This window comes from Panthera leo, chromosome E2 (assembly GCF_018350215.1).
Source record: "Panthera leo isolate Ple1 chromosome E2, P.leo_Ple1_pat1.1, whole genome shotgun sequence".
In the NCBI taxonomy this organism is placed as follows: domain Eukaryota; kingdom Metazoa; phylum Chordata; class Mammalia; order Carnivora; family Felidae; genus Panthera; species Panthera leo.
Genome location: NC_056693.1, coordinates 22,800,742 through 22,871,624, shown reverse-complemented (window position 1 = coordinate 22,871,624; position 70,883 = coordinate 22,800,742). Strand labels below are relative to the sequence as shown.

At 50.4% G+C, this 70,883-nt stretch overlaps 1 protein-coding gene and 1 long non-coding RNA gene across 3 annotated transcripts; one reads left to right on the top strand and one right to left on the bottom strand.

Annotated features, from left to right (window-relative positions):
- Positions 1 to 44,379: 44,379 nt before the first annotated feature.
- LOC122208914 lies at positions 44,380 to 48,588 on the bottom strand. Its single transcript, XR_006197375.1, has 3 exons — positions 48,505 to 48,588; positions 45,491 to 45,650; positions 44,380 to 44,926 (listed from the first exon to the last, which is right to left on the bottom strand). It is a non-coding gene; the product is annotated as an uncharacterized LOC122208914 (long non-coding RNA).
- Positions 48,589 to 52,960: 4,372 nt separating this feature from the next.
- On the top strand, positions 52,961 to 63,669 carry CCNE1 (cyclin E1). Of its 2 annotated transcripts, XM_042919753.1 has the most exons (12): positions 52,961 to 53,192; positions 53,663 to 53,714; positions 53,827 to 53,914; positions 54,142 to 54,210; positions 57,943 to 58,088; positions 58,208 to 58,343; positions 60,851 to 60,997; positions 61,792 to 61,887; positions 62,102 to 62,236; positions 62,344 to 62,455; positions 62,536 to 62,693; positions 62,986 to 63,669. In XM_042919753.1, exons 2-12 carry the CDS (start codon positions 53,692 to 53,694, stop codon positions 63,106 to 63,108), a joined length of 1,233 nt encoding a protein of 410 aa, XP_042775687.1. In that variant the 5' UTR covers positions 52,961 to 53,192; positions 53,663 to 53,691; the 3' UTR covers positions 63,109 to 63,669. The 2 variants fall into 2 exon arrangements, with proteins under 2 accessions (XP_042775687.1, XP_042775688.1); XM_042919754.1 differs by lacking the exon at positions 53,663 to 53,714.
- Positions 63,670 to 70,883: the final 7,214 nt, after the last annotated feature.

The window sequence follows — 70,883 nt, the reverse complement described above, 5'->3', positions numbered from 1 at the left end:
CAGAGCAAATTGACACAGGGAGCTTACAAACCTAATTGTTGGCATCTCTGTCACACTTGCCTCCCCCGGGGCCACTTTGATAACCCGGCTGACAAATGCAGTGGGGTGCAGCAGGGGAAGGCTCCCGGGCCAGAGGGCTCAGTGGGCCCCAACTCCTCCTCACACCGGCCCACACACACCCTTCTGTTGTCATGGGGTCCCTGGACCCTCTTTCCTTGGCTGCCCACATGGTTCTCAGGGACATCGTTACTGCCATGCACACAGTGTGGCGAGGCCCCGAGGGTATGTGATCAAGGCCATCGGCCAAAGTGGGTGACCGAGGCCACCAGAATTCTCGGGCACTGAATGACTCCACACTTCTGTGGAGGAGGGGCTCCTCTTCCCTGAGGAATGGCCAAAGACCACCCGAGCTCTGTGTCCACGGGTAAAGATGTCTGCACAGAACACAGGCTGTGGGGAGGCACGCGTCCGTCAGCGTGGAAGGAAACTTCCCGTCCAGGATAATCGAAAAGCCAGCCCATGGCAGAGGCTTGTTGCAGGACCAGCCCGATCCAGGGCCTCACTTCTGCCCTGAAGCTGTTCTCGTGGTGCCTCAGCTGCGGCTCAAATCATGGGGTCCTCCCCTCTCGTGGATGGGACCCCTGCCCCCTCCAAGCCTCCGCTGTGGCCAGGGGTGGGCTGCACACAAAAGGCAGGGACTGAAAGTGGAGAAAGATAGAAAGGAAAACTGGGGTGCTCGAACGAGCCATGCCGGGCAGGGAACACGCTCCCTTAGGGGAAGGGATAGAGAAGAAAGAAGAGCAGCGGCCGGCCAGGAAAGCAGGGGCTGGCAGCCACCACCAAGACTCGGAGCAGGAGAGAGATCTGCACAGCTCTGGCCTGGCCTCTGAGACCCAGAAAACTGGAGAATGAAGCCAAGCACAGTGAAAACACTAAGTTTTAAAACTCACCCTCCAGCCGACACTTATACCTCAGTGAACTAGATCAGCATCTGCAGGGGTGAGGACACGGTATGGGCAGTCAGCTGCATAACTGTCCAGGGTCCTGCGGCCAGGAGCCCCAGCTCCCTGTCTCAGCCATGTGCCCAGCAAGGCTGATGTCTGCAGCAAGTCTTTCCTTCATTCTTCTTCATTCTGCAGACACCTACCAGGGCTCCTGCTGTGGGCGTCGGGCCCTGCTCTCACCATTGATCTGAGCAGTAGACACAGAGAGATGTCACTGCTGTCACAGAGCCCACGTTCTCATTGACAGAGGTGGATGACAAAGAGGACAATTCAGATAACAGCACAGGCACAGGAAAAATAAAGAAGGTGAGAGGTTGGAAAGCAGGGCACTTTGGAGCAGGCGGTCCAAGACCTCCCTGAAGAGGTGACATCTGTGACAAGGAGACACGCAAGGACTGGGGAAGAGGGCTGGGCAGAGGGAACAGCCAGAGCAGAGGCACAGAGCATGGAGGAGCTTCTGGGGCATTCTGGGGTGGCCTGGGACCTCCATTGGGTCTCTCTTGCAGGGCTCTCTGGTCCTCTGCTGATCCCCTGACGAGGGCTCCTGGAGCAGACAGGGCGCCCAGACCTGTCACCCGTGGGGAACCAGAGGCAGAGGCTGGGCAGGGCGCCTCTGAGACTGTCCAAAGAGCAAATACCACTCATTTTCAACATTGTTGCTCATACAAGAAAGTAGATAATTTAAAGCAAACAAACAATAAACCACTGCAGAGTCATCCAGTTGGTAGTTTGTTACTTCTTACCCAGAACATCCCCTTTAAATCCTCAGCAGGACAGGGCAGGACCCTGGGAATCTCGTTAAGTCTCTGACTTTAGGAAAGAATTTGACCATCCCGGGCTTGCCGGCAGGCTTGAAAGCAGTTTCTGGTCAGGCCCTGGGAAGGAACGGGGACCCTAACAATGTCTCCCTTTTTATTACTGGTAATTGTAACCCATCTGGTGTTTTGATGCACACGTTTATGGAACGTAACTCGCTCAGCAGCAGTGCACACCCAGGGCCCAAACTGCATGGACGAGGGCACCACGTCTCCTCTGGGGCCACCTGGAAGCAACATGGAGCCTGGCCTCACCAGCAGTGGCTGTGGTCCCCGGGGTGAGGCTGGACGGCTGGGCCGAGGCCTCTCTGCAGGAGGACCCACATAGCTCTCAGCATGTCCCTTTTTGCACATCTGTGGGGCAGGGATGACCCTCGGCACCCGGCGCCCTGCCCGCCTCACTGGGTCTGCCTGTCACAAAAACATCTACCATGTGCCCGGCCCCAAGGTCACAGAGAAAAGTTTGGATGAATGTTGCCAAGAAGTGTTCTGGCCTCCCCAGCACTTGACAGAGGCCGGCTTGTGTCACAGACGTTCCCACCTTGCCACCGTCGGGCTGTTCGTCTACCCCAGACATGGAGCCCGCTTTGGGGGCAGGAGCGAAGCATGGTTTAAAAAAGGTGTTGCTGCCAAAGCCAGCACAGGGCCCATCATGTGCTTACATATTGATTTCTCGTATAAAGGATTGTCAGTGTTACCAGATAAAAAGCTGTGAGGACCAGGCCAGCTTGCTTTGCCCAGCGTCTGGCACCGTGCTGTGTTCCTAGGAGGTTCCAGAATAAATGGAGGCTCTGATATGCCTCCCAGTTCTGCGTGAACAGATGGGCTGACTCAATATGTGGGCCCAGCAAATGGGTTACCTCTGATCATCAGCCTCAGGGCCTCTGCTGGGCAGGACCTCAGGACCTCAGATTCTTTTCGGATTCCAAAGATTCTCTGAGACTCGCCCCTCTTCCCTATCCAGAAAGGCTCATTCCTGATGGCCCAGCCTTGTCCGCTCCCTCCCAGGCAAGCTCTAGACCACGGTCACTCATGCAGCTCTCAGCCCCGTCCCCCACGAACCAGGCTCTCAGTTCCTAGAAGGTCCCTGTTCTCTGGCCTTCCGTCCAGTTTCACTGGCCCTTGAGCAAGGACGCAGAAAGAGCAGGTGTTAGAGGACAGCATGCCTAGGGCCCGTGAGCCCCTGCAGCCACCTGCAGGCAAGGTTGGGCAGCCTGGCTAGGGGACAGGAAGCTGGCTGTCCTCATCCCTGCCGGGCCGGAGAGGTCCTGCAGTACACATCGTAGTCAGGGGGCCCTCAGATTTTTGTTCCATACTTTTACATTTTGATTATTTCATATACGGCCTTCTGATGGACTCATTTATTGGGAAGCTAAAGATACTCTTAAATGCCTAAAAATAAACCTGATCTGCTAAAAATTCAGCTTTTCTCTCCCTCGCCTCCACCAGCTGGGCCTGTCTGCTTTCACTCCAACACCATCAGGAGCTACAAACAAGATTTACAAAAGCGAGCAAGTTTACACGGGCCTGATTAGCAGATTCTCTTTTCTCTTCAATTTGCCAAAACATTTTGGGGATGTTATTATTGAGACACTTCTCTTTTCTCTCTCTCTCTCTCTGTTTTTCTCTCTCCTCTTCTTTTCTTCCTTCCTTTTTTTTTTTTTTTTTTAATCATCTCAGGTTTTATGACTTGTGCTCCTTTATTTTAGCATTTAGGAAAACTTTTGTCCGAAAACAGCCTTCCGAAATTCTCTCCCAGTGGTCTGCAGCATCTCCTTCTTCAATTACTTTAAGAGACTCTCCTGATTTCTATGAACACCATGTGGGTTGCCTGAGGGCCAGTTAAGAATAACCCTCCTAAACCAATAAATTACACTCACCCTCATTTCCAGGGGAGCCCTTTTCCATAAATATCTGCCATGGAAATAAATCAGATACATTAATAAGAACTCCCTCCTCCCCCCAAACCAAACAGTGAACAGTAATGGTTATCAGACCAGTTAAAAGAATAAACCCATTAAATAAATAAATTTGCTCTACACCAATTTATGTCACTAGTGTACTTAGGGGAAACCTTTTAAAGGAGTAGATTTACAGTGCACACACACAGATCTCCACTGGGTATGTGTAATCACGCATAAGAAAGGCATTACTTTTAAAGTGGATGAATGGGCGATACTTTTTTGATTTACTGTTAGAAACAGAAAAATGGTAATGGCATGAAATAAGCGTTTGCAAACCCATTTCGGAAGACAGGAAATGCTTGATTTACCTAGGGCACCCATCATGTTCTGTATTTCAGATCGAAGTAGATAAATGGCAAGGCAAATGGATATTTGGGGGGAAATCTATAGCCTTTCTGTCAACTCTGCAAGTTAAATGTTTGGAATAAAAACGCAGAGAGTGTCTATGTGTGAGGAAGAACTCATGATTTATCAGCAATCTAGCAAACGAGAGTGGGCAGTGCTTACCTGGGAAGGTGAGGCTTTCACAGAAATGGGCAGGGCCAGGCTCTTTCGATGGCTCCCGCTGGGCTCCTTATCTATGAAACCTCGTGTCCAAGTAGCCCTGCCCTCTCTCCCCAGGCCACCCAAACGCTGCCCCTAACACCGTTCTTGTTTTGATCTCTTTCTTGCACTTAAAAACTCTGCTGCCTCCCAGAGACGGATGCCCTTATAGGGCATTTTATACGAGGCTGAGAATTGTTTTCACGCAGGCCACGTGGAGCAGTGGGCCTTGGTGTCATTCGCTAATCGATACCATGTACAAGTCTTTATTGAATGCCAACTGTGTACATTCACCTGTGTCAGTTGCTGCTTACAGATGCCTGTAAGATTTCTGCATTTCATACAACGCAGTATTTCCCAAGGCAGAAATCAATATCTAGAAATTGGCCACAATGTCAGGAGCCATGTCTACACTCAAACAGAGGATTGAAGTTAGCAGCCGAACCCCGTTTTCCTGAACAGCAGCCCTCCCTCTCTGAATTACCCGAGTCACTTCGGGAACGATTTCCTCTGTTTTTTCCCTTTGCACACAGCCACAGAGGAAGATACCAGGCTGGACGGGACTGTGGCCCACATTTCAGTCCCAGCTCTGCTAGTCGCTAGCTGGCCACTTAGTCTCTCTGAGCCTCAGTTTCTGCATCTCCAAAATGAGTATAACCACCCCGTAGCCAGCAACAGTTCAATGTGGGGCAGGCAGAAAATAGTGACAATTACTGTCGTGTTGGTTTTCACCATCAGGGACACGCTGACCAGGTGACAGGCTGTGTGCCAGCTCTGTCCTAGGTGCTCAGAGGGCCAAGAGATTTCCAGCCCAGGCTCTGCCTCGGAGGAGACTGTGTTTGTTCTTGTGTACAAGAAAGAAGAAATCGCTGGGTGGTGTCATTATTGCTACAGCAGATCAGAGAGGAGGGCGTGGGTTGAATCCCACCTGTAAATACAGTCAGGATAGAGGGGGGCATTCTAGGCACTGGGCACAGCCTAGGCAAAGGCCTGGAGGGGCACTGTCCATGGAGGCAGCATCTGAGAGACAGAAAGAGTGTCTCTAGAGGTAAAACATGTGGGGGAATGAAAGGCAGTCACGGTCAGAACACTAGGACCTTCCGGGCTGCTTCTCAAAAGGTGCTCCTATAACTGTTCGCATGAGCTCATTCTCAGCCACAATCAGAAGCCTGGCTCCTTCCAGCCGATTCCAGTCCCCCTCAGGCAGTCAGACCCAGCTGGCCTCTCACTGTGGCTCTCCTGGCCCCAGGGACCACTCCATGCAAAGGTCTGCCCTGACCAGGCCATAGCTTGCCCTATTTCTGCCTGCGTGACTCAGCCACCAGGCAAGTTCCCCCCACCCCCCCCCACCCCCGCCCCGCCCGCATTACACAGGGTCCTCAGCCCTGGCTGGGACATCCTGCTCTCTCGTGCCCTGATTGGAGGGCATGCTGAGAGCCATGCAGGAATTCAGGGGCTGGCAGATTTACACAGTCAGATGTGCTAATATCTTTTGACCAGCTTAGGAATAAATATGGCCCAACGAAGTGTCATTTTTATGGGTATTTACAACCAAGACACTTTGTAAACCTAAGAACCAATATTTCCCAGAGGAAATCTGGCTCTCGATTCTTGATAAATTATTGGAAATTTAAACCAGCACTAGTTCAGAGGTTTCTCTATATCATGGTTCCGGAGGTGTGGCCCGCGGCAGACGTCGGCAGACGTAGGCTGTCTGGGGCTGAGTCACAGGCAGCCTGGAGGCACTGAAATGATCATACCAGCAGCAGTAATCACACCCATTTATGCAGCAATTACTATGCCCTGGCACTCTTCCAGACCCTTCCCAAGTATTAACTCATGAAATTACCACAACAACCTTATGGCAGACGCACTGCCGTCATCCCCATTTCGCAGATGGGGAAACTGAGGCAGAAGATTGCAGTAAAACTCAGGAAGGGCATCTGGAAGGTAGAAGGGAATCCAACTCCAGTACATGGGTGGGATTGCTTTCTGTTACAAGTTAGAAAGCCCAAGTGAAACTGACATTAAAGCAATAAAAGAAACATATTAGCTCCTGTTAATAAAAAGTGCAGGGGGAAGTACTGGCTTCAGGCAGGCCTGGGGCAAGAGCTCCACCCTGTCACCATGTTTCCCACATGTCCTGGCTTTCCTCTGTTTGCCTGGCCATCCTCACACCCACTAGCGTAGCTGTCCTGCTGCAGGGACCCGACGTTAAAATCCCCTCCCATTCAAAAGGATCAGGAATGGAAGGCAGAGACCTCATGGACCCCGGGGCTGCCGCACCTCACAGGAGCTGAAGGACCCAGCGTGGAGCCACTATCCCAGAAGGCCTGCCCTCCTCCCAGCAGCTCAGTCCCCTCCAGCATGGGCACAGGGCCTGGGGGCTGTGGCCTCTGCAGGTCTGGCCGTTTCCCCAGTTTGGGACTATCCGTCTGCCTCTCGTTCCCCTCCTGGGCTTCTGGGGGTGGGTGAGGCCACAAGACCCTCGGCAGCCAGTGTGTATTGAGCAAAGAGATGGTTACCAGATTTCTTTCTCCCACCCTCAAACATGCTGGAATCACAGTGCATCTTAGGATCAACGTGCACTTGGTTTTCTTTCTTTTATTCTCTCAAATCTGGTATCGGCAATGGTCTGTTTCACAACCGATGACACAAGGTGTCACTTAAGCCCAGCTGCCACAGAGAGTAGGGGAGTAGGTGCAAGCAGAACAGCCAGAAAGCAAGAGCAGTGGGGAGGCACCACCACCAAGACCCAGCTCTGCCTGCGGGAGGCTCGGTGGGTTTCAGGGGGACACTGCCAGGCTCCACTCTGCCCCCACGCATCACACCCTGGTCGTGAGGCCCAGACAGCAGGGCTGGGGAGCGAGCTTTGGGCTGCCCGGTCCCTCAAGCCCAGGTGCTTGCCTCCAGGAACACAGCCAGGGCAGTCGTCCCTGCCCACCCTCCTGCTTGTGCAGAACAGGCACTTCCACCCCCTTCCATGTTGTTCTAGGGAACAACAATCCAAAACAAACATGCAGACTCGGCAAACATACTTTTTTGACAGCTTGAACACTAAAAAAAAAAAAAAAAAAAAAAAAAATTAAAAAGCCAACAAATGTTGCATCAAAGCAGAGCCCTCCTTCCACAGTGCTCAGTGTGGGGACTCCCTCAGTCACTGGTGGGGACTGTGGGGGCCTTTGTCCTGGGGATCCGATACCCGGCCCTCACCCACCCCAGGTGGACCTGGGGCTGTGGTCCTGACAGGGGGTCCTGGTTCACAGGGGTCCTGGAAGCAGGGCATCCTGGGCTGGCAGGCAGAGGAGGAGACAGTCATGGGAGAAGACAATGCCCGGCACAAGCCCGAGTCCGGGTGCCCAGTGCTGGACTGAACAGCAGAGAGGGCGGGGCTGGCAGTGAGCAGTGCCTGTCAGGGGCCCAGGACAGATCCTGACGGGACAGAGAAGGCATCGTCACAGACACAGAGGCTGACTGGGAGTGGGGAAGAGGGTGGAGTCAAGGATGCTGCCTGGTGCTCTGCGGACAGAAACACGAGCACTGCAGATTCACTAGGAGAGGACCCAGTCCCTCCAACTGACAAGGACACGTTGAGGGAGCAGCTGCATGGGGTAACATGGCTGAGATCGGGCTGAGGTTGTACAAGAACACTAACCGCACAGGCTGGGCGTTCCTGGTGGCAGGGACCACCCTCTCTGGACAAGTCCATACCCTGGACCAGCTTAGGGAGTGCTATGGGCTGAGTTGCACCCTCTCCAAAATTCATGTGCTGGAGTCCTAGCCCCCAGGACCTCAAAACGTGACTGTATTGGGGGATAGAGTCTTGTAAGAGCTAATTACATATAAATGGGGTCATTGCGGGGCCAGAATGCAGTATGACCAGCATCCTTACGAGAAGAGATCAGGACACAGACACAGACAAGGGGATGACTGTATGAAGACACTAGTCATCTCCACGCCAAGGAGAGAGACCTCAGTAGAAACCAAGGCTGCCAACACCCAGTCTTGGACTTTTCTCCTGCCGAAGTGTGAGCAAATAAATTTCTGTTGTGTAAGTCACCCAGCCTGTGGCACTTCATCATGTCAGCCCTAGAAAATGAATTCAGAGAGACTCATATCACCAAGGAGGCCTGGAGGGATGCAGTCCCTCCCCACCCACTTCCCTTCTCTTGCCCACCCCTCCCCCCAGTCCCTGGCAGCAAGGCCAGAGTGCCCCCTATGAGGGGCCCCAGGCTGTTTCAGCTAACAGCAAAGAAACTTCTCATGTCTGACTTACTCTGCTCCCCTCTGGGCAGTGGACAGGGTGGGCTTCTAGCTTCCTCAGTCCTTGTCCCTGAAGTCATTTGAACACTATCAGAACCTTGATACCTTTTGTGCATCCTTCCATAGACAGGGCCAGGAATTCAGCTGTGCTTTGGGGAGCCTAGCAGGAAGAAAGCTTTCACCTCCCTTGTCTCAGACACCGTGCTTCTGTTCATGCAACCAAATTGAGCACTGGCTCTCTTGTCAGTTCTTGTTCTGTAGACCCACATTGGCTGCCTGTGGCTGAATACCCAGCACTCAGTTTTACACATAACTCCTTATTGAGCAAGTTCCCCCTCTGCATCATACACTGGATGGGGCCCAGATGTTGGGCTTTACATCTGTCCTTTTTATGCCTGTTCATGGGATCTTACATTCAAGAGTGAACACAGCTGTAAGCTCCAGCATAGGGTGATGGGTACTAGGAGGCCCTGAGCTCATGTCTCTGACAACATGGTTGGCATCTGCCGTCTCAGCAAGGGTCTCTTGTTCAACCCCAGCAACCCCCATGTGGGGCCAGCCCCCTGATGTGTCCTCACCACTGGGCTCTCTCCTCGTGAGCTTATCTGCTCTGTGAAGCTGGACTTGCTCCTGTTACGTCAAAAATTATTTGGTCCCCCTGAGGTCTAGTTTGGAGAATAAAGGTAGGATAATGCTGCATTCATTTGCTTTATTTACCAGTTTTCAAAATAACAATTTAGTTAGCCTGCATCCTGCAGAGGCACGGGTGAGGATATAATTCATCGTGAACGTATCATGAAAAGTAGGACAGTTCTTTGAGTGAAAGGGCAACAGGCATAAACTAGGACACTCAAGGCAAACCTAATGCACACTCGTCCTCTCCAAAGGGGACCTGTTAAGTTTCCCTTTGTTTTAAGTGTCATTATAAAGTCACAGATTTAAGCATTGTTCATTCATTTCTATCCACTGCAACCATCATTCCTGATACTCAAATTGTGCTATCTTTGGCCAGTAGGAAGGCAATGCTTCTAAGTTCCCATCCTTCCTTTCTTTAAAAAATGTTTATTTATTTATTGGGGGTGGGGGAGAAGCAGAGAGAGAGAGAGAGAGAGAGAATCCCAAGCAGTGCAGAGCCTGATGTGGGGCCCAGTCCCACAATGCTGAGATCATGACCTGAGCCAAAATCAAGAGTTGAATACTTAACTGATTGAGCCACCCAGGGGCCCCTAAACTCCCACCCTTCCTTAAGACACCAGTGACATCCTAGGCCTGATGTGCTATTTTTTCTAAGTACATAATGTAAGGCGCTTGGAACTATTCAAATAAGCATCATTCACCCATGCACTGCCAAGACTTATTCTGGGCACCTGGAGTGGCCACACAACACCCTGGCTGCACACTGAAGGAATCAGGGCCTTCAGTGAGGACAAGGAGCCTACTCGAGGGGTCACCTAGGGGCCACAGAGCCCCAAAGACTACAGGCAGTCAGGGAGGAGAGAGCCACTTATCCTCCAGGATCAGGGCTGGCTGCTGGGGGCTGGGGGAAAGGGGAAGGGTTTCGGCTTTATTTTGAAGGCATGTTGAACCAGTCAGAGCTGGGCACGAGAGAACCAGCTGCCTCCGTGGGCCCCATGTCACTGGGGGTGTGCAAGCAGATGGCACGGCCCTTAGACAGCCTACATCTGGCCAGTCCCTCCACACCAGGTGAGAATTCCACCTGGCCAAGGGAATGCACCCACACCAAGACTGGGCCCCCTTCCTGACCACACTCTGGGTGCCTAGCAACCTGGAATGCCCTGCCCAAACAGCCCTAGGCCTATTTCTGGGGCCTGAGCAGAACTCAGGACTGTGTACCTCTAGGCCAGTAGTTCTTAAGGGGATGCTGGGAGTGACTTTGTTCCCTGGGGGACATTTAGCAATGTCTAGAGACATTTTGGTTTTCAGAACTGGAGGAGGGGTGCTCCTGGCATCTGGTGGGTAAAGGCTGAGGGTGTAGGCTGTTTACATTGTGCAATGCACCGGATGGCCCCACAACAGAGAATTATTGGGCGCAAAGTGTCGATAGTGTCCAGATTGAGAAGGTCTGCCCTAGGCCCCCGGGGGACGGCTGAGGGGCAGTGTTTGTGGGAAAGAGAGTCAGCACTGGGACAGTGCGGGCTGCGGTGTTTCTGTGCATAGTGGGACAAGCACAACACAGAGCACAGGGTAGGAAGAGGAGGAGTGTGGGTGGGAGGTAGGGCCAGAGTGGGTCCCCCAGCTGCCATGATCCAGCACAGAGCTCCAAAGAGTATGAGATTTCAGCAATGGAACCTGGCTTTCCAGGTCTTTATGATGGTATATTCTAAGCTTGGTCTAAACCAAACACTTAGGCACATGGTATGTAACCTCTGCTTGTTCTCTTGCTCCTGGTCAGGCCCAGGAAGTATTTGTTCACAGACTCCTTTTGGTCAGGGACCTGGGGACAAGTGAGGTGTGGACTGCATGGGGGTCCCAGGGATCCTGTGTGCAGGGGCTCAGTTGGCATGACTCTTGAGAGCCATTGCTCATTCAGCAAACACTTATTCAACCCCAGCTGTGTGCAGGAAACCTTCTGGGTGCAGGGGATGATTATAGTCTAGGACAAGAGGCCAGTGTTCATAAAAAACCACCAATGATGTTCATCATGGGGTATGTGAAGGAGATAGTGGGGCACTTGGAGAGCCCAGGCTCTAGGGCAACTGCACAGTGGGCTTCCAGGCTCCTCCTGCTGAGTCCTTACCTCCTATGACCCTCTTGTGTCCATAGCTGGAGTGTCTCCTTTTCAAACCATCCTTGGGCACTTCCAGGACCACTCTAGGGAGAAGTGTTCAGTGGAATCTGAGTCCAGACACACGAAGCAGTAATCTCTGGGATCACCAGTGTGCCCATTAAAGAGATAAAGAAACCAAGGCTGCAGCTTGTACAAGGCCATGCACAGAGGGAGTGGCAAGGGCCTGGCTTAGCCAGATTAGCCAGTTTCCATAGCATTCTTGCTGCCTGTCTTGGGGCCGCCTGCCAGAAATCTTCCCACCCGGGGTTCCCCTGGGGGTTGGGTGGAGAGAGCTTTCACAAATACCAGTGTTCTTGAATCTTTGAGGGCTGATCCTGACTCTGTTTCACTAGACTAAGGAGCAACCATTAGTGTTCCCCCCGTCCTAGCCTGGCCTGTGTGATGAGCCACCACTGTCCCTGTAATGGATGGCCCTAACCCACAGAGATGAGCTTGTCAAGGGCCTTACTCCTCAGTGGCATCCCCAGGGTGATGATGAGTAAGGGGATGTCCCCCACCTCGCCACCCCACCTTCCTCTCCCCACTGGAAGGCACTTCTTTGCCGTTGCAAGCCCCGGATCCCAGTTTTCCTGGACCCTTCTGCCCCAGGGTAAAGTCAGCTGAATTACTACCACTGATCATGGGAAGGTGCCAGGCCCAGAGGCTCCTACGGAGGGCACCTATCAGGAGATGGCTCAGGAACGTCCTTATGCTGGGGAGTCAGCCCAAAGCATCTGTAAGAAGAAAACAACTAGGACTGGACCCCAGGCCTCCAGACAGCCTCCATCCACACGCACACACGCGCACACACACACACACGCACACACACACACTGGCCTGATGGGAGCTGTCAGTTCTGTTTATCAGGCTTTCTACCATTACACCTATTACATGTTAGATCTCCCTGACCAGTTCCCCACCTTGTGTCCCTTGTTGCAAAAGTTAAAATTAAGCCCCACTTCAACCCATGAAGACCCACAGAACCTCTGCTCTGTCCTTAAGGCCAGGCTGGGAATTAAGGAAGAAATAAGAGTTGCACCCTTCTGCCTCTGGGATAAGAATGTGAACTGGGTGTGAAGCCCAGGGAAGAGGGGGTCTGGTTGGCCAGGAGCGAGAGGTAGGAGGGAGCAGCTAACCTTTGCTGCAAGAGTCAGAGACTGACTCTGGACCCCTCTGCCTGGACTCAAACCTCACTTTTCAGCTGTGTGGCCCTAGGCAAGTCACTTAACCTGTCTATGCCTCAATTTCCCCTTGTATAAAATGAGGGCAATTGGAGTGCCTCTCACGAGTATCCCGCAGGACATCATAGGGGAGTGCTGAGCACGGATGTCAAGACCGCAAGAAACTTTAGTTGTCATCATTATACTTGGGTGGTATATCATTATACCACCTCAAACTGGGTTCAACATGCCTTCAAAACTTGAGCCTTAACAAAAGGGAACTGGAATCTGCCAGCCAGAAGGAAGGATGCACAGCCTATATAAGGGGCACGGAGGTGGGCTGAATATCTCTGCACAAAGGGGCAAGGGCGTTCAAGCTGGAGATGGGGGCTGTGTTCGGAACCCTTGGGCTCCCTCGGGCGGAGGGCACCGAAGAAGGCAGGAGGGGCTGCCCCGCACCCCCACCCCAGCACTGGTTCTAAACAGGCTGCTGCTCCTCCTGCTTCTTCTTTTCTTCCTATTTCTTTTTCTTCTCCTTCCTTTTTAAAAAGAAAACTCATCTTGCTATAGCATGCGGCAGCCAGTAAAAACACGTTAATCTTTAACGTGTTAGCGAAACAGCCTCCAATTTGGATACTGGCTCTTCCTCCATCTGTGGCAGTTTGCACAGATTTTTTTTTTAGAGTGGCAGAATGCCTCATCTATGCGCCAGCCGGCTGCAGGCTCCCTCCGCTGCGACAGAGCCTCCCCCCTGGAAGGTGAGGACACCCAGCCCAGCCCAGCCCCAGCCTCAGCCCCATCCACCGCCTCTACGGCGATAGAATCTGGCAGAGGGCTCAGCCCCCACCCAGCTTTGCACAAGTGGGCCCCAGAGCTGTCGACTTGGCAGATCGCTAAAGCTACTCCCCCAAACCAACTAGAGAACTCATGATTTTGCCAAGGAAAGCTATTGGAGAGGGAAAAAAAAAACAATAACAACAACAACAACAACCCAAAAGCTGTCATCCAAAATCTTCTTCAATTCACCTAAGAAAGGACATTTTGACATGAGGAAGGGAAAGAGGACAGAATTAAGGAATAAAAAGTTCTTCAAACTGAGCAAATCCAGCTTTATGAAGACTCCCTCCCCTCACCACCCCCCCTTTGGTGTTTTTGTCTCATTTGGAGTTGAAAATAACCCTGGAGAATCTGCCTAGGGGCGTTTGTGAGCTCAGCACCATAGGAGGGCCCAGCTGGACCCTGAACCTGTGTAGCTGTGGGCTTGCCTGCCCCCAGCCCGCTGCCCCTCCAACACAACCACAGCCGAAAATGTAGTCCTCGGGAAGCGCACGCTGTTCCAGCGCTTGTCAAATGGCAAAGAATCAAGGACGGAATAAATAGCAATATTTTATAAGTTTTAAAATGCTATTTTAACACAAATACCAGAGCAACTATAGCATAAATCAACAGAGACACCCAAAAGTTATGTTTGTACAAGAAATGTAATAAGCTGGTATGAGAAACAGTGTCAACTGGTACAGATGGCAGAAAAAGCCAATATTCAAATGTATGCTGTTTTACTAACACATTAAAGATCAACATTTTGCTACCTGCTGCTCATGATAGCGGGATTAAAAAAAACACACAACACACACATATACTCATGCGTGATATTCCAACCCAGAGAACGAGAGATGCTTCAAGAAATTGTCAAGTACTTTCTATACTTCATCTGGTGGTTTTAAAGCTTCCGTGGTTCAGAGAAAAATTTACATCTGAAAATGCAGCTTTTCGCCTAGCTGCCTGATGTTTGGGAAAATTAGCCAAGGAGGATGAGAAAAGATCAGCGCTGTGGCCCTCAGAGGTCTGGATTAGCAACAGGAGCCTCGGGAACAGAATTACCCTATAGTTAATGGTGCCTCCCTCCCTGTGCACAGCGCTGGTTGTTTCTCAAGGTGCTTTCTCAGGCCCGGTTTCGCCGGGCGCCCCCAAGGAGTCCTATGAGGTAATCAGGGTGGGGACCATTAGCTCCACATGGCAGATGAGAGAACTGAGGTTCAGATACGGTGACCAGACCGCCAAGATCAAAATGCCTCCAGGAAATGGATCAGGGTTGCAGACGGAGCCCATAATCCAGCAAGGAAGTTCTAAGGAATTCTCAACTGCCTTGTGATGTTTGCTCTTAAACCCACCAGCTCAGGAAGCAAGCAGCCAGAGTTCAAATTCCAGCTCCACCCAATCTGACCTTGGACAGGTGACCTCGCCTCTAAGCATTCACTGCTTAGTCTCAGAGGAGAATAAGAACTTCCCACAGGAGTTGAGGTCTAACTGAGATGAGGAGAAAGTTCTCAACGTGGCCTGGTGTGGGGTGAGCCCGACCGGAGTGAGTGGGCAAGGACTGCCGTGTAATGGTCCATCTAGAACAGAGAGGGCAAACTGGCCATGGAGACAGAGCTGGCCCATGATCGTTTATCTGGTGTTTTAAAAAAGTTTTGAGGCCATGTATAAAAACCAGAGTTTTCACTTAAAGATCCAGAGTGTTTGTTGTCTTGATAATCGCATTCAGAAACTCTGGCAACCCGAAGCCAGATTCCAACCTGGAAACAGGCAGTTGAAGCTTCAAGGGAGGTGAAGGCAGACAGGGCAGGGGCTCCCGCCCTGCCTCCCCAGGGGTGGCCGGCCTGGGGTGAGGGAAATGGGGGTAAGGACTAGGCCTGCTGCTTCTCTGTGCTCTCGGCCTCATTCTGCTCTGCTTCAGGCACACAGCAAGGCCAGATGGCCACTGTAGTGGGGTGACTGGTGGGTCCCCAGAAACCTAGGCCATGTCCTGGAAGCTGTAAATGTGACATTGTTTGTTAAAAGGGTCTTGGCAGATATGTTAAGGCTCTCCAGATGAGCTCACCCTGGGTTACCCTGACAGGCCTTAAATCAATGATAAGTGTGCTTACAAGACAAGAGGGAAGACATGGATGGAGACAGACCAGACACGGAGACTGGAGTTATGCGGCCACCAGCTGGGAGCCACCAGGGCCTGGACAAGGCACAGAAGGAGCACAGGCCTGCTGACACCTTGCTTTTGGACTTCTGGTCTCCAGAACTGAGAGAGAATACATTTCTGTTATCTTCAGCCGCTTTGTTAGGGCAGCCTCAGGAAACTCAGATGGGCATGGCCAGCAGCCCAGATGCTAGATTCATGCTCCTCTGGTTCTGTGAGGGCCTGATCCCCTTGGCTCAGACTCTTCAGGGGCTCCCGTGGCCAGGTCCACAGGACCCTGGCTCTGGCCACAAGTGGTCACCCTGCTCAGCTGGTCACAGGCTCCACCGCCCACCAGCCCTGGCCCTCTGCTCCCTCTGCCTGGACACTCTCTCCTCTCTACCCTTGCTGCCTCTGGGCAGCAGGCCCTGACCTTGAGCCTGGCCTCTATGCCCACCTCCTATTGGACAGGAGCTGCTTCTATGTCCCTGACAGCGTGGCCCCAGAACCCAGAAGAGAGCCTGACATACGTGAGGGGCTTAACTAGTGCTGAGTACACAGACAAATGTGCAAATACCGGTGAATGGAAAGGAGGGTGGAGTAAGGGGACACCATGTTTCACCCCCGAAATTGACAAGAAGGTAAAAGTATGGTAACACCAAGTGTTGGAGAGGGTGGTGGGAAATACCCTCATATACCAAGGGTGGGAGTAGAAGTTGGGGCCTCTCTGATGCACTCTGTGGTGTATGTAAACATGGTAAACAAACACGCTCTACGATACAGCAGTCGCATTCTTCCGATCTACTCTGGAGAAATCTTAGAGAATAAAGAATGACACAAAAGCATATTACGGGACTGTATTTTGGTTTGGGTTTTGTTTTAACAAAACCACCCCACAAAGTATTATTACCAACCAGCTGTGCAGTGTTTCTGTGATACTGTGATTTATAATAAGACATATATATTCTGTCTCTGTCTGGGTTTTCCACACAGAGCTCCCAAAACCCTTGGAATTTCCTAAGTGGTGTGAGCTTTAAAGGTGTCTTTTGTTGTGTTAATCGGGTGACCTTGGGAAAGCCCCTTGGTGACCTCTAGAATGGGAGCCAGTTACCAAGGGAGCCAATCTTGTATTTTGAGGGTGGCAACTTTCAGCCCCCCCACCAGCCGAACCTCCAGGGAGGGGAGAGAGACTGGAGGTTGAATCAGTCCCAATGGCCAGTGACTTAATAGGTCAGAGCGATGTAATGAAGCCTCCATAAGAACCCAAAGAACGGGGTTAGGAGAGCCCCTGGAGATTTGGGGGGTGTGGCACATGGGGAGAGACTTGAGAACTCTGAGCCCCTTCCCTGTACCTCTTCCTGTGCGTCTCTTCCATCTGGCTGTTCCTGAATTCTATCGTGTTACAATAAATCAGTGATCTAGTACATAAAATGCTTCTCCAAGTTCTGTGAACCACTCGAGCAAACTGATCAAAGCCAAGGAGGAGGTTGTGGGAACTCCAATGTGTAGCCAGTGGATCAGAAGCACAGGAGACAACTGGGCTTGTGATTGGTGTCTGAAGTGGGGGGACAGGGGCCAGCTTTGTAGGACTGAGCCCGTGATCTGTGACATCGACACTGGCATCCCAGGAGGTACTGTGAGAACTGAGTTGAATGGCAGGGCTCCCGGCTGGTGCTGGAACATCCCTTGCTGGTTGAGGCAGGGCCTCCCCAACACATGCTGGGAATTGGATGCAGAACTGGTGAGGTTCAGAGCGGGAAGTGATATCCACCCCACCCTGACATGTAGCAATGTCTGGAGTATTTTGGGTTGTCACGACCAGCAGGAGGTGGGACTGGCACCCAGCAGGCGGAGGCCAGCTATGAGGCTAAACATCTGACAAAGCTCAGGACAGTTCCCATAACACAGAATCATCCAGCCCCAAATGTGAGCAGTGCCAATGTTGAAAAACCCTGCTCTAAAAGACACAGGTTAAACTGATCACAGAGGTAGCCTCTTGGGAGTTTGGTGCTAGTCAAAAAGAACTTTAACCCTATGGGTTTAAAACTTATGGGTTCTTCACTGTATTTCCTAGGGTACACTTGTATACTATTGCATAAATGAAAGCACAGGGAGAGAAAGAGGGAGGGAGGGTGAGAGTGGACCACAGTGGACCTGGGCCTGGCCTGGCCTTCCATGTGTCCAGGTCAGCAGAGGAACAGGAGGGGCGGGAGGAGTGCCAGAACCTCACTGGATCACAGCTGCTGTCACACTCCAGTCCAAAGGGCCTTGGTGTGGGGTAGGCAGCAGGCACCAGAGGCCCCCTCCCCTGCAGTGACGTGCCCAGGAAATGCCATGACTGCCACGCCAGCAACACATTAGGGTTTCAATTACCCAGAATGAATGTGATTTTTAGCAACTTTGCTAAGTGTTTTTAAAAACAGCCTCATTCACCAAAACACCATTACCAGCAAATTTGTTACAGCTTCTAAACCAACTTCATAAAAGCACCGTCAGCGCATGGCTACAAAGCGCCCCCATCCTCATGGGTCTCTGAAGAATTCTCCTGACAACTGGCGGGGAAGGAGTGACGCTTGTGGTGCCATTTGAATACCACAGAGCATTAGACGTGGCTTTCTCTTCTGATTCCAGCAGGTACCTGGGCTGAGGAGGGCCCAGGATGTTCTCCTATTATTTAAGCACCCCCTTGATGCCTGAATGTGGCTTCCTCATAACAAATGAAAACACTGCAGTAAGACTATGATCCCTTTGACCCCATTGCACCCAGGACCTCTCCACTGTTTCCCAGTTTGGGGAGTCATGACTAGACTTTTATCCTATATGTGTTCACATAGGTATATGCATACATACATACATATGTACATACATAGATATAGATGATTGACCAATAGATACAGGTAGATACATAGGTAGATAGATACGAATGATGCTATACATATAGGTAGATACACATGACAGAGACATAGGTAGAGAGACAGGGAGAGAGAGAGAGAGAGAGAGAGAGAGAGAGAGAGAGAGAGAGAGATGGAAGAGAGAGAGAGATTTTTCTGGGGCTTTTTCCCTATAAATGCACCATACTGTTCCTCAACTTGCCTTTTTCCCCTGCAACAGGTGCCTTGGAGGTCTTCCTGTTGCTGCTGTCCTGAGGCTGGGGGCTGAAATCAGCCTTGCTCTCTGGCCAGATGTGGCTCTGTCAGCCCAGAGGCAGGGGCACCTCTTTGTAACTCACCTGCTCAGAGGAGGCTCCTTTCTGGGGTCCACAGAGGCACCATAGGAGCTGGCCAGCACGTTAGTGCCACCCAGTACCCAACAATAAGTTGGGGGGGGTGTGGTCCCACTTTGAGTAGCTGACCATTTAGGGTATTTCCAATGGTTTGTCATAAATGATTCCACCATGAACAAACTCATTCTTGCCTCCTTGGATACATGTGCCTCTGGGAAGACAGTCTTTGAGCTTGTCAGAGCAGCCGCAAATGGAAGCTTTTTTGAGCCTCCCCTACCCTCTGAGGAAGGTAGCCTGGGGACTGTAACTCCTGGATGATGAAGGAAGTCCTCGAGCCCAGAGGAGCAGAGGCTTTCCTGAAGTCGCCCAGTGAGATAGAAGCAGCACTGGACCAAGCCCCAGGCACCAAATTTGGCTGCCTCCTCTGCCCTAGGGAAGCAACCAGGGCCAGAGCACTACTTCTGAGCAACAGCACCTACTATCCACCACAGGCCCAAGCCTGGGGCCCCTGCACCAGTCTGCCATGGCTGCTATCTCAACATAGCTGACCTCCCCACTGCCCGGGACCAACCCCATCCTTCTCTCCTCCCCTCTCTCTCTCTTTCCATCTGTTCATCCATCCGCATCTATCCATTCAACCATCCATCTATCCGTTCACCATCCATCCCTATCCATCCCTCCATCCATCCCTATCCATCCATCCGTCCCTTTCCATCCCTCCATCCATCACCAATCCATCAATCCACTATACATCATTCACTGAATACATAATTAGTGAGTACTTGCAAGGTACAGGACACTATTCTAGGCACTGGGGACAGAGCAGTGAAACAAATAGTCCAAGACCCCTGAATTCACTGAGCTGATATTCCAGGGGCAGGAAGGTCACAACAAACAAGATACATTTGCAGAGCAGTATGTCCTATGCAGATAACACAACAAGTGATATAACAGGGAAGAGAAGGAGGCAAGGGAAGGATGGTCTGGGGAGTGATGCCTCCACAATGTGAAGAAGGGACCAGTCATGTGACAGTCTGGAGGAAGGGTGGCCTGGCAAGTGCAAGATCTGGGGCTGGGATGTGCTCTGCACAGGCTGGTAAAGGCACAAAAGCTCGGCGGCTGAGGTGTGGTGAGGGAGAGGACACAGCCCAGGGCCCACTGTGCTCAGTGGCAGCCACACCCGGAGCCACGCTGGGATGACAACAACATCAAGCATTGCCTCTTCAGGGCCCTCCTGCCGCCTCTGGGGTACTGAATCCACTGGGCCTGCTCCACCTCCAGCCCCAAGTGGTGCAGCAGATGGGGGAGTGTGATGTGTCCCAGTCCCGGGGTGACCCTATGGGGCCCAGGAAGGGCAGGCTCATCCCACCTCCACCAGCCCTGTCTCCCATCCACCAGGCTATTGCTCTGAAAATACAACAGGGTATCTGCGGTCAGGGCCCCAAAGTGACCCCTGTCCTCACCTTCACACAGCCGCTGCTGGTGAACTGGGTGGCTGGTGGGAGAGTCAGGTGACACGTTCAGTCCCAGCTGTCACCAAGCCCCAGTGTGCTCTCCAGCCAGCCACCTCCCCTCTCCCACCTGAGATCCCTCCTGGGTATAGGAGGGAAGTTCCTTAGAGCGAGGCTGGGGTCTCAGTCCCTTATTCCCTGTGCTCTGCATAACTCCTTTCAGAAGCCAGCTGTGCCCTTCCACCACCAAAAACCCCCTTCAGTGCCCAGGCCTGGTGCTCGAATTCTTCTCCCAGGGGCTCTTCTCCCAGGGGATACATCTGATTAGCACACAAGTTGCCGGTGTTCAAAAATTGGGAGAAATTACATTAAAAATGAGACATTCCCTGCTTCTCTGAGAAAATGAAAGGCTCTGATAGCGTTGGCCCCTGCTGAATCCACACCACCATGGTCGCACTTGGTTGTTGAGGGGCCTCCGCAGAGCTGCCTGTCCAGTGGGCACCAGTCCCCACCACTCCCTGCTTCCCCCACAGCTGCTCATTCCCTGGCCACAGCCCTGTGCACAGCAGTATAGGAGTTCCTGGGTATCCCGGGGCGATGGAGGAGAGAACCAAGAGCAGGGAGGGGATGGTGGATGTTCCTAGGCCTGGCCAAGTTAGAGGGGCTCAGATTCCAGAGCCACTGGCTTCTACCTCAGCACCTATCAGGACCTCATCGAGGAGAGGGTGCAGTTGGGTCTCGGCCTGGAGGCTCTGAGCTCTAAAAACGTCATGCCCAGGGGAGCAGTGGAGACTCCCAAGGCCAGCAGGGGGCATCTTGAGGTAACCAGAGCAACCCCAAGACTGGAGGTACCCCCAAATGTTCATGTAAAGATACTGAGCACTTTGCATGATACTGAAGGATGGAGAGACCCAAAAGGAAGAAAGTCTCTCACAGGCAGGTGGGATGGACACCAGAGTCACATTACACAAAATTTTAAATTTACAGAAAATAATACAATGTATGTCCCAGTTGGGACAAAAGGGTGTTGTCTGCTGATAATCAAAGCACCTGCCCTGATTCTCCAGAGCAGCTCCTGTAACCAGAGGTAGCATGGGGGCGGGGTGGGGGGCAGGAGGGGTAAAGGCCACCCACTGACCACCTCCATGCACACCCACACGCCAACCCCACACACGCACACAACTAGGTGCTATGAGCTGAACTGTGCCCCGCCCCCCCCCCCCCTGCAAAAAAATCATATGTTGAAACCTTACCCCCAGTATCTCAGAATGCGACTGCCTTTGGAGACAGGGCCTTTAATGAAGAGGTAATTAAGTTAAACTGAGGCCATTAGGGGGCCCTAATCCAATCTGACTGGTGTCCTTATAAGATGAGATTAGGTCACATAGAGAGACACCATGGATGTGCGTACCCAGAGAGAACACGTGCCTGATCTCGAGTTTCCAGCCGCCAGAACTGTGAGGAATAAATGTCTGTTGTCTAAGCCACTCAGTCTGTATATTTTGTCATGGTGGCCCGAGCTGAGTGATACAGAGACCACATATACATGCACCAAACCCTAGCAACCACTCCCTTACACACACACTGATACCCCAGATTTCCACTGGCCCTTCCACACATACAAAGGCACACATGCACATGCGCGCGCGCGCACACACACACACACACACACACACACACCCCTTACACACACCCAAGCCCCTCTTCGTTCTAACTGGATGTTGGGACTGGGCCTGTTTCAGGCCATCTCTCGATTCTTATCCGAGGTTGGATCACTTAGCTCACTGCAGCATAATCAGTGTGTGTTTTCATCTGTCAAATAGGAACCTAAAGTCCCTTCAAGTAAACAGTCATGACCTGTAATCCTGGAGTGTTGGTAATACCAGAGCACTGGTCGATGACCACCTTTCTGTACGCGTTTCCCAGAACGAGCGGCAGCTCTGAGCCCCTCACTGCTGCCTTGTTAATACAGCCACTAGGGGTTCTGGATCGCATGACCATTTTCAAAAACAAACCAACCAAGCAGTTATGTAAGTAATAGCATACTGAATGTACATGGAACTTTTTAAATGTCTTGTTGATAATTCAGCAGATGCTCCATGAGCCTGCAGATCCGTGGGGCCACAAGGATGTTTTCACTGTGGTGTGGATATGCAGAAGGGCTGGTTAATTGGGAGTTCTAGTTACACGAGTGTCAGAGGGGCTCCGTTCCCAGTTTTTTATACGACTAGATTAAACTAGACATCAGCCAGGTGAAATCTGAAGACGAGGCATTCTGGATTCAGATATCCATACTCTCTTATCTTCTGTAGCTTGCTAGGAAAAGTGTCAAAGTCCTCAGAACTTTGCGCTGACATGTTTGATAGTCTCCAGATCTTCCCTCGGGATCAGGCTGGGCACTTCCTCAGGGCAGTCGCCCAGAACAGGCCAAGTCCCTTCTAGGCTGGCCATCCCACTCACCATAGAGGACGATTAGAATGTTCCGGAGCAGTGGCCTAGAAGGCTATTTCCAGGCTGTGTGAGCTCAGAAACCAGGAGTGGTAGACCCCCTTTTCCCAAACCAAGCTATAGGTCTTGCACTTTCTGCCCCTGTCAGGGGCTAGAACATGGCTCAGGTGAGGAACATGGCGGCCCAACCTCAAGGGCAGATATGTATATGTGCCATGGCTGGCTGGGCCCTCTTTCCAATCCTTCTCACCACACCCCTCCTCCGTGCATCTGGGGACCAAGACCTGGACCTCAGGGCTATTTCCAGACTCCCAGGGTACAAGGGAGAAAAGAAGGACGTGGCCTGATCTGGAAGTCACCTATGGCTAGTGGAGGTTATGGCTGTTCTTTTAAATTATTTATAAAGATAGTCTCCCGGCAAAACAATAACAATGTCACAGATAAGGCTAAAGGCCCTGCTCTCCCTCCCCATCCTCCTGACATCTTTGGGGATGTCTATCCCAGCCCTATTTCCATGTGCCCACATGCACACGTGTCTAGGCAACAGATTCACACTTACACGGAATCCTGCACCCTGTTCTCCTCCTGCTCTCCAGTCAGGAGGCGTGGGCCTGCTCCTTCTGACCCTGCACTCGGGTGGGTTCGTGCCTCAGTGCCCAACTTTGGCACCTGCTCGCATGCTTGGGAGACGACTCCTCCTCACATGCATCAGAAGGTGCGGATGCTGCCTCACAGGCAGTGCTTCTCCAGTTCTGGGAGATTCTGCTTAACTGTTTCAAGGGCAATAATGGCTCCACTCAGTCAACACTGAGGCTGAGCCCACTTCTCCCCAGATGACTTCTGGATGGGGGATATTGTGGGTTGAATTGTGTTCCCCCCAAAAAAAGATGTGCTGAAGTCCTTACCCCAATATCTGTGCATGCGACCTTATTTGGAAGTAGAGTCTTTGCAGATGTAATGAAGCTAAGCCAAGGTCATGCTGGAGTAGGGTGGGTCCTAAATCCAATGACTGGTGTCCCTAGAAGGAGGGGGAGACGGGAGAGAGACACAGAGACACACGTGGGGAAGAAGGTGGAGGCAGAAATTGAAACAATGCAGCTACAAGCCGAGGAGAGCCAAGGGTTTGGGGGAGCCCACAGAAGCTGGAAGAGGCAAGAAGGATTTCCCCCGAAGAGCCTTCAGAGGGAGTGTGGCCCCACTGACCCCTTGATTTCGGGCTGATAACCTCCACAAGTATGACAGAACAGATCTGTTGTCCTCGGGCACCATGTTTGTGGTAATTGGTTACAGCAGTCCCAGGAAATTCATACCCGGAATGTGTCAGGAAGAGACCATATGTCTCCCTCCACCACCGCGGGAACGGGCTGGAGACTTTCTTGTCTTTTCCCACATGAAATCCCCTTGTTCCCAAAGAGTCTAAGCAGTTCTCAGCCCAAGGACCCCAGCGAGTGGCTAAATGAGATGAGAACCCAGAATCAAGGATGAGAACAACGCGACCCTGGTTCAGTAACGTGCTCACAAGGGTGGCCTCTCTGTTCAGGCTTCCGAAGGGTGCCCCACAGGGATAGCCCTCAGGCCTGCCCCCTCACAGCCTGCACCCTGTGGGCCCTCCTCCTTGGGGCAGCCCAGGCTTGCCCCCTGGTTAGTACAACCTCAGTACTGCCATTCCCTACATCTCCCCCTCCCCATCTCCTTCTCTTACTTTAGGAGAAGTTTAATGCACCTACACATACCTTTCAGCCTTGTTGTTCCCCTGGGCCTCCCAGGCCTGAGTAAGGATGGCCGGGTGGGATTACTTCCCCATTCGATGGACGTGGAAGCCACACCCCAGAGGTGTGTTTGGGGTGGGGTGTGCCTGGTGAAGGTGTGTGCAGTGGGAAGGAGTGCTGTCCCGGCTCTGCCCGGGCCCTGCTCCCAGACCCTCAATGGAGAGCCCAGCCGGCTGGCACCTTTGATTCTGCTGGCTGGATGAGGGGAGGGGACTGAAAGACTACAGGATGGGGTAGAGCCAAAGAGGAAAGGAGGAACCTTTTGGTCGGTGGTCTCAGAGGGTAGTCAGGGCATCTAGAAGAACGCTCAGGGCCACCACAGACTTGGTCCACCCCTTTGAGGGCTGAAGTTTAGAAGAATCTTCACACAGCAGCTATAGACACACAGTAGCCAGCAAGACACAGCTCCCAGACTCTCCCCTCCAAACACATGCACTTTAAACTTCAGGGCCTTTCCAGAGACCAGCTTACAAGGCTCTGCAGAGTCTGGACTCACCGAACCCTCAGCCTTTCCTTATTCTCACCTCCTGTGCTCCACACCCCAGCCATACCCACCTTTAGTTTCTAGAACATGCTCACACTTGCCACAGGGCCTTTGCACACACTGTTCTCACTGTTGTCTGGATTCTCTTCACTCCCTTGCCGCTTCTCCTAGGCAATTCCTACATATCCTTCAGGTATCAGGTCAAAGCTCACCTCCACAGGAAGCCTTCCCTTACATGCCCCCATACCCCTGCACCCAGCCACTCAGATCTCCCCTTAGGGCTGTAATCAAAACTCCACCCTTCTCCAGAGCAACACGTATGACAATGGCAATTACATACTGATAGTGTAATAAAAGCCCTCCTTGGTCTTAGCTTGCATCATATGGCCATTCCAGGGCTGACCTTACATCCAGGGGAAAGGAAATCTCTGACTAGCAAGGACTATCCCACAGGCTCACCTTGCAACTAGGGAGGGCCATGGGAAAAGCCCCACCTGAACCACTTAGACCGAAAGTGGGAAGAGGTTTCTCAAATGGACATTACCCAGGAACAGCAGGGCAGAAACAACTTCCGCCCCTAGTGAAGGCCAAGGTGCCCTACCTTGCATCTGTGTCTCTGCGGGGCTGTGGGTCTCTTTCAGGGTAGAGGAGAGCAGCCTGCAGGGCCAGCTGGTAGTAGGGACAGAGATCGGCTGATCTTAGCAGCTCAGATCAGAGCTGCAAAACAATGTCATGGGCTCTACCAAGAGTCAGCAAGCAGGCGGTACAGGAAAGAATCTGCAGAGGGTACAGGCTGCCCCATCAGAGGTTCGAGAGACATGTCCCCGTCTGAGAGTGGGAGTGGCTGAGGCTTGGTCCCCCTCCACTCAGGGGACAGCTACTGAGCTGTGGGTCTGAGGGCACACTCAGCCCCCCTGCTGTCACAGAGGCCACGTCTGGCTGCAAGGATACAGGTGGCCAACACACAAATAAAGCATGGGACAAAGGTGGAAAAAAGGGAGCTCATGAAAACAAAGCAGGGCAGGCAACAGAGTGACTGCGGTAAGGTCAGGAAGGGCTCTTACAGGGAGAAAGAGACATTCATGCCAATGCCTGGGGGACAAGCTCTCCTGCCAGGAAACAGCAAATGCAAAGGGCCTTTGGTAGAGATTAGGGTGGTAGGTTCTGGAAGGCAAAAGTTTGGAGTGGCTGGAGTATGGGAGTCCAGGGGAGCAGGAGGGAGAGGCAGCCGGAACCCTGGAAAGGAGTTGGATTTTATTCTAAGAGCTGCGAGAATCTGTTGGAGGATGGTCAGCTGGGGGAGAGAGCCCTTTAGGCTCTGAGGTGCCAAGACCCTGCAGTGGGAGAGCGGGTGTCTGCGTGTCTGGTGGGAAGCCCTCTGGTTTGCTGGCTTTTTAAACACATGGGACTCCTCACAGGCTCCGGGTGCCACAGAGCAAAGTTCTGACACTACTTCTGTGGGAGGCAATGCAGACATCTGCTACATTGTAGACACAATTGGACACTTTTCAACATATTGCTCAGCCTATAATTTCCGCAGGCTGCATCTAATTCTGCCTGCACGGGGCGGGGGCGGGGTGTCGCTGGGGGGCTGCCTCCCAGTGCAGAAGCAGGGAGGGCAGATGTCCCCTTGTCCTCCTGTGGCTCCTAGGTGAAGGGCGGGTGCCCAGAGGACTTCCCGTGGGAGGGGCTGTCTGGCCAGTACCTCAGGCTGCCACCTCTCTGGCTCGAGGCATTTTGTTGGGCAAGTGGAGGGTGCACCTGGTCGGGAATGGGCCAAGAGCCGCAAGAACAGCGCCTGCCTCCTGAAGGAGATGACAGCATGCACCAGGGGCTGGCTTTCTCCCACATTAGCTTGCTTTGTCCTGACTGAGCCCAGTTGTCAGAGGGACCCTGAGGCTGCGAGGGGTAAGTGACTTGCACGAGCTCTTAGAGGCGCAAGTGGCAGAACCATCACTTGACCCCGCCTTGGTCCAGTTCTAGCGGTCTGAGCCTCAGCACCTCAGGCTTTTTGGTCATTACCTGGACACCTACGGCATGGACATCGCCAACGTCCACGGGGCCCAGAGCACTGCTCCTGCCACTCCCTCCTGGAAAACAGATCAGAGAACAGAGAGGCTGAGGTCCCACTGACCCCAAGGGGTCCCTTTGTTGGAAGTGTGGGGCACAGAGCCACAACCCCGTGGACAATCCTCACAGGTCCACAGCCCAGAGGCCCTGCCCACATGCGTGCTCCAGCCGGGCCCTTGGATACATGGGTGAGAAGGGCTGCCAACAGCCCTGGGAATTCTCTAGAACATTCCATGCGCTCTTTTCAATGGTGTGTTTTGTCTGTGCCCATCCGAAGGGGAAGGAAGGGGAGCTGGAGCACAGCAGGCTGTCTGGGTGGGAGAGCACGGGCTTTGCTACACCTTCGACGCATGTTCCCAGCACACCCTTCTCAGGATCCTGGGAGGCCCACCATCCTCACATAGGCATGAGTTCCAGGCCTGAGAGGGCAATGCAACCCCTTAGGTGTCCAGTGACAGGCCCTCAGCAGGAAGAGATTTCTGGGCCAGGGCACAGCCTGAGGGACCAGGACTGCCTGTCTTTGCATTTCCTTAATTCTCCAAGGGCAGCCTTCTCCACAAGGGAAGGAAGCAAGGTCCCTGGAGGCTGTTATATCCTTACCACTCACAAAAGGACCAAATCTCTCCTTCCAGCTGCAGGGTTCAGAACAGCCTGGGGAAGAGCTCTGGCTCTGGTCGTGTGCCCACCTGGGGCCAATCAGCTGAGGCAGGGATCAGGTGCAGGCAGGGAAGGTGGTTGTGGCCTCTGCCAGACCCACGGGACTGGAGTGAGGGAGGAGCAGTTCCCTTAAAGAGCAAGTGTGTGAGCAGGGGTGGGGGCAGGGGAGGAGGTACTCTTTCCAGAAGGAGGCAGGGAGCAACAGGAAAACACAACAGAAAAAGCTGGGAGGGAGGTGCTGCTTGTAGGGGCTTCAAAGGGTGGACACTGCTCTGGTGTGCAGAGAGGCAAAGAACACCACAGAAAGGAGTGTGGTGTGTGCCGGGCAGGGGCTATAACGGGGTGTGGCTGCTAGGTGGGGAGTATGGTCAGGGCCAGAAGCGCGTCTCTGATAGCTGGCATGGTGCCCTTTGGGAAAGGTGCCTCCCTGAGTGAGTACAGTCCCAGGGCACATGGCATAGCAAAGGGAGTGCAGTGCGCAACATGGACAACTGTGTGTAATAGCCATGACTAGAAGATCAGGACTACACTGGGCAGACTCCATCAGCTCTCCCGAGATCGCCTCTCTGGAGCTGAACAGTGTGGGGTGTGTGTGTGGGTGTGTGTGTGTGTGTCCGTCCTGCAGCCCTGCCTAGGACCCAGCCTCTTGCAGCAACCAGATGCCAGTGAAAACAAAGATGGAAGCCCCCAACTGAGGGGCAAGAAGGCCAGTGCCAGGCGGGCAGGTCTGGTGAGGCTGCGGACTCACCTGCACGCCCGCCAGAAGTGAGCGCCCCTCCAAGCAGCCTGGGCGCGGGGCGGCCGAAGCAGTTCATCAGCGGCGTGGACCTGCGTGGACTCCCACCCTGCTCGCGGGCCTTATGGCTTCCGCCGCCGTGGACGGGCCCCGGATCCCCCGCAGCCCACCAGGAGGCCAGAGGCAGCGCCACGCGCCAATTACCGGAGCCAATTAATTCACACTTAACGGGGTTATTTTCTTTTGCTGCACAGAACCGAGGGGCATAAAGCCCTGATTCGTCTCCTGCGGCTCCATCCGGCTCTCTGCGCTCGTATCATTTAATAACTCCTGCCGCAGATCGAAGGCCAGGCCTTCGCGGGCGATTCCCCATCAACAATCTGGCGAGGAGGCCACTGACGCCGCGCTGTTTATACTTCCCTCTCCCCTCCACGGCTCCCAGAAGTTTCCATAAAAACAGATGTAGGTAATCAAAGACTTCCCAGCCCCAACAGCTCTGCTCCTCAAGGCTTCCACAGAGCCTGCTCCCTCTGCTGGGGCTTGTGGCTCCAAAAGAATCTTAAACCAGCCCTCAAATCTCTCCCCAGGAAGGAAGACTCCTCCTCGCCCGCAGATCTGCAATCATTTGTCGAGTATTTTATGGTCAATAATAATAGTAATAACACCTTCACTGTCCCTCGTGCCTTTTCCAATTACGTTCCGAGCACATGGCGTGGGCCCCCCACACCATCACGGTGGCCGATGAGCGAGGGGTCTCATTCCCATTATGCGGATGGAAAGAAGGTGGTGTACCAAAGGGTCAGCCTAAGCGCCGTCTCCCCCAGATTCTAAATGTTCCGGGAGAAAGGTGGGTGTTGTTTGCCTTCTGCATGCAGTGTGCCTTCACCAAGTGCCAAGGATGTGCTGCTTAGCCCTGGAGCCTGGAACTCAGCAGAAGGGGACGAGGTGGAGCCAGGACACCGAGTGTGATGCTGATTGAACACCAGGATTTCAGACAATCTCACTGACCCAAAGGCCCAGGCTTCCCCATCCATGCTCTCTGCCAGCAGGAGCTGAGTGGTGGACAACAAAATGACTTTTAAACCAAACAGCCAGACTGCACATGTGTGGGACTGGGTTTCTGGCATCTCCCTTGTGTCTGAAAGCTGCCCCTTTTGGGGAATTTACTCGTGGGTACAGTCTTGGCAAGGAGTCAGTCCCCTTTGCCTGCCTCTTGCTAACCCTTCACACCATGGAGATCAGAGTGGGCTCAAACCTGATTCCACCCGCCTGGTGGTCCCAGACAGCAGGGGCCTGAACGAGGCACAGCTGATCACATGCCTGCTCTCCATGCTGGGAGTCTTTTTTTTTTTTTTTTTTTTTTTTTTTGGAAGAGAGAGGTTTTTTTAAAAAATTTATTTTGAAAGAGAGAGGGGGAGGGGATGATAGAGAGGGGGGAGTGGCAGAGAGTGAGGGAGAAAGAGAATCTCAAGCAGGCTCTGCACCGTCAGTACAGAACCTGACATGGGGCTCGAACTCAAGAACCGGAAGATCATGACCTGAGCTGAGATCAAGAGCCAGACGTCTAATAGACTGAGCCACCCGGGTCCCAGGAGTCTTAACCAAGAGATACAATAAGGAGGGAGGTGTCCCTTCGGGAGGTCAGATGTCTCCAGGGGTGCCTTTTTGTTTGAGTTGTCTGGAATCAGTTTGTATCAGCTGCAACCAAACCTCAGACCAACATGACCCATGATCACGATCGAGGCTAATGTGTATGGAGCACCTGCTATGTGCCAGACGCCTCTGAGTTACTGCAGTTACTCTTCACTGATGAGGATACTGAGGCACAGAAAGGTCAAGGAGTCCATCCAAGGCCACACAGCTACCAACTCAGGCCATCTGTCTCCAGAGCCTGCATTCTTGACGGGTAGACTGGTCTGACGCAAAAGAGCACCGTGGCTTCTTGGCATCTTGAGGGCAGAAGTAGGACAGGGGCTAGGATAGGTGGATAAAGTGAACGGCCCCCTGTTAAACCTCCTCTACCGTAGGAGTATGAGGGCCCTGACAGAATCTTGGTGCCCAATGGGGCAGGAGCATGTCATGTTTCCAGGGCCAGTCCCCCAGTCAGGGCGTATGTGCAATGCCCAGAAGCCACTCTGGCCAGGCCTTCGCTGCAGGGTCATCAGCAGAGAGAGCCAGAGTAGACAGGTGGAGGGCTGGGGGAGGCAGGGAGTGCAGGTGTGGTCTCCAGAGCTCTGTCAGAGGCCACTGCCAAGTCTGAAGGGAAGAGGACAGTGAGCAGAGGGACATCCCCAATTCCAGCCAAAGCACACTCCTCTGGTTTATCTCTGGGACTCCCACAAGGAATCGCATTTGAGCAAAGGCCTTTCCTCAGCTGACAGGAGGTTAAGTCTGAAAGTGCCAATAGCATCTCTGCCACCACTTGGGGACCTTCTGCCTGAGAACGGGCAGAGGAAAGCAGAAAGAAAGCAAGAAAGATTCCTATCAATATGGTTTAAGTTCCTGGATCCAGCTATGCCTGAAGTCCCTGAAGTTTTTGACAGCGAGGGCCAGTAACTGGTTGATGTTATTACAAGTTTCACTTGAGCCTGTTGACTCAGGCTTCTGTCATTTTCATTCGAATGAATCTTGACAAATATGGGTCCACACTAGAATAAGGCCTGGCTTTCCCCTGCCTTGAGGAGTGTCCAGTCATCACACTGGAGCAAGCAGCTTTAACCACCCAGAGGGACTGTCCTACCTTGTGTTCCATCAGGAGAAGAAGTGGCAGCTGGCACGGAGCCACGCACACCGCCCCCCCCCCAAGGGTGCCTTGGGAGCCAAAGTTAAGGCCCAGAGGTCCAGTGAGGGGCCTGTGGTTCTCCCAGCCAGAAGGTCCCTCTCCTACTATGACACCTCTACTGGCAGTTCTCAACCTGGCAGCCTGAGGCGGCTTCTAACAAAAACCAAGCACGTCTCTCCCTCGCTCAAAACTATCCGGTCCCCATGCGCTTACATTGTCCTTAACCCCTGCCCAGCCTCTCCACTCTCCCCTCCTCCCTGGCCTCCAGTCTTGCTGGCCTGTTCTCTCCTCTGGAACAAGCCTGGTTTGCTCTAACTCCAGGCCTCATGCTCACAATGGCTTTCTCCCCACTGGAACAGAACATCTTAGTGATGCTGTGACCACAGGGCATGGAAGAGGGCCCTCTATACTGGGCACTCAGTACACCTTTGTTGAATGAATGAATGAATGAATGAATGGTGAACACAGCCTCCAATGCCTTGCCAACAACCTCCCCTTCTCCTGGTTACCCACACCCTGTCTTCACCGCACGCATCCAGAGCAGCCGGCCCTCATTCTCCACCCTCCTTCCAGAGAAGGCCCAGCGTCCATGAGCAGGGATCTTTCTTCTTTCCCCAAAGCCATTTCAGCAACCCATGGCAGCTCTGATAACCCCAGGAGTGAAATGCCTCCTGCAGTGCCTCTGGCCGCGGCCACTCTGGGAGACAGCTTCAGCCCATCCTGGGGGTCCCCAAGGGAGGTGAGGGCTGCAGCAGACCCTATTCCAAAGAGCAATGGCCCAGGATAGTGGTGGGTTGTTGTTTTTTTTTTTTTTTTTTTCCATATGAGGAAAAAATTAGCTTTCCTTACCAGACAAGAATGACAATTTACAGAAAATTATGCCCTGAATTCATAATCTGGAATGAGCGGAAATGGTATTCTATAGTAATCCATCCCAACTGACTCGCTATTGTATACGCACCTGCTAACATTTTTTAAGCCGGGACTTTATGGAAAGGACATTTTGATCGCTTCTGAAGTTTGCTGAGCAATTCCCCTCGCTCTCAGGCATACGGTCTTTGTGCTGGAAATTTCCCTCGTGGCTTCCCGCGGGCACCAGCAGCCGGGCACGTGGGCTCGCACACGGGCACGCACACACACAGCCGCAGCCCCCTCTTGTTGGCATGACTCTGGTGGGGGGCTTTGCAGGTGCTGAGCTGCGGAAATGGAAGCTGGGAGAGTGAACTAACCGTTGGCACCTGTGCTGAGTTTGCCCGAGGAGCTGCAAACAGTGGTGCCCACCGGAATTAGAGATGCTTTCCAGCGCTGGATGAGAGGAGGGGCAGGGGACAGCGGAGGCGTGAAGGGCCAAGCTGGGCTGCCTCTGGGCCCTGCAGGGGTGAGGTCATGAGAGCTGGCCATCAGGCTGCAGAGATGCTGTGCAGGAGGGGGCCAGGCGGTCATCGACACCCTCATGTCTCTGGTCTCTGTGCTCCTATAGAAGCCACTCATTTCAGCACCCTGTTGGCAGTCATGCCACCAGGTCCTTGCCTCAGGCCTCCAGCCCAGGACTGACACAAACACATGGTGGGCTGAGAGCCCCATGGGGCAGGAATGAGGCCACCAACATGCTCTGTTCCCCGCCCCGGGCACGGTGCATAGTGGGTACTGGGGAAGTACCTCCAGTCTAACTTAAGACCTGGTCATAGGACTCCTCCTCTGGGGAGTGGGCCTTCCCACTGACACTCAGCCCGCATAGCCTCCAGGACCTCTGGTGCCTGTTCTTTCGGGGCCTCGGTGACAGCGAGGCTCAGACAACAGGCAAGTTGTAGGCAGGGAGGGGGCCTTCTTTCCATTGGGATCCTCAGGAAAGTAGTCATGCCAATCTATGACCTGGCAATGACACAGAGACATGAGAGGCTGGATCTAAAAACATTCACTGAAACTCTCTGTGTGGGAACAAATATTTCAGAACATCCTAAACTGACAGCAGAAAGGGAGTAGTTAAATGAGCTGTGGAACCTCTGGCTACAACAACAAGAAAAAAGAATGAGATGTGCTCTTGTATAGAGGAAGCTCCAGGAAATGTTATTCTGGGAAAAGAAAGTAAGTTTAAAATAAAGTAAGATGGGAACAACACGAGCAATGTAATTCTGCTTTTTTTTTAATGTTACAAAACAATGCCATATACTGCGATTGGGCACACCCACAAACACGCACACGTGTGCACATATAAACGCGTGAAATGTGCAGAAAGGGCTGTGGAAGGGAACACTCACACCATCAACCACATCCACCTCTGGGATGAGAGGGCGAGCTGGTGAGCAAGGGAGAGGTTAGCATTATCTGCAATGTTTGTATTACTCATTATGATGAGGATGTATTTATGCATGCTTCTATAATTAAAAGTTAATAATTATTTTAAAAGGAACGAAATGCAAAATAAGCTGATTTCTGCCCTCACTTTCCCGATCATGGTCTGAGCTGGGACAATCCATCCAACCTGGACCACTTTGAAACCCTGCTTATCTATTCCACCCATCCATCCCTCCATCCCTCCATCCATCCATCCATCCATCCATCCATCCATCCATCCAATATGTACCATTCTCCTTTCATTTGTCCGTCCAACAAGTGTTTACTGAGCACCTAGTCTAGGTTCTGGGCTGCAGCAGTGAACAAAAGAGATAAGATCCCTGTCCCAGGAGTTCACATCCATGTGCACACACATGTGCAAGTGTGTGTCTCCTTCATAGTCCCATGGGGCACCTGGAGGGAGGGGAGAGGAACGACAGGCAGTTGCTATCCCTCACCCCTGATTTGAAGGATGGGGGAAGAATAAGGGGACAGTTAACAGGCTGCTCCTGAGCACGTGAAAACCACACATTGGCCAGGAAATGGGATGACAGCAGGCCACTTCCTCTCCTTGCAAGGCCCCTTCCACAATTCCTGGGTTTATGGACTCTACTTAGCCTTCAGGCCAAGTTCAAATGTCCCCTCTTCTTGGAAGCCCTGCTTAGTGTTCTTATGCCTGCCCCCAACCACATGGGATCTCCCCCTCAGCTAACATTCCTGTTAGTAGCTCCAGATCAGATTCATAGACTGGAATCCAGCAGACCATTAGCAGGCAGAGGGGGATATATTTTGTGGTATCAGCCCAGTGGGTTGAGAGGTTCCATACCACTGCATGTACCTGACTGGTGTCTCTTCCTGCCAGCACCTGAGTTTGTAATCCCCACTTTACACTACATCTGTGGGTGCATTTATCTTATACCTCCACCCACCACCTAGCCTGTTGTGTCACACTCATCCAGGGCCAGTCCATGCCTAGTGGATGGATGGATGGATGGATGGATGGATGGATTTATGGATGGATGGATTGGTGGTGGACAGATGGATGAGAAGACAGATGGATGGACATATGGATGGATGGACATATGGATGGATGGACAGATGGACAGATGGATGGACAGATGGATGGATGGATGGATGGATGGACAGATGGATGGATGGATGGATGGATAAATGAATGTGTGGGTAGACAGATGGATAGATGGATGGATGGATGGATCAGTGGATGGATTGATTAATGGATGGATAGATGAACCAAATGAAGTAGAAGGGGCACTTAGACACCTAGGTATCAAGCTACTCTGCATCAGAAATCTTGGGGGCTAGAAGAAAATGATGGGGAAGGGTTTGGGGGTACATATCCTTCTCTTTCCCAATAAAAGGAAAATTTTATAAGTGGAATCAGTCAGCAGAGAGCTTGCTGTGCACGTTTCACATGCCACCTGCTATGCAGTGGATGGGGAAGATGATAGGAGAAAGGGGAGAAGATAAAGAAAGAGAGCAGAGAAGGGAGAGGGGATATAAAAGAGAAGATAAGGCCCCAGTCTGCACAGAGAGGATGGTGAGGTTGGGGTGCCTGTGAACTACCTAGAAGTTCAGCAAAAAGGATGGAAGGGACTGAGAAAGCTCACCCTCCCCATAGCCACCTGCAGATTCTTCTGCTTTGTCATTACTGGTGGTTTTGCTGAGAATTAGGTCTTGAGATGCCCAACCTGGAATGAGTCATTTCTTGTTTCTCTGGAACAGCCTTTTCCACCCAAAGGCTTGGAGTAGACAGGAGTCCTTAGGAAGAGAGGTTCACCAATCATATTGGAACTTCCCCAAGTCTGGTATCAGCCCCTTGAACCTGGGAACTATGGCAATTCTTCCCAAAGGGAGGTCAAATGCTCCACTCAGGGTGACCTAGAGTTCTTTCACTTAATGCATATTTATTGGGCCCCTTTGGTGTGGGGTGCTGTGCCCAGTACTAGGATATGGCCAGTACTGAAATTTGCTCTGGTAGAGCTGACAGGTCATAGGCATGGGGGTTGGGAGACAGATAATAAGTGAACACATAGGAGAATAACAACCAAGCTAAATGCTAGGAAGAAAATAAAAGCAGTACTATGATAAGGTGGCTGGAGGGCAGCACATCAGGAGGCTGGGGGCTGGGAGCATGTGGAGCAGGGGCATATAAGTCCAGGGCTGAACATGCCCAGGAAGGAAGCTTGCAAGTCTGTTTTGCCCAGGCAGGCAGGGCCCACCCAGGTTCCTCACTTCCTTGGGTCCTCAGATGGGTCAACAGTGACTGCCCAGAATGCATCACTGGACCTGGCACCAGACTAGGCACTGGGGAGGTAGATGGGAAGAGGCACCTGTAGGGCAAGCAGGGACCAGGAAGTGTGATCCCCAGACTCAGCCTAGCTCAGAGCGGTGAATACATATGGGCACCAAGAAGAAGGTGCTCTTAACTGTTCAGGGAAGTCCTGGAGGCCTTCCTGCAGAAGGAGATGCCTGAACTGGGTATTGAAAAGGAAGAGTCTGCCAGTCAGACAAGCAGGGAAAAGGCATCCCAGGCAGAAGCATAGGGCAACTTGAGGTGGTTTGAGGAGTCTGGAGCATAAATCCCAGAGGGAAGAAGAAACAGGGAGATAGGGCTGGAGGGCCAGATCACCACGGGCTGGACATGCTTTGCTAAGAAGAATGGACTTCATCCAAGGGGCAATGGGACACCACCAAGGACTTTAGGGCACAATGGAGGCACATTAGGATGTGATGTGCTTATGTTTTAGGAAGACCCCTCTTGGCTGCTGTAGGGAGAATGAACAATGGTGGGCCAGGGGAAGGGGTGGAACAGGGGTCAAGTTCCTGATGAGAACAAGGAACAAGTGTGAGAAATACCCAGAAGGGAGATAAATAAGTCGTACAGAACCCTGAATGGGGCACTGAGCAGGAGGAAGGATCATCTCCAGGGAGTTCCTGCTGTTTTTTTGCCTGCCTAGTGGCAACGATTTCCCTTGGGAAGTACCCCTCCCACAACAACTGGTCTATGACAACACCCCTAATCCTAAGGTGAGAATATAACACAAGCCTGACCAATCACAGCAAGCTTCTTCTTGGGCAACCACTGATGCAGGAGTGAGCACGTGACCTGAGCCAGACCAACGGACCTCAAGTCTGGGGCTTCTGCCAGGATAGCTGAGACTTCTGAGAGCAGGACCAAGAGATGGGCACAGCTGCAACAAATGAGACCCTGGACCCAGCTGTACCTGAAGCCCCCAGACTTTCGGTAACATGCACCCATGGATCCTTTTCCTTAGGCTGGTTTGAGCTAAGATTCTGTTACTGGCACCCAAAATAATTCTGACCAAATCAATAAAGAAGGCAGAGGTGAGCAGGACTCAGGTCCTTCTCTCGAGAAGAACCCTTGGTATCTGTGAGGACCGGAAGTCACAGCCCTGATCACCTAGAACACAGAGCACTAGGTCAGTGTCTAAGGGAGGTGCAAATGTACTGCTACACAGACATTCAGAGGAAGGCAGAGAAAGATGGCTCCCTGGAGGAGGTGGCATTTGACCAGGCCTTGAATCTGATGTTGACAGTTGAAGACAGACAGACATACAGGGCAGGAAAGAAAGCAGCAGGAGAAAAGAAGAAAAGGTTAGAATCCCAGAGGCCCCTGGCCTCCAAGAAACACAGGGTTGGTGCAGGGTGGGCTGGGAGACCTGGGCCTTAGGAGAAGCCATCCCTGCCTGGGTAAACATTTGCCTGCCCTCACCTCACCTGGTCAAGGGGAGCAACCGCCCAAACCCCGCAGCCCAAGAGAAGCAGTCACCCCAGGAAGGCAGCTTAACTCTGCCTGGGGCACTATCAGCAGAAGAGGGGCTGCCTACAGTTTAGACAAGTTAGCAGAGGCTGCCATGCTGGGCCCAACCTCCTCAAATCAGCCTTCCAGGCTGGGGCCGTGGGCTATTGCACCCTGGTGCCACTGCATCAGCACCTCCTTGGTAAACGGCAGTGGGGAACAAAAGCATCCATGGGAGGGGAGTCTAGGATGTAGTTTAGAACGGAAGCTTGCTTCTACGGGTCACTTGCTCCCTGGAAACCCCTCCTTCCTGCCACCTTCCCTAATGCCACACATTACAGCCTGCAGGATGGGAGCCCCTGCACTCAGTGGGCAGGCCCAGGAGCCCTGGCCCAGTGTCCAGCACTGGCTCACATGAGCAACCCTCACATCTCTGTCGCCTGAGTGTCTCCAACTTAACAACTCTGCCCTGGCTGCTTCCCGGGGGATCTTTTTAGGGCCCTGAGTGAAACTGTGGCAGGAAAGTGCAGAATCTGATTACCTACAAAATAAGAAAACAATGCCATCCAATCCTATGTGCTGTTTGCATCCTTCACGATCTGGGTCTGAGAGGCCTCGTCTGCTGGGGTGAGGCTGCAGGAGTGGGGGGCCAGCAGGACTTAGAGAGAAGCCTCCGCTGTGGAACCCTAGAAAGAACTGCATCAAAAAGTCAGATAATGACAAGCACTGGTCAGGCTGTAGAGAAGTCAGACGCCTCACATGCTGCAGATAGGAATAGAAAGTGAATCAGTTGCAGGGTGCCTGGGTGGCTTAGTCGGTTAAGCGTCCAATTTCAGCTCAGGTCGTGATTTCATGGTTCGTAAATTCAAGCCCTGAATTGGGCTCTGTGCTGACAGCTTGAAGCCCGGAGCCTGCTTTGAATTCTGTGTCTCCTTCTCTGCCCTTCCCTCGCTCATGAACGTGCTCTCTCTCTCTCAAAAGTAAACATTAAAAAAAATATTTTTTTAATAAAAGAAATGATTCAGCAGCTTTGAGAAGCAGTCTGGCCGTCTCTTAAATAATTAAACATAAAATTACCCAGCAATTCAATTCTCTTGGGTATATACCCAAGAGAAACCAAAATATATATCCCCACAAAAACTTGTGCTCGGATGTTTACACTGGCTTATTTGTACTAACCAAGAGGTGGAAAGAGCTCAAATTCCATCAATGGACAAATGGATAGACAAAAGGTGGTATATCCATATAGGGGAATACTATTCAGTCATAAAAAGAGACGTGACCACCTGAACACATGGAAAACATTATGTTAAGTGAGAGAAGCCAGTTACCAAAGATAGCACACTACATGATTCCATTCTATGAAAATGGAGAGATTAGGAAAATAGATTCGTGGTTGCTTAGGGCTGGGGAGAGAGGCTTAAGAGGGTGATAGCGAATGGGTTTCTTTTTGAAGTGATGAAATGTTACAGAAGCAACAATGATAATGGCCACACTCTCTGTGAACATATTAAAAGCCACTGAATGGTTCACTTTAAATGGGCAAACTGTGTTGTGTGCGTTATATCTCAATAAAGATTAAAGAAGAAGAAGCAAAAGAATTGCAACCATCAGGCAAATCTAGAGTGGACAACGTCCTACAAGACAACTGGCCTGGACTTGTCAAAGAGACAAAGTCATGGGAAGAAGGGGTGGGGGTGGCGGCTGTCCTATACCGAAGGAGACCAAAGAGCAGACCCAACAACCGCAAGCAAGGCAGGGACTTTGACTGGATCCTGACCGAAAGCAAAAATCTGGGACAATGAGGAAATTTGACAAGGATTAGATATCAAATGGCATTATGGGATAATTGTTAATATTCTTGGATATGAAAATGCTATCTCGTTTATTGAGGAGAGTGTCTTTATCCTTAAGGGATACAAATAAAAGTGTTTAGGGGAGAAGTGTCATGATGTCTGTAATTGTACAGCAAAAAATGTGTGTTCACGCATGCGTGTGTCTGTGTGTGTCTGTGTGTGCATGTCCATATGTGTATGTCTGTATATGTGTGTGCATGTGTGTGTGTGCGTGTGCATGTGTGGAAAGGATAAGGAAAAGCAAGTATAGCAAAGAATTAACAACTGGTTATTCTAGATGGAAGTTAGCAGGTATTCATTATACTACTATTCCTTCAACGTTTGACATTGGACATACAAAAAAATGTTTAAATGTCACTTTTGCCTTTGTGTTACTGCCCAAGACCTCCACTCTAGTGAGGGGTCTCATTACTGCCCAGTTCTGCAGGCCTGAAAGTCTGGGTCTCTGGACTTTGGCTGGACCCTTGCTCCCCATCGCAAATCCACCCAAGCCAAGTTGATCTTATTCCAAACAGCACTGAATCCAGCCGCTTCCTGCCGGGCCCTGCCACACGCCTCTCCCTGATGACCATGGCAGCCTCCAGCACCTGGCTCCCCAGAAGCCCATTCTTCACATGGCAGCTTGAGGAGTCTCTGTGATGCAGCTCTGATGGCCTCCGTGGCTCTCAGAATGAAGAAGGAAGTGCTCAGTGCAGACTGCACCCCCAGCCTGGGCATCCCTGTACCCTGCGACCTCCCAGTTCCTCAAATGAGCCCTGGTCTCAGCATTCCTGGGGCCTCTTCTATGCCCTTCTTTCCACTTGAATGTCTCATTTCTCTGTCACTCCTTCTCATCTCTTACCCATCAGCTCAAGCATCTACTCCTTAAGGGAAGCCATTCCTGACCTCCTCCCTCCTTCCTCCTCCCCAGTCCAGATCAGTTTCCAAAGATGTTCCTGCTTTCAGAGCACATATGTGCACTCCACTGTGTCCTTGCTGGTGACCTTGAGGGCTACTGTAACCTCTCTATGGCTGCATCCTGGTCTGAAGTGAGGCGAACACTAAACCAGCATCAGGTGGTTGAGGATGGCATGTGCATTAGACCCCATACTTGCTGAGACATGCATCTAATGCACAAAAACAGGAAATCTTCGCCATACCAGTCTTCATGATGTGGTCCTCAGTGCGGTCATTTGATTGGCGTCTCCCTGTCCCACAAGCCTATGGACTCCACAAGGGCAGGACTGCCAGGGATTCTCTGCTCATCGCAGCCTGAGCCCTGGAGAGACGCACAGTGCATGTTTCTAAAGAACACTAAAGAACTGAATTGGATCAACCCAGGGCTAATTAATAGTGACCTGTCTTGATGGAGGAAAAAGGGCATTATGTCTTTACCCCTTTAACTGGTGGCATGTAAATGGAGCTCCTACCAAGTCTCAGGCCTGTCAGCTCATGGTCTTGGACCTTTGGCTAGTCCTGCTTTATGAAAAGGAAGATGTCACTTTATCATGACCCCAACTGCTGGTTTATGAATCGGTCGTGTCTGAGTGAGTGTGATTGACTGTGACGGACGAGACGCGCCTCCCAACACCCCTGAAGAAGGTCCTATTGCCCGGGCTGCTGACAGTGCGGCTGCCAGTCTTCCAGGATTGCCTCAGCGACGGAGGGCGGCCTTGCCAGGGCCACATGCTGCCACACGATGGCTGACGGAGGCAGAGATATAAAGACCCTGCCACCTGGGCCTCAAGCAGGGCAGCTCTGTGGGCCACTTCAGCTCCGGGGCCCTCTGTCCATGCCTGCTTCTGCTCTGCCCTGTCCTCAGGGGCTGGTTTCTAGGGCCCTCCCTACATGCCTCCCACATACTAACCTCTGCTTCCAGAAAACCTGAACAGCAATGTGCAGTTTACCTCTATTCTAGGAGAAGGCAACAGGCACCACCACAACTAAGGTGGAAAGCCGACTGCTTTGGGCTGTGCATGAATGTGTGTTCTTGCTGGTAAGAGTAGGGCCACCCTTCCTCTGCCAGCTGGAATGTAGGATAGTCAGGTCGACTTTGGAAAGGGCTGGCTAACACCCCAAGGCTTCTTGGAGTCTATGGAGAAGGGTCCTGTCCTCTATAGGTTCCCCTTGTCATTGTGTGCTCTTAGGTAGTGACTTCCTCTCCCTCGACTTCCAGCTGGCAGAGGAAGGGTGGTGACATGTCACTATACTTATGACCATGGGAGTCAGGGAACAGGAAAGAAAACTAGGTCTTCCATGGGGAGTGACACAGATGGGGCATCTCACCTGAGGAGGACAAGGAAGCTGTGTTTTCACATCTCTGCCCAGCTACACTGCCCCAGTCCTTGTCAGCTACCATGGGCCCAAGGCCACGGACATGCATTCTCAGCAGGCAGTGGGAAGCCCTCCCTCACTCTATTTGCAAACACATCTGACCCTGTGACCACCTTGCCCCAACTTTGGCCCAGCTGCCATCTTGCCTGGCTTGGGCCACTGGTCTCTAGGACCCCAGGATATACCTGCTCCCCCACCCACACTCCCCTCCACAGCAGAGTGATCTTTAAACATGCAAATCGGATGAGTCACTCTACTTCAAACCCTTCAATGGCTCCTAATAGCACTAGAGTAAAACTCACACTCCCTACAAGCCCATAAGATCCTACTGCTGCTCTCACCCAGCTGTCTTGTACTCACTGTATACCAGCCCTACTGCACTCCAGCCTGCTTGCAATTCCACTAAATCACTACATTTGTCCCCACCTCAGGGCCTTTGCACATGTTGTCCCCTCTGCCTGGGATACATTCCCCACAGCAATTCTTGCTGGATTTTCTCATGCTTCAGAGCTGAGCTCTCATGTCTACTGAGAAGCGCCTTCCTGAAGCCACCTTATCCTCAGGGATGTGCCTCTGCTCCATGTACTATTACATCACCCAGTTACCTCCTCAGGAGCTCTCGTAACTGGTGGCAACCATCTTATCTTTTTCGTGTGGTTTATGTACTTGTGTCCTGACCGGCTCTCCTGCCCCGAGGACAGACTTCTGCCCATCTTGGTTCCCCTATCCCTCGTAAGGGAACAGTTCTTGGCACAGGACAGGAATTCAATGAATATTTGAGGAATGAACGAATGAATGGATGGAAGCTGGCTGGCCTCGGCTGGGACAGGCAGGGCGGGAAAAGCCGGTGGCCCTGGCTTGCTGGGGGGTGGGGGGTGGGGGGAGGTGCTCTTCAGACGAAGGCAGGGATGAGGCGCTTCTGTTGCCTTCCGTTCCATGTTTTCGCCATATGGCTTGCTGCACACTGGGCTGAATTGCAGATGCTCTAACTTGGAGCTTTCTTGCTTTTGTGTGTTAATAACATAAAGATGGAACATAGCTCACCACACATTTTGTGTTTGCTAACTATCTATATGTATATAAAACAGACTTTGGTGTTACTAGCCAACCCACTTATGAAGTGGAAGGAAAACAGAGCAATTAGAGAGGGAGGGAGGAGGCGGGTGCTGCCTTAGACTGTGGCCAAGTCTCCAGTATTACGTGCGCCTCCCGTGGAGGAGTGGGCTCTATCCAGGAGGTCATGGGCAGGGCAGGGGTGGGCGCAGAGACCTTACGGCCCCACGGCTCCTAGGATAGAGTCCAGCCCCTTGGGAAGATGGCACAGACAGTGCTCCACTGGGCTCCTGCCCCTGAGTCTTCCTCAGCCTCGGTGCTTCCCTCTTCCCACCTCATGCTCAGTCCCAGACACCCCCGACAGCTGTCACTTCCAGGATGTGCCACTCTATCTCTAGCCTCTGAACCCTCTCCTTGCTCTCCCCCCTGCCTCCCGACACTGCCTGCTCGCCCCTCCTGGCCTCCATCCACAAAGCCTCCACTCAGATGTCTGAGGACCGAGTGCCTCCCGTGTGCCTTCAGCCAGCTGCCTTCTGAAGGAGGAAGGGCCCCAAACAAGTAAATGAACGTGCAATTACAAAATGTCTCAAGCACGATGAAGAATAAAAATATGGGGCTTCATTAAAAAGAAAGAATTAGGCATTTATGCCACCACATGAGCTGCATTTCTGGGCAACCCAATAGCCCTAATTGATACGGAAAATTTCTTTACGGAAGACTCCGTGTGTAGACTCTGAACGGCGGTGCCTGGCGGCAGGGGTGAGGCAGGAGAGCCGGTATTCCTCACGGACATGGTCTAGAGTGGCAAGGCTGTGAGAGCGACACAGGCAGAGGACTTTCAGTCCAGTTCTCTGCAGACAACACACCCTCCCTACCGCCTGCAGCGGGATGGACTGCCCCCACATTCCATCCCTCTGGGTATGTATGCCTCTAATTTGGAAGAAATGAAGGAAATAGAAAACTACCATTTTGCAAACCCTAATCAAAGAGCTGATTCGGGAAACAATTATTACTGGATGAAACAGGTGAGGGTGGATGGGGAATGGCACTACGGAAGGAAGAGGCTGTCACCACCTGCCTCCATTGATCAATCTGGCATCACAGGAGTGGATGGCAGGCACCTTGGGCCTCTGGAGGGGACGGCCTAGGAAGCACCCAGCATCGCACACAGCACCACCCAGGGACATGAATTTAACGGGCTAGGAGAACTGGCTTCCATGTACAGGGAGTACAGGGGAGAGAGGAACGAGGCAATGACTCTAGGAGAAGCAAAAGGGACAAGTCCAGGAAGGGAAGTGGTTCTGCGGGAGACTGACTTGGCTTCCGCAGCAAACGTGGAAAAGAAGAGGCTACCCGAGTGAAAAGCAAAGGACACGGTAACCAGACGCTGTGTGTGCATCCTGTTTGGATCGTCATTCACACCAATGGTTAAAAGACACATTTGAGATAACTGGAAAATTTGAATGTAGATTATTAAATGGTACATGGGGGTGAATGGGTGGCTCTCAGTTAAGCATCCAACTCTTGATTTGGGCTCAGGTCATCGAGCCCCATGTCAGACTCTGAGCTGACAGCACAGAGCCTGCTTGGGCTTCTCTCCCTTTCTCTCTCTGCCCTCCCTGGCTTGTGCATGTCTGTGCACGTCCACTCCCCAACTCTCCCCCCAACCCCTCTCTCTCTCTCAAAATAAACTTTTTAAAAAATGGTACCAAGAATTGTTCACTTTCTTATATGTCTTACTGGCATTGTGGTTATGTGAGAAAATGGCCATACATTTTAGACAAGTGTAAAAAGTGAAATGTTTGGAATTTGCCTTAAAATATTTCAGTGAAGAAAACAAAAAGCCGCAGGGTCGATGAAGCAAATATTAGAAAATCTTAGTCATTAAATCTGCAGGATCAGTATATGAGGGCTCATTGTATTATCCTCTCTCGACTTGTGTGTATGTTTGAAATTTTTATAATTAAAAACCAAAAGCAAAATGGGGTGCTGAGAGAAAACCAGCAAAAGGCGAGACCCGAGACAGAGAGAACCTGATGTAGACAGTGTGGCTGGCAAGGCCTCCTCCAGGAGGGGCTGGTGAAGCGAGAGCCCGCCACCGATAAAAGGGTGGGGGGCGGTGAAGAACGGGTACAAACACAACAAAGCCGAGCCCTTGGCGTGTCAAAGAAAGGCTGGAGCAGAGGGAGAGGAGGGTATGGGCCCAGGACCCCAGGACCAGAGGGCTGCAGCAGAAGCCAGGTCGGACAGGGGCTGGCACTTACGCAACCTGACTTATTTTGCAATCAGCGCCAAGCTTTCAAATGGATTCCAGAAGGGGCAGGTTTGATTGGATTCAGGGAAGTCATTTTCTTTTAGGAAAAAGAGACGACGACTCTGGCTGTTTGGTCACAAAGGCGTTCTGGTGGGGAAGAGGCAGCGACGGTGAGAAAGCAGTTCAGGACGTGGTACAGCTGTCCCGGCAGCAGACGGTGGCTCCCTGCAGGACAGGACAGAGAAGGGGACAAGAGAGAGTGGAAACATTTGGAGGCAGAGAGCCCCTGGGGCTTGCTGATGCATGCAGTGCAGAGGATGAGAGAGAGAGAGAGAAATCAACAATGAATACCAGGTCTGGGGCTTGAGCAACTGAGGGAATGGGGGCACCAGGTGGAGAAGCAGGTGGGACAGGGTGGGGAAACCCAGAGCCCGCTTCTGGGCGTCTTACACTGACAGGCTCAGAAGAGATGGGCAAGTGGAGATGGCAAGAGGGCAGAAGGTGGAAAGAAAAGACCACGAAGGGAGGGAGCATTTGGAAAAGAGCTCCATCACTTAAATAGGGAGGGGGTGACAAGAGCAAGGGCACTGAGGAGGAGCGCCAGGGAAGGAGGAGGGAAACCAGGAGACGGAAGTGGTGTTCTCCAACAGGGAGTGGGCCATCAAGCCCAAGACTCCCGAAAGCGCCGTGAAATGAACCCTGAAAGGTGCCTTTTGGAGTTGGTGAGGTGGGGGGCCCCGGTGACTTTGGCAAAGTCAGTGACTCTCCGCTTCCTGCCCCTCTCCTCACCCCGAGCTGGATGAGGACCTCTGCTGCCAGGTGCTTCCTTCCCCTGCATCTCTCCTGCTGTTTTGTGATGAAGGACGGGCTGCTCTTTTCCATAGGGTGTGGGCATCCCGAGGACAAGATGTTTGCTTCAACCTTCATACTCTTACGACAGAATTCATCCCTGTAACCATTTCATAGACACTTAATGAGCACCAACTGTATGCAAACACTCATGGGCCCAGTAAAATGGTACAATCACCAATTCCTCTTGTCTGGCATCTTTTGAAGGATGTGAAAGCAGGAAAGTTGGTCAAATGTCCCGCTGGATACCGAGTTCACTGATCCCCCTGCCAGTGATTGGAGTGAAACTAAGGGACTCCTTACAAGAGTCAGGAAACAGACCCTGAAAAGACAGCTATCCATGGCCCCTAGACCGTGTGCATGGAGCCCACCCTGGTACTCTGTTGTGCCAAACCTCAGTTCAGCCTCACGCACACACTCCTCATCACCCTCTGGACCCGAGGAAAAAGCTGAGGCGCCGCCAGGTGAAGTGCCTTCCCCAAGCTCACCCTGAGATGGAACCCGGCAGCTGGGACCTATGCCTGTCACATCAGTGTGGCCAGGGCACCTGCCACATCCGCTCCAGGGCCTGTTCCCACAGGATGTGGGCCAAATGCTCGCATGGCAGAGGGGCTGTCCCTCCTCCAGCCTGCCTACACCTCTGCCCATTCATTATTTGTCCCCTCTCTTACTCTGACCACAGTTCAACATATTAATTTTAAATGATAGCAGATCCACATCATACAGGGAGTGAGTCATTCCCTTCTCAATTCTCTTTCACGTGTTCTGCTTAATCAAGGAGAAAGTCTCATTTTGAAGCTGAGAGGGCTGACATCTCCCTAACAGTTATATTGTTTTCTAAAAAATGGTGGTAAAATACACATAACATAAAACTTAGCATTTCAACACTTTTTAAGAGTACAATTCAGTGGCATTATGCACATTCATGTTGTTATATAACCTTTACCACTATCCATCCTCAGGACTTTTTCATCTTGCAAAAATGAAACTCTGTGCCCATTAAAAACTCCCCATTCTCCTCTCCCCAGCCCTGGCAATCACCCTTCTACTTTCTGTCTGCCCTAGTACCTCATAAGTGGAATGATACCATCATCTCCTGTTTGTTTGTTTGTTTGAAGTTTATTTATCTTGAGAGAGAGAGAGAAAGAGACAGAGCATGCTAGCTTGGGAGGGGCAGAGAGAAAGGGGAGAGAGAGAGAATCCCAAGCAGGCTCTGTCAGCACAGAGCCTGACATGGGGCTCGAACTCACAAACAGTGATACCTGAGCTGAAACCAAGAGCGTGATGTTTAAGCTTAACCACTGAACCATCAGAGCCACCCAGGTGCCCCTCATCTCCTGTTTTAAACAGAAAGAAATCAGGCCTCAGGGCCATGGCCTGCCCCTTGCCTGTAGTTGTAAACACTTCCATGCTTCCCTTCATTTTGTGGCTGGTGATGTTGGTTTTCCACTTAGGGCCAGTAGGTTTTTCTTTTCAAACAAACAGATTTAAGGAAATATAACCTGCAGTGAAAAGTTGAAGGTAGAGAGGCTCTCAGATACAGTAGAAGAGAGGGTGGGAGGTGGGTAAGGCCCAGCCTTGAGCCTCGAGATTCCTTGTGGCGGGACCCTCTGTGACCTCCATACCAGCTGCACCTGGGCCTCAGCAGAAGAATGTGCCCCCACTCCATGTACCCAGCCTCCTCAGCTTCCTGCCACCATCTGGGAAACACTTTCTGCGCCTCTCACCTTTGCCCCTATCTGTCACCCGCTTATTTATTCTGCAAAACTTGCTGTCCAGACCCTATGCTGGCTCTGGGGAATGCTCAGGCCCGGGTTACTCCCAGTGTACCCCCTCCTTAGTGCCTTCTTCCTTCTCTCCTTCTTGTTTATTTAATTCTGACCCTTCTCCATCCAATACCCCACTAATCAGCTCTGAATTCCTGGGTGGGGCCTCAAGGTAAGACAACTACAGTGGCCAGGTTGATACCTCAAGGAGTAAAGACAGAGGGAGAAGCTGTCCCCACCCAGAGGTCAGCTGCATGCTGTACCCCGACTTTGCCAAACTCATCCTGTTGCTCAAAGCATCAGAAACCCTCATGTGTACCAGAATCCCATTTTTTGCTAATATCCTATGGGCCATCGCATTATGTGTGACCTCTGTTCAGTCATGTTTGGAGTGAGTCCTGTTCAGTTAACGTCTACTTGCCCCCAGGGCGTGCGAGGTGTTCTTGCGAGGGCAGGGTCAAGGCAGGGCACCAGGCCCACTAGCACTTGATGGGGGTCAGGCATGCAGGGGTTCCCGAGGCTGCCAGGCTGATTAAGAAGTGGATTCCTGGGGCGCCTGGGTGGCGCAGTCGGTTAAGCGTCCGACTTCAGCCAGGTCACGATCTCGCGGTCCGTGAGTTCGAGCCCCGCGTCAGGCTCTGGGCTGATGGCTCGGAGCCTGGAGCCTGTTTCCGATTCTGTGTCTCCCTCTCTCTCTGCCCCTCCCCCGTTCATGCTCTGTCTCTCTCTGTCCCAAAAATAAATAAAAAATGTTAAAAAAAAAAAAAAAAAAAAAAAAAAAAGAAAAAAAGAAGTGGATTCCTATGTGACTGATGTAAGCAAGTGATTGAGGGTGTTGCCAGGGAAGTCAGGATTCCTGGGGAACTGAGACTAAAAGCCAGGCCTGGCACCCCCAGGGCCATGCCAGGGTGGATGTACAGGCCTTACAGAGAAGGACCGGTGGGTCTAGGGGACCACTGAGAGGCTCTCTGGGGGGCACAAATGGATGAAACTTGACAGTCCACCGCCCTTTCACTCACTCAAGACACCCACGACTCTCATGGTTGCCAGTTACGCGAAACCCAACCTCAACTGGCTCAATAAACACATGAAATCATTGGCTCCAGCATCTGGAAAGTTCCTAGTAACCTGGTCTGGGGCTTGACTAGACCCAGAAGCTTGATGAATCAGAAGACTACCTCCCTTTACCTCAGGCTTTGCTCCCCTCTACCCCAGGACTTCCCTCTAAGGAAGGTCACCCTGAGTGGCAAGATGGCCTCCTGCTTCCAGACCCACTTTAGGTCCGCTTAGCAACTCCAGGGGATTTTCACTGGCCCAGCTCAGGTCATGTGCCCACCCCTGTAACCAACCGCATGGGCAGGAATGTGGTTCTCTGATTGGCCAAGCCTCCCTCCCCCATCAAAGTGCAGAGTATAGCGCTTGAAGGAAAATATTCCAGAAGGGAGACGCCAGTGCCTTATCTCTCCAAGGTCCTGCTCTATGTCTTGCAGCTGTGTCTGTCTTCAGAAACCCAAAATGAGGAGATTTAAGTGAAAGCTGGGAATATGGTGGTCAGATACAGAACAAAGAACTCTTGTGTCTCAGCCCATGCTGAAGGGGGGTTTATTGCTGCATAACTGATGCATTCCCCCCGCCACCCCCAACCTGATCACACACTCCTACCCCTTGAAGTGTCTTCAAATTAGTCTCTGTCCTTGGAAACCCTGAGCTTAGCACAGAATCCATAAATGTCAGCTGCCACCGTTGCTCTATCAGATACTAAGTTTAAAGGTCAGTTTTAATTTTCACTGGAATTTTTAAACGGGACACAGCCTTCTGCCTGAGGAAGTGTGACTGCACTTGCTCCCCAGTGTAGGAGAGGGTTAGGCCAGGGCTGGGACCACCCATTGGTTTGCCAGTCTCCCGCCTTGGAGTCCATAGCAGTGTGAGCTTGATGTGAACCACAACCTGGGGAGCACGCACTGGGGCCCTGGACTTGGGCTGACCCGGCAAGCCTGTGCAGACAGATTTCCACTGCTGAGAGAGGACAGGAGCCAAGCCCCCAGGGCCTTCCCACACTGGGTTCCCTGGCACTGGGTCCTGCTCCTCCTGCCTGGCCCCTACCTCACAGCTCACACTGGTGCAGCCAGTTTGATCCCTCTTCTGGGATTCCTGTGTGGAGCCTCACGAGATGTCCCTCCCCCACCTCCTTCAACTCAGCCAAGCAGCCCTATGTGCCCAGTTTTGCCTGATAGCAAGGCCAGGGCCAGCTCCACTTCCAGTCACAGCCCACACCTTTCCTGATCAACCCTCTTCCTGATCAACTCCTTAACTTTCTATAGGTGCCTTTAAGGAACTGGTAAAAGTTAAGTGCCCCCTGCCCAAGTGCACGCAATGGGCCAACACTGCCAGCAGGCAGTTTCCTGGGCCACTGAAGGCTATCTGGGAGCCCTAGGTTAAGGAATCCTATCTGGGAAGGATTTCCCCCCTGGCAACCCCCATTGACTTACTTCTTAATCCTTCTTCCTGGCTGCTGTTTTTACCATGTATGAAGCTATGCAAATGCCACAGATTTCTTTACAAATAATAATACATGTTGAACACTATGTCCTAGATACTATTGCAAATGCATCATAGGTATTAGTACATTTACTCCTCACAGAAACCATGGAAGTTAGGATAATTAGAATCACCCCACTTTACAGATGAGGAAATTGAGGTACCAAGAGGTTAAGGAACTTTCCCAAAGTCTTATTGTGGAGGGAAGGTGATACCCTCCCTACCCAGCAGCTGGTTTTCTAGTTCAATCCATATCTCCCTCAAGGCTGAGCCAATGCTTGGCCACTCTAACCCCAGGGCAGGCAGGCATATGATGAAGTGAAACCAAACAGCCAAAGGTGAACTACCCCTGGCAAGTGGCCCTCAGTAATTTGGTGCAGTCTGTTTCCACAGATTTATCTTTTCTGTTGCCTCTGCCAAACATCATCTCATTCTGGCCTAGATGATGCTTCCTCCATGCAGCCTTCTTGGCAAGAGTAGGCTGGATGCCCTCTCCTGTCACCACTCCATGTGAAGCTATAGCCCCCAGAAGTTTCCCATCCCAGCCCTTATCACTCTGTACTATGGCTACCAATCTACATAACTGCCTCCCTTCCATCTAGAAGTTCCCAACTGGGCAGGAATTATTAAAGTCTTACTTTATTTTGTTTCAAATTATTTTTTTGAAAAACAATTTTTTTGTTGAAATACACACTCCATAAAGTGTGTAAGTTATAAGTACACATCTCAAGGAATTTTTATGTACACAACCATGTATTCAGCTCAAGATATAAAACATGTGTGGAACCCAGAAGTTTCCCCTGGTCCCCTCCCAGTTACTAATACCACCCCAAATGTAACTGCTGTTCTGACCACCGTCCCTATAGTTCTGTCTTTTCTTAAACTTCAATTAAATGGAATCACATACTAATACTTTTTTGTGTCTGGCTTCTTGGGCTCACCATTATGTCTGAGATTTATTCATGTTGCTGCATGTTTTAGTGATTTGTCCTTTTTGTTGTTGTGCGGTATTCCATTGAATGAATATACCAAATTTATTTATCCATTGTACTGTTGGTGAACATGTCAGCTAGTACACAGAACATCTGGAAGTCTCATTTTTTGCTGGTGAGAGTGTAAGCTGCTACAACCACCAAGGAAAACTGTCTTGTCTATCATTGTGTTATATATATATATATATATATATATATATACACACACATATTTATATATTTATATTTATTATATTATATAAAATTTATTGAGCATTTACTACGTGTCAAACACTGTACTAAGGCTGCATTATCTCACTTCATCCCTAAATAATGACCCTGAAAAGTAGATAGTTTCCATACCTGAAATAGGACTATCATAGTATCAACATGATAGGATTATTGCTAAATTGAACTGAGATAACACTCTGAAGGATTTAGCCCAAAGCTGCCATTTTGGAAATGCTGTTTTTGATACTTCTTATTGTTATTCCTAAAGGACACAGGGCTGGAAATTCAGGACCTTGGGTTCCATGCCTACCTAAGACAAGCTGAGTGAGTTATCTCAGCTGTGTTGACCTCAGAGCCCCTGGAAGGTCTGCTAGCAGGGACCTGTGGGGATGACACAAGGCGTACTCTTCAATAAGACCTAGGCTGTCACTTCAGAAAGACTGTTATGTTAGTGGGGCAGGGAACAAGGCTGAGACTATAAATCAGGAAGGGTCTTGGGAGTGTTTGGGAGCCCTCTGCTACATGCTGCTTTCTACAAATTTAGTATAGAAGGTAGTTTCTAGCGACCATCGTTCAGTACCTGTATCACTGGCCTGTTAAGCTCCAATAGGGCTTGGTCGGTGTATGTTTTTCAAGAATTCATTCATAAATAGGATTTAAGTGTCTCCCTTCCCCCAGGCACTATGCGGAGAGCTGGGGGATAACAGCAGTGAGGAAGACAGACAAGATAGGGAGAGGGACACCAAACAAGGAAACGGAGGAGCAAGAGTCTTCTGGCCGCAAGTTCTGTCAAGGAAACACAGCCGGGCAAAAAGATGGAGAGGAAGTCCTGGGGAGAGGGGTGCACCAGGTTAAGTGGTCACTGAAGACCTTGAATTTCTTGGGAAGGAAGAACAGCCGGAGGTGCCCTCGCAGGGCACAAGCCCCAAGGCCCCTGAGGTGAGAAAGGACAAGGGCGGTGAGATGTGAGGGGAGGGGGTTGCAGGGAAGTCTGACAGGATGCAAAGGCCAGGTCAGGTGGAGCCCTGTTCGCCAGGGCAGGGAGTGCGGATTTCATCCCGGTCCGATACGAGCCTCTGGGAACGGCTTTCAGCTAGAGGGGCTGCCTGAAATTCCAACGTCGTGAAGAGTTTGTGGGGGAGGGAAATACAGCGAAGGTGCTGGGCTGTTAGTTGAATGAATGGCTTGGATGGATGCGTGGACGTACCTCCAGGAACAACTGTTCCACCGGTGCCCCAGATCCCGGCGACTGCCGGAGGCACACGTTGTAGGCCAACGACCAGGCGCTGTGACCTTGGGCACATCCCCGCCCCGACTCAGGGGCCGGAACCCTGCGTCTCGGGGGCGGGAAGGACGTGCTAGGAGGGACAGTACGCGCGCGCGGCAGGCCGACCGACGGCGGGTCCTCCCGCTCGCCCATGCCAGACCCCTGCCCCAGCCAGAACCCTCGCCGCCTGCGGTGTTTACATTCCCCCAGCGCCGGCCACGCGGCCTTTTGCCGCTCCAGCGCCGCTCGGCTCCGCCCCCGGAGCCCCGCGGCCCGCCCCTCCGCCGCGCGCGCGCGCGCGCGCGCCAGGCCTCCCCCGCGGCCCGCCCGCCCGAACGCGGCCCCGCCCTCTACCGCGCGCGCCAGCCGGCCTCCCGCGTCCCGCCCCGCGCGGCGCCGCAGCTTGCGCCGCGCAGGCCCCGCCACGGCCCCGGCCCCGCCCCTACGGCGCGCAGGCCCTGTCACTTAGCCCCGCCCCCGCTCAGGCCCCGCCCCCCCGTCGGTTCGGAGCGCCTCGGCTGGCTTGCGCCGCGGCTGGGCGGTCCTGAGGGCGGCTGCTGGGCGGGCCCGGGCCCTCGGGCGGCCGCTGAGGGGCTCTGAGCGGCCGGGGCGGGGCGGAGGGTGGCGGGAGGGCGCGAGGGCGGGCCGGGGGCCGGTTCCGCGCGCAGGGATTTTTAAATGTCCCGCTCTTAGCCGGGCGCAGGAGCAGCCGGCTCGGCCGCCAGCGCGGTGTAGGGGGCAGGCGCGGATCCCGCCACCGCCGCGCGCTCGGCCCGCCGCCGCCTCCCGCCTCCCGGCTTCCCGCTCGCCTCTGCCTCCTGCGTCGGGCCTCAGCTCGTGCCGCCTGCCTGCCGCGGAGACGGCTTTGGGTAAGGGCCCTGCCGTGGGGCTGCGGGACGGTGCGGCGGCGAGGACTCCCAGAGCGCCCGGGTCGGGCCGGGCCGGGGTGGGGGTGGGGCGAGGCCGGGTCGCCAGGTCCCCGAGTCGTCAGCGTGGGGTGCCCCTGTAGGGTGGCTCAGAGACGGACCATGGAAAGGTGTTGAGGGGGAGACTGAGGCAGCTTGAGCCCCAAGGAAGGCGATGGGCAGGAGGGGATTTCCGGGGGGCGTCCGGGCCCCCCCCCCCAACCCCCGGTTCGGACCCGGCATCGCGGGTTGGTGGCGGCGCCGCGGGTGACAGGCCACCCCGGGCCCATCGGCCATTTTCCTGACCGGCCCGGGAGGCTCCCGCCGCCGCCGCCGCCCGCGCGGGAGGGGGAGGGGTGTCCGGGGCGGGCCGGCGGGCCCTGGCCCCCCACCTCTGGTCCTCCTCACCCCACTGCCCGGTTTGTGCCCCCAAGGCCTGAGATCTGATCCCACGCCCCAAGCCATGCCGAGGGAGAGAAGGGAGAGGTGAGTGGCCCGGTCGCTGGGGGGGACGGGAAGGGTGTTCAGCGGTGGGGGAGGGGTGGACCTAGATTTGGGGAGAATTCACCCTGACCTCTGTGCCACCCTGGCTTTGCAGGGATGCAAAGGAACGGGACACCATGAAAGAGGAAAGTGGCACCGATGTCTCTGTTCGCTCCAGGAAAAGAAAGGCAAATGTGGCTGTTGTGAGTACAAAGGAGACAGGTGGGGGAGGAGACCCCCCCACACACACACAATCTTACCTGGGTACCAGACTGGGCTCCATACACCACATGTTTATTGTTAGGGGGTTAATGGGGTGTATTTGGCAGAAATGGTGCCTATAACCTAACCAACTTTTTCTCTCTTTTCTGTTTTTGTCTTTGGGTTGTTTGGTGTGTTTCCTTGTGGGGTGGGGGTTGTTTTATGTTAGTTTTTGCAGGATCCAGATGAAGAAATTGCAAAAATTGACAGGACTGTGAGAAGCCAGTGCAGCAGTCAGGTAGGTACAGTTGCTAATTGGGCCTAGGTGGAGGGCCTCCTGCTCTTTGTGGGTTAAATTGAGTCTCAGTCTCCAAAACCCTCCTGCTGAAGGGTTTTTCTCTACCTTTGGCTGCAGTACATATGGCTGAGCTCTGCCTGTCAGTGGCACTGACCTCTGCCAGCTTTGGGATTCCAGCGAGGTCTTGTGTTCCTGACCAGCACCTTTGAGATTACAAATATGCGCTGATGTCTGGAAGAACCAGAATGGACATCAAATAACTCAGTCCTCTCCTTTTGCCCTTGAGGAAACTCAGACTCAGAGGAAGAAAGTAACCCAGAGTCCTGTGCAATCAGGGGCGGAGTTCATCCTAGAGCCTTGTCTCTGAGCTGGTGAACTGGGGGGAGGGCTCCTGACACAGAGCTCTTTGGGTGTGATGATGGGTGTTTGTGTGTGTTCATAAGCAACCATGAATTCTCCCCATCCATGCTACTGTTTTTCCATCATGGTGCTTAAGGACCTCCATTCCCCCTCCCACCCCCTTTAGGTCAGGTTTCTAACTTTATCCCCCTTCTGGAAGTTCTCAGCCCATCTAGCAGTTACCTACAATGATCACTGCTGTCTGGGGCTCCACCTGGCCTCAGCCAGAATGTTAGTGGAACATTCTGTGTAATGACAGATGTGTCTCAACACATTTTTTCAATTGACTAGTCCACTTCTCTTGCCTCTCCTTCATGGAGTTACCGCCAAATTTCCTGCGTGCTCATGATATCATTACAATATCAGAAGCTCCTACCAGAAAAAGCTTGTGTTATCTCTCTACCTCCAGAAATGGCTGGAGACCATAGTTAATGGTTCTAGCAGGGGAAGCAACCTATCTCCAAACTAGTGGATCAGGCCTTCTGACCCTGTCACGGATAAAAGCTGAGCAGGAGTATTATTTGAGCTGAGGGCAGTGGTTCCAACTAGGTTAGCACTGGGCTGCACATCACTTTGTTGGGCAGTAAGCAACAGCCATAGCTGGCTCTGGAAGAGTGAAGGGCTTTAAAGCAGTGGGTTTGAAGTAACAATTGTGACTGCACATAAGACCTTAGGAATTAGCATTTCTGGGGCGGTCCACCGAATATTGAACAAGGGGTTGATGATTTCCTTCTCTATTAGAAGAAGAAATACTTCATTCACTTTAGGGAAGGAAATGAGACCGCGCATCCCAGTTCTTTCCTTTTCTTTTTCTCTCCTTAAAAACAAAAAACCTTAAGCAATTTGATTTTTGTGGGTTATGATAAAATGGATCTCCACTTTGTGAAACTCAAGGTTGCTTGTTTTCCCAGCTGTTTGAATTGAAATTTCCAACTGAGAATGAAGTAAAGGCATCCATATTGACTTCTTAGAGTTTTAGAATAGTTTGTGTTCTCAAGGTGCTAGGGTGCCTAAGTGGGGCTGTCTGTGGTCCTATCCCTAAACTGTGGACAGTTGATAACTGTGGTACATGAATAGCCATATCGTTTCCCACTAACTAGAAGGAATTTTCATGGTTGTTCAGAGATTAGTGACAACAGGTTTCTGCACATTTTGTAGAGCAGATAGCTTGAAAACTGTCCATCTGTTTACAGAGGCATTTGTTGTCTTTTGGTATTTCTCTGTGTAGATTCATGAAGCTAGAGTTTTGGGGTAACACAACCTTTTTGCCTATTAATGACACACAATTTTTCTCGGGAGTTACAGTTCAACACAGTACAGTAGCCTTGAGTCACTTGTAGCCATTACGCTAACTTCCTTATAACTGCTTCATCAAGACCTCAGAGAACCTTTGATTCTTACCTTAGACCTTTCTTAACAAAAAGAATACCCTTTTATCTAAAATCCATTTAACACATCCATTTTGTTTAATTTTTTGCATAAGACCTGACCTTTTGTGTGAGTGAAATGCTGGACTTTCCATGAATGACTTCGCAGAACCTAATTTTACATAAGTAGTTCTATTCTTATTTAAAAGTGGCATAAGGAGTCTGAAGTGATTACAAATAGTGAAAATTGGTCTCTTGCTCTTATCCCATTCCTTCCTAAAGTCGGACCGATCTCGCCTCCTTTGAAACCCGGTATAGGCTCAAGTTAAGGGCCAACTTTCAGAACCATTTATCTGCTGTGGCTCACACAATCTGTCTATGAACCTGCAGGTTAGAAACTGCCACCATTTTATCCCCCAAAGTCTGCTCTCCGCTATTTCGGCCATCTGGCTGTAGAGGGTGGCACCCAGCTTCTGCCTTCAAAACTAGAATTTATTCTTGAATGAAGAGCAACTTGAGGCACTTGTAATGTGACCCTTTTTGAGTCAAGGAAATGCTACCAGCACGTGATACTAGAGCTGAAGAGGAGGCTGCCCTTCTGGAACAGCTGTTGGCAGGGGTTGTCATGGCTAATTTGCATGCCCAATTCTTTGCACCCTGGGTGGAGAAGAGCTTTATCCTGCTTTGCTCTCTTAGTACATGGAAAGTGCTCTGGCTTCCTCTGAAAGTGGCTGGTGTGCTGTGATAGCCTCCATCTACCATACTTTCCAGGCAGCACCTGGAGCCCAAGTCCCCCCATGCTTATTTCTAGTCATCCCATTGTCGCTTTTCTTTAGTCAACCTTCATGAGCTGTGTTAAAAAAAAAAAAATGCCAAGACTTCTGTGCTGGTGGGATTGTTACCTGCCATATTGTCAACAAAATCACTCTTTATAATTCAAAAGAGTCAATCATAGGTTTCTTTTCAGAGTAGGATGATAAACAGAGTAGCTTTAAAGAGAAAATTTTCTAAATGGCAAAATGACCTTAGTATATTCCAAATATTGAAAATTGAATAACATTAAGGATCCGGAACCTTTACAAGAAAAGCAAATTGTTTGGGTTTTTAATGATGGTTTATTCACTTGTCAGTTATTTGAATCTTATTCTTTGCAAGACTTTGGGGGCAGGATTCAAAGGTCTTCAGGGGTATCTGGCTTCTGTCTCCACAGGCTTCTTAGTATATCCTGTGACCATTCCTGGATTTGGTTTTAACTAGGCAGATACTCTGTTTTGTTTTGAGTTAAGGAAAACAAAAGGTCCCCATTATGTAATACCGAAAGATGCACATTCGATGGGTTTTTGTTTTCAGATGGGGAGACTTTATAGATGGTAATCAGTTTACAGTTTTGATCTTCACAAGCGTAACTGGTGAATATGCAGTGCTTATGTAACTAAATACTTTTATTGGAAATTCTTTCACTTTTAAGAAATTTTTGTAAATTAGTTGTACTTGTTAAGCAAATTTTTGAGTTGTGACCAGATAATCCCACGAGACACTTCAGAAATTATGCACAGGGTCTTACTGGCCTGCAAATGAATTTGTGGTTCGGTTTGGTTCATATTGTATTGTAAGAGGTGTTGGTGTTTTATCTTAACCCCCCTTGCATCCATCTTACTGCTCAGGTACTTCTTACGAGTGTGACAGTGTGGAGGATCCAAATGCTACTGACTTTGGAGTTTTCTTAGATATCTACCGTACAGACTCCTAAGTCAATGACGAATGAAACGAAAGCCTGGGGTTATCACTGTGGCTTTTCCTTCGCCGTTCCATATTCATCTTACTTTAAGCCAGAATATATATTTAGGTCTGGAGATTGCTCTGCAGTGTTAAGGCAGTTTCTGTTTTGCTAGCTGTTCTACAAATCAATGAATGCAAAAATAGCTGGCTCACGTCAAACATTTAAAAATACGTTTTTCTTCTATAGCCTTGGGATGGCAGTTCAGTGTGTGAAAACCCCTGCTCCTTGATTCCTACACCTGACAAAGAAGAGGATGAGCCAACGTACCCTAGTTCCACCTGTGGGCCTCAGAGTTTCATGCCCTCCAGAGCCTCACCACTGCCTATACTGAAGTAAGTTGACCACCACGTGCTTTCCAGGTCTCTTCCTCCTTGTGCTCAAGCTCACCAAGTTAGAATGGATGCATATTGACACCTACCTGTTGTTTTTCACTTGGTTGTGTGTTTTGTAGCTGGGCAAATAGAGACGAGGTTTGGAAAATCATGTTAAACAAGGAGAAGACCTACTTAAGGGATAAGCACTTTATGCAGCGGCACCCTCTCCTGCAGCCTAAAATGCGAGCAATTCTTCTGGATTGGTTAATGGAGGTGAGCTTGAGTCTTCCTGCTGACTGGAAGCATTGACCACTTCTGGAATCTTCTGTGTTGTTATGATCTCTGTGCGTTTCATCCCATCGACACATTCTGTGTCTCTGAGGCTGTGGTATATATACTACAGCAGTTTAACGTTTTGCTTGCATTCTACCTTAGAATTTCTGAAGTCTCTTTACCTCTTAGATACCTGTTTTTAAGTTGGCATCGAATTTTTTTCTTCAAAGCTCAAATAATTCCAGAAGTTCTATTTTCCATTTAACTGTAAATATTGATATTTGGTCTTTGTTAATTAAATTACTTTTAAATATATCCAGCGGAATGCAGATAACAGCTATTTGATAGCCACTATCATAAGTTTTAAAAATATATGAACAGGCTTATCTTTAACAGAGAGCTTACATTGTTCCTTTTTAACTCTTTAGAATCCATTTCCCTTTCCCCACAGAATATCCTCTTAACAAAATATATCGTTTAATTCTTTTATTGGCCACACTATCGTACTTCTCTGCAACAATTGATCAAAAGAACAAGTATTGGGGTGTCTGGGTGGCTCAGTCAGTTAGGCACCCAACTTGGGCTCAGGTCATGCTCTCGCGGTTCATGGGTTTGAGACCCACATCAAGCTCTCTGCTGTCAGCGCAGAGCCCTCTTCAGATCCTCTGTCTCCCTCTTTCTCAGCCCCTCCCCCACACTGTCTGTCTTTCTCTCTCTTGCTCTCTCAAAAATAAACAGTAAAAAAATGAATTAAGAAAAAGAACAAGTATTACATATTTTGATGGGTAATTAAACATAAAAAGCAATATTGTATGGGCAGTGTACCTCTTTCTGAGAGGAAGTGTGGGTGACTCAGTAGTGCCTCAGGGTGCTTCCTGGACACCTCTGTGAGCCTTGGGTGATGAGAAATGGGATGTTCAACATCTTCTGTGATGTTGAAGGACATCTCAGGCAGATCCATTTTGTGGAAAAGGACATAAGGAAGTTGCATGCCTAAATATTCCCTAAAAACAAACTGCTCTGTACTGCTTGGAAAGTGTGTGTCCAGGGGTATTCGTACCCCAGTTATGCTCATCCTAGAATCAAATCCCCTGCTGCCACCATCTATGTGTCTTCATCAGGCAAGTCACTTAACTTAGAATCTTGGTTTTCTCATCTGTAATATTTGCTACCAGTATTTTCCTTGCAGAGTTTATATGGATTAGAAATAGTGTGTATGAAGTGCAGCTTACATAATAGGCAAGAAAAGATAGCTGTTTTTACCATTATCAATTCGCTTTTCTTTATTGGTCTCTGAAAATATTAACATTTTCTGTACTGAGTTCTTTGGCAGGACTGCTTGAAACTAGAGGCCTTGCAGGTGCCATCCACAGGCCCACTGTGGCACATAGACTTTGTGGGCCCTTTGGGTCAATTTATAATTCCTTGAAGCATTAGATGTGTAGTGTGCTGCATTCTCCCACGCTTCAACTCATTAGATGTTGTGACTGGGAAGTTCTATTTGTATTATGCAGTTGATGCCAAATACTTTAAGGAAAGGTTTTTCTCTGAAAGTCGTCAAAAAAGTCATGTAATACCATTGAAAAGATAGAAAAGAATGGTAACCGTTTTGTCCTTGCTGAGACAATACTTGAGGCTTGTGTGCAGTGATGCTGTTTCTCAGCCTCCAGCCCTGCGAGGAAGTCAGCACGCGTGTGGGAAAGGTGGCGCTCATGCTGTGTGCCCAGTTGTGAGCCGGGTGACACAAGTTTGAGAGTTTGTTCCTGAGAGGACAGAAGCTCTAGTTTCACTTCTGATCAGATTGTAATTGTGTTACTTTATGAAAACTGACTTTAAATATGCCCTAGCCTGGACTTTAGAAACACTGTTTGGTGATTGATGGAATTTTCTATTAATGTTCTGTTGTTTCTCTGGTGCCTTAACCCCATGAGTTACACTTATACATGGGAAGGCCTGTTTAGGAATAGCAGTTTTATATGTATAAACAGACATTTGATGGTGGTGATGAGTTGAGGTCTAATATTTCCTTGGTCTTCTTCAGCTCCCTCATGCACACCATTTTCCCCTGTCTCTCAGCAATCCTATGAGGTGGGCAGGGCAGGCATGGTCCTGATATTACAGTTTGAGCTAATTGTTCACACTTTTTCCATGAAAATGCTGCTGTACCAGGCAATGAACATACCTTCCTTCCCCTGCCTGTGAACATTTGCTCTTACTATTATTATTATTAATGTAGATCATAGAACACTTAATCCTTGTATGCGAGTTCTAGTTTTTCATTGTGTACGTGCTTGGGGACAAGCAAGGTAACAATCCTTTCAGAAAAGCAAAGTTCTGTCTCTCCTGATTTGGTTATATTGTCCTTCACCAAAACTCATGACAAATGTTTATGTTTTTGTTGTTTTTTGGTTTTTGGGTTTTGTGTGTGTGTTTTGTTTTTTTTGTTTTTTTTTTTTTGTCTTTCTTTTTTCCTCAAGTAACTGTTCTAAAACTTACTGTTTTTTCAGGTGTGTGAAGTCTATAAACTTCACAGAGAGACATTTTACTTGGCACAGGATTTCTTTGATCGGTATATGGCAACGCAACAAAATATCGTAAAAACACTTTTACAGCTTATTGGGATTTCATCTTTATTTATTGCTGCCAAACTTGAGGTAAATCATTTTCAAATGTTATGTAGCATATGCCGTTTCTTGAGATCCTCTGAGATTACTGGAAGAGGCCAACTTTTTGTCTACATTTTTCTAATTTGAGGTCATCTAAAGTAAAGATACATGCAGAAAGGGCTAGAAATTAACCAAGAAGTGAGAGAAGTAGTGAGTCTATAAAATGTTTAAGTTAATGTAGTTACTTTAAGCCAAAAAATTGAACTTTGACCCAAGAGGATTAAAAATTTTGGAATGCTGGGGTGCCTGGGTGGCTCAGTCGGTTGGGCGGCCGACTTCGGCTCAGGTCATGATCTCGCGGTCAGTGAGTTCAAGCCCCGCGTCGGGCTCTGTGCTGACAACTCGGAGCCTGGAGCCTGTTTCGGATTCTGTGTCTCCCTCTCTCTGACCCTCCCCCGTTCATGCTCTGTCTCTCTCTCTGTCTCAAAAATAAATAAATGTTAAAAAAAAAAAAAAAAAAAAAAAAAAAATTTTTTGGAATGCTTAGAAGGGTGGATGGGCCTAACTTGCAAACATGTTGCTAAAGGTATTAAAAAGGTGAAAATTTCAAAACTCTCCCCACTGAATAGAAGTTGTGTTTATGCATTTCTTTATTGGGGTGGGGGGAGTTGTTTCTTTCACAGTGAACACATTTTGACCAGCAGAGTAGCCCCTATATGTATTCCATGGTGCTCCCTCTCTCTTTTCCTGGTAGAATACTAAAAACAATATTTGGATGTACATTATAAGTTAAAACTATTAGAGATTTTTGCTAGTTGTTTCTCCCTTATATTTCCTTTTAGGAAATCTATCCTCCAAAGCTGCACCAGTTTGCGTATGTCACAGATGGGGCTTGTTCAGGAGAGGAAATTCTTAGCATGGAATTAATCATTATGAAGGTAGGTTACAAGTTAATTTTTCAGTCCTTTTTAAAAAATGCATACATAATAGCTTTTCCACATTCGTGTGAGTGCATCCGCCTAGGTGTTCTCCAGCTGGACACATTGTGGCGTGGAACATGGCTGCATTTTGAACTCCTTTAGAGGCCCAAGGGGAGCAGAAATATCTTTTTCTTTTCTCAATCATTGGTCTCTTTTGTCTGTTTTCCCTTAGGCCCTTAAGTGGCATTTAAGTCCCCTGACCATTGTGTCCTGGCTGAATGTATATATGCAGGTTGCATATCTAAATGATTTATATGAAGTTCTCCTACCACAGTATCCCCAGCAAATCTTCATACAGATTGCAGAGGTAAGTGGCTCTGTTACCTCTGTGGGGCTGCCTACCCCGTCATTAGATTAACTCTAGAAGGGATGTATGTTGGCCATCTGCCTCAGTGTTCTTTTTCTTCCCCATAGCTTTTAGATCTTTGTGTCCTGGATGTTGGCTGCTTAGAATTTCCCTATGGTGTACTTGCTGCTTCTGCCTTGTATCATTTCTCTTCCTCTGAATTGATGCAAAAGGTTTCAGGTACGTTGGCTTTTCCGGTCCATTCACAAGGTGTAGTAAACTTCCAAACCAATCGAGCCTAAAATTTATTTTCGTTGCAGGGTATCAGTGGTGTGATATAGAGAAGTGTGTCAAGTGGATGGTTCCATTTGCCATGGTCATAAGAGAGACAGGAAGTTCAAAACTTAAGCACTTCAGGGGAGTTCCTGCTGAAGATGCGCACAACATCCAGACCCATATAAACAGCTTGGATTTGCTGGTCAGTAGCCTTCCTCGTTTCCCAGATAAATTCCTTAAAACTGCTTAAATAGCCTCTTCACTTTTCTTCAGGCAGGCTCCAGATAGCCCAGAAAGAGTCCAATTCTTTTGGTTCCTTAAAAAAGAAAATTGCGGTCAGTAGATGCTGTGTCTGAATAGCATGTAGACCAGAGACTTTTAGATTGTTCTTTGCTATTTTTTTCCCCTCATTTCCTTAGAAAAGAGCACACAGAACGCGAAGCCCAAAGGATACACTCTTCCATTTTAACATTTGTCACTTTTGTTCTTAACAGGACAAAGCCCAAGCAAAGAAAGCCATATTGTCTGAACAAAACAGGATTTCTCCTCTCCCCACCGGGGTCCTCACTCCCCCACAGAGCAGCAAGAAGCAGAGCAGTGGGCAGGGGACAGCGTGACCACACCAGCGTTCTCCACCAAAGACAGTTGTGCAGAAGTGCCTGCTCCAAGTTCTCTTCTGTGCGCCGCGGCAGGGGCCCGCATTAGCTTTTACAGACATTTAAATGGAAGAGCACGTCTCTTCCGCAACCGAAGTGTTTCTGTGGATGGCATTGGACAGGGAGAAGTGTTTTTTATTGAACGCTTAGGTTTTTTTAAATAAGTGGGTCAAGTACACCAGCCACCTCCAGAACACCAATGAGTGCTCCAGATGCTGCTAAGGAGGGTGATACTTGACTTGATTGACTATTCACACAGATAACAAAGGCTTGAAGTCGAGGAGTGCCACGTTGCCGTTGGTCTCCCCTTGGGTGTTCTGGGTTGTGTCATATTGAGTGGAACAGGTGGTTGTGAGCATTGTGATGTGGAGCCCACAACCAGCTGTGCTGGGGGCCTGCCCTTTTCACACTATCAGTTGACAATATACAATGCCTTTTATGAACTGTTATTTTGTAAGTGCTGCTATGTCTATCCGTTTTTTAATAAAGATAACACTGTCTTTGAGACAGCTGGTTTTATGAGCTATGTCTGATCATTTAAGTTAGAAGTCACCTTTGAATGTGGCTATACCAGGTTCTCTTTTTTAACTTCGTACTTCTTGAAGCTCACACCTTTCAAGCAAATATATTTAAAAGAAAACTTTTGACATGAGCTCTAGGTGCAGCCTCGAAGGCCTCCCACGGGTCCCCTGAAGTGGGAATGAGGCTTCCATTTGGTATTTCTCCCACAATGCCCTGCTCAGGGGCGGCTCACTGGAGGGCTGTGGCAGTAGTGGGGGAGTCATGTCTGCATCCGAGAGGATTCCTAGGTATAATTTCTGCCCCAGGACGGGCCAAAGGACATAAAGAATCTGTAATTAGTGTTACTTAATGCTCTTCGTCCTTACTCAAATCTTAACCTGAAGAACTTTTGTTTGGAGAACTTGTTAACATGATGTAGCCTAAAACTATAGTTCGAAGAAAATGTAAAGTAACATTGTATGTAGCTCAAGGCCAGATGTCAGTGTACCGTCTTGTTCTGTGACCATCGATGCAGTCACCATGGGCCTTGCTAATGGAGGAAGCCACTGTCCACTTTAAGGCCTAATGTGTACAGTTCACATTGCATTTTGTTGAACATTCTCATAGTGGTGGTCATGTCAGGTTTTGTGTTCCACTTCCTTGCAGTGCTTTGGTGTATGGGTTCATAAAAGGGAGGGTGAATGAGCAAATAAATCCCACTTATTTTTGACTCGGTATTTTATCTCATTTTGCAAAATCGTGCCTGAAGTAGAAAAACAGCCATTTTAAAACTGTACCATATTATAGACAAAGGTGGAGAGAGACCCTACTCTTTTCACCTTGTGATGTTCTAGTTTTCTAAGCTTTAATACAGTTTTCCTAATAAATGCATTATAAATCTACATGTAATGGTATTTAGTCAAATGGTACTCCTAGCTAGTTATTTCTTCATCTTAGGCAGAGATGTTCCCACCTTAAAAAGCAGTGAATTCTAAATGGTGATCATTTGGAAGTAACTTGTTGGAAAAATCCTGAAAGTGGTTAATTTATACTTGGCATTTTCTATGCAAAATTGTGGCACTGAAAAACATTTCTATTTCTCAAAGCTTCAGGTAAGTGTGAGGACTTGACATGTGAGGTAACTGGTTTGAAAGCACGTTTGAAGTAAACACTACATAGGCTGTTTGGCCCTTGTATCGCGGAGCATTACCGGATCCACTGAGATGAGAATGCCTTACATGTAAACTTAAGAGTGTTGCGTTTCTGGACATCGGTGTTTTGTTTTTGTTTTTATTAAATGACACTGTTGCCATGGGAATCACCTGGGCTCATGAAGGATGAGTCCTGGATGGATAAGTGAAATTCATAGTAATCAATATTTTCTGCGGCCCTGCCAGAAGCCCTAAGAGCCACTAGTAAGGAAACTCAAGTTTCCCTGATTTAAGGAGCTTCTTTTGCTAGTAGTTAGTACACACTTCACTGGTTGGCTCTGCATACCCAACTGCCAAGTCAGTCTTGTTCTGCAATTCGGCTAAAACCAGGTGAGGCCCGCTAATGCCCGACAGACATCAGGGGTGGAAATGGCAGCTCTGGTCAACCTGGGTGGACAGACACTCTGAGGCAGAGATGGTGAGCAGGAAGGACCCGGAGAAGGAGGTGACGTGGCCCCTAGTCTAACTTCCTTGTCTTACAGGAGAAACTAAGAGTAACTTATTGACCAACCATGAGGGCTGATTGGATTGTGGTAGAGCAAACCACATCCTCACATCCTGCCCCAGCTCGCAGTTCGCTGGCTAGACCTCACCAGAGCTGCTCTGGCGTCTGCCTGCCCACCCCCCCCCCCCGCCCCCCCACCCCCCGTGCCGAAGAAAGAAAACACTGGTCTTCGGGTAGTGCGTGTCGAAGGCTTTCCAATGCCATCTTCCCTGGGTGGAACTTGGACAGCTCATTGTTTCATGGGTTTCATACCAAGGGGATACATGGACTTTAAGTTCCTAAAGGCAGATAAGTAAAGCTTTTGAGCCCTTTAAGGTTTGGAGCACAGTGCGAGATCCACTTCTAGCCTCTAACTCAGACACAAACGGGATTGGAGTTTATTCGGGCAAAATTAGGCTGTAGCTCAGAGCAGAGTTGGAAAGAGAAATCAAATCTGATAATGTCTAGTCATATTTACCCAACCGTGCATTTTCCTACCACATGTTCAACATTTTGAAATTCAAATCACATTTATACCTTGGACATTGTTAGAAGACTATTTTTATCCCTGCTGTAATCATCTAATTTGCTGATTACAGGTCTCAAATTGCCACAGAGAACTCAATTTTTGAAAGAATTGTCCTGTTTGATCAAATATGTTATTCAAGCAATGCAGTCATTTGTTCCACAAGGTTACCTGCCAGGCAGAGCTAACCAGGAGTAATAGCATTAGAAACCTATACTTAAAATCAAGCATTAGCTAATCTGCCTGTGACAATAGAGTCTTAAATATAATTTGCTGCAGATACTTCAGTCCCTGCACTGACAGACAATTGCATTTTGTATTCAATGAGCATAGATTTTTCCTAACTCATCCCAATTCCAAATTTAACTCCAGAAGACTCTAATGTGCTCAGTTTCACAGGCTTACCAGGTACTATTCCCCAGGAGCCTCAGACAGGAGGGCAATAGTGTCCTGAGTTAAATAAATACTCCTTCTGCCACCCCCACCCCCAGCTGTCTTTTAAATCGCTTCTCCTGATCAATGCCAATTCCAAAAACTGTACCACCTGACTGTGCAGTGAGTTCTATTCTGATGGGGGCTTCCCTAGGATGATATGAGGCGCCCTCACTTGCAAGCTCCTGCTGCGTGCTGGGCATGCCCAGTGCTAGAGACCAAAGCAATGGGGTGCAGGTGTACAGCTCAGGTGAGCCAGGGAGACCAGGAAACAGCTAGAATCCCAGAGTCTGGGGGCACGGAACGGGTCTGTTGCAGGGGCAGTACTCTGTTCGACAGGGGGTTGTTTTGTCCTCCCCCGCAGCCAGTGAAGAGCCGTCACGAGTCGGTGGAGGAAGTGGGAGATGAGGCAGAGGAGGTGACAGAGGCCACATCACAATGAGCTTTTATGTGTCAAGCTGGACACAGGCCTGATGTCCCTATATGTATGGACAGCAGGGAGCTGGTGTTTGTGAAAAGGATGGTGATGTGCTCAGAGCAACGTCAGGAGGCAGGAGTTGAAGAAACAAGCCCAGAGTTCTGCCTCCACGTGCCCTGGGAAAATGACTGTAGTACATGCATCAGGAATTTCTGAACGGCCCTGCATGAAGGACTTCCCAACATCCCTTTTCAGGCCACAGTGACTTCTGCCTCTGCACCTCTGCCTGTCAACCCATCCAGTCAGCTAGATCCTCACCTCCTGCAGGAGACCACTCTTGTCTGGCCCACACTGATGTCATTTCTTTGCTGGGCTCTGGTGTCACATATACCTTCTGTCTCCCGAGCTTTGGGCTTCTGTCCCCACGCACCACACACCGCCCTCACCAAGGCCACCCAAGACCCCCACGAGGCAAACCTAATAGCACCCTTCAGGGCATCTTTGCCACACTTAGTGAACCCTGCCCGCCCCCCCCCCCACCTGTTCCCTTAGGAACTTCTCACTTCTCTGATTTCTCTCTCCCAGGCCCCCAGCTACACACCAGGTATCATTCCTTCCAGGCACAAGGTGGAGGAGCCTCAGGTCCACTGCCCTCGGCATTCCAGCCCTGGGCAAGCTCACCACTCATTTGGCGCCTCCCCCTGTGCCTTCCTGTCTCCCACTTTGCATCTCCAGTCTGCCAGGCTCACCCTGCTCCCCACCTGCAGAGCCACCCGCCTGAAGGGTGCCTCCACCTGTGCATCATCGCAACGTGCATCTTCTAGGGGAACTGCTTACTTCACTTTCCATTGTTCATACACTCAGGAAAGATGGGAACTAGGATACACAATACACATAGGAAAACCACTCAGTTCACAAGTCATCAGGGGAAGGCAAAACAAAACAGCTCACATGCATCAGACAGGCAAAAATGTTTAAGCTCAGAAAATACTACAATGACTTACCAGATTCGCCAAATTGGCTTCACATCTTTTTTTTTTTTTTAAGGACTATACCAGTGAAGACTCCATTGAAGGGCCCCCTTGTCTCCCTCCCCAGCCCCGTCAGCTTTCTGTCTCTCTTTCCTTCTCAGAGGAAACAATCACTCTGAGGTCAGTGTGGATGATTCCCACACATATTTTTAGACTTTTATCATTTGTATTTGGCTCCATAAGCAATGGCCTTACAGAATCACTGCCCTGAGTGTCTTAAAAATTCACACAAGTGGAATCAGACCTTACATATAATAACACCACTTCCTATTTTCTTTCAACATTATTTTCAAGTTATACCCATGCGGACGCACGTAGGGTTGGATTCATTTATTTTGAACTGTGATAGAGTTTTCTTGTGTGAATATCTCACAGTGTATATATTCCCTCCCGGGCCGGTCCACACATAGGTCACCAATTCCTTCACCGTCACAGACAATGCTGCAATGAACATCTTGTGCACACGTGTGCCATGGGTGTGGATTCCTCCGGGCACATTACCAGACCTGGAATCGCCGTGTCAAAGGCCATGTGCTCCTGCAACTTGACTAGATGCCATCAGCTAATTCCCCAAATTACGCCAATTTATCCTCCCAGCCAGGGAGTGTGAGAGTTCCTGCCTTCCCACATCTGCTCCAGCACTTGGTACCGCCATCTTTTCTTCCCATTCAAATTGCTTTTTTTTTTTTAATGTTTTTATTTATTTTTGAGACAGAGAGAGACAGAGCATGAGCAGGGGAGTGGCAGAGAGAGAGGGAGACACAGAATCTGAAGCAGGCTCCAGGCTCTGAGCTGTCAGCACAGAGCCCGACGCGGGGCTCAAACTCACGGACTGTGAGATCATGACCTGAGCTGAAGTCGGTCAGCTGACTGAGCCACCCAAGCGCGCCTCAAATTGCGATTATTTAACTTTCTTGTTTTTTCTCCGATTATGGAAGCAGAGCATGTTTGTTATAATAAATTAGAGTACCACAAACATGTACAACCTCGAAAGTGAACCACCCCCCCCAGAGATACCATTCTTAATAGTTTTCATGTTAAAAGAGCATACCTTGCTCCGGAATTTTTTCTATGCATTCAGTAACATATGAATAGACAAAATGTTTGCTGGTTTTTGTACAGGGCTACTTCGTCTGATTGTATCTCTTAAGTAGTTTAAAAGGCACATGCCCATACAAACTCACCCCCATCTTTTTATTTTTCAGTGATTGCTTGCCTATTGATTTCATTGCTTAGCACCTGATTGCAGGGCCTGGCACATGATAGGTACTTATTAAAAATATGTTCTCCCTGAATGAATGGGGAGATGGATGGATTCTTACATGTGCAGTCACTTTCATTAAATTTCTCACTTTTCCATGTCCAGGAGAATACCTGCTATCTTCCATATGCAAAAGACCAACATTAAGATCGAAAAGCAAGACCTTAACAGAAATGAATGAGACTGGTGTTACTGTTCTAGTGTTTTTTCTGGGCAAAGGAGCCCCACACCAATGAATTCTAATTCCTGGAGGGGTCGCAAGGGTGGGACGACATACAAAAGCTCAGGCTCCAATGCATCATCGGAAAGACAGCTAGACAGACAAATCCATCCCTCCAGTTGTCCAGAAAGTTCTCTATGCCCCTCTTGCTAAGCACCTAACCAAATTATACCTTGTTGTAGGCAAGGAAGGAGCACTCAGTCCATGTGAGATGATGCCTTGGTCTGAAGCACTCCCTCTGAAGTTCTGTGTCCTCCACCCACCCCAGCCCCCTCCAGCTCTGTGCAGGAGTCTGGGTCTGTGGGTCTTGCACTGCCAAGTGGGGTTCTGTTGTGTTTGGGCCGCAAGGAGGTTTTGAAGCATTTGAGCTGACCTACAACTTGGGAGAGCTCACACAGAGCTGCGGCTGCCCAGCACCCGGCAGGGCACCAGAGTTCCCACCACCCCTGCCACTGGCTTGGGGCTCCCTGCTGCTGATCCTTACCTACACACTGCCAATCTTCTGCAGAAGACAAATAGCTTGCACCCCTACCTCCAGCAAAAGTGAGAAAACGGTATGGATGAAGAAAATAGAAAGGTTCAAGAAAAGTGACAGAGCATCTCTCTCCCTGGAAGCGTCAGATATTTGAATATGCCTAACACCAGGACAAAGTATCTTGGTGTCCAAGGACATGTTCTTTACCTGCCTGCCTCCCACGGGCACTGTGTTTGATTCCTGGATTTTCAGTAGAGTCCTCCCAAGGGCCATGGGGCTTTCAGCTCGTCACTTACCTACTTCGGGCTTGGGTTTCCTCATCTGCCCAGCGAGCGGGAGGCCACGGCATGTTCTCTCAGTGCGAGCCCAGCCTCTCAGGGGTTAAGAGTTGTTTTCTGTTTCTCTTCAAACAGTCATCCAGGTGGTGATGAAAGACGGGTTTGCGGTGTTTTTAGGTTTGCAGTACACTTCAGGGAACTTCCCTGCTTCCTGTCATGCAAAGGAGGTTTCTTTCTTTAAGGCAGCAAGGCTGGGTAAGGGGCAAGGGCGACAGTGCACAGGGCAGGAGTCAAACTGGCAAGCAGGTGGGCTGAAAGCCTGCCCTACCTCCCCCTGGTCCTCTAGGCTGCCTGGTGACCTCAGGGTGACCTTTGACACTCAGCCTATGTACCGCATGCCAAGGCCAGAGGTGGGGCAGGTGTGATTCCAGGGCTACTTTCAGAAAAAGCCCCCCCGCCCCACAAAGGCTGGTGCCTGAAAGGGAACTGGCCCTGCAGGGTGGCCCTCGACATGGTCCTCGGTGGGAGGGACCTTGGGCCAGGCTTTGTTCTTCCTTGAATGGAACCTTGTGCTGCACTGCTAATTCTGCCCTGGGAGGGAGAAAACGGAGGCATCAAAAGACAAATTGCAGCAGAAAAAGATGAGTTTCCAGATCCTGGGAGTGATTTTCTGCACGGTTCATTTTAGTGATGTCCAGGGCAATGAAGAGAGAGGGCTCGTCTGTGGATGAGATAGATGCAGATGCCAATAAAGAATTCATGGAAGCACAAAAGGCGGGCTGGGCGGGTTTTATTAATTATATTTCTTTTATCCTCATAACAATGGCATGTCAGTAATCTACACTGAATGTGCCCAATTGATGCTAATGATTTCATCCTTTTGTTTCTGTGTTAAAAAA

Bases quoted from the DNA above. Each gene is read 5' to 3' on its own strand.
- CCNE1 (XM_042919753.1), top strand. From the start codon at position 53,692: ATGCCGAGGGAGAGAAGGGAGAG. The intron at 53,915-54,141 runs GTGAGTACAAAG...GTTTTATGTTAG, and splicing joins GAAAGGCAAATGTGGCTGTT to TTTTTGCAGGATCCAGATGA. The intron at 60,998-61,791 runs GTAAATCATTTT...ATTTCCTTTTAG, and splicing joins TTATTGCTGCCAAACTTGAG to GAAATCTATCCTCCAAAGCT.